Source organism: Elgaria multicarinata, chromosome 16 (genome assembly GCF_023053635.1).
Source record: "Elgaria multicarinata webbii isolate HBS135686 ecotype San Diego chromosome 16, rElgMul1.1.pri, whole genome shotgun sequence".
In the NCBI taxonomy this organism is placed as follows: domain Eukaryota; kingdom Metazoa; phylum Chordata; class Lepidosauria; order Squamata; family Anguidae; genus Elgaria; species Elgaria multicarinata.
The window spans coordinates 10,500,555-10,572,643 of record NC_086186.1 but is presented as its reverse complement, the minus strand read 5'-3'; the positions used below and the strand labels follow the sequence as shown (position 1 = coordinate 10,572,643).

Here is a 72,089-nt window from a genome sequence, read left to right as displayed (position 1 = left end):
GCTCGTAACTAGAGATCCAGTAAGGGAGATCATCTATGCACTCTGGCAGAAGTGTCAAAAACAACCGCTGGCCCGGCTTCTCTTCCAAGAGACACCGATTGGCAGGCGTGATGCTCTGGTCCCCAAGGAGATTAGCCAGGGACATCTTTAGAAGCTAAAAAGTCTGGCAAGATAAAATCAGGATATCAGTTTCAGCTCAAGCCCTGGAATTCTGCTTAGAAGTAAGAAAATGCCTTCCTATTATTCAACTTATCTCTTAGACGCTTTTTTTAAAAAAAGGTTTTTGTCTTGTTTTTGTTTCAGCTTTTTCTTTCTGGGGTCTGCACTCAGAAAGCTTTTCTAACTCTCCACACAATGACTGCAAGACACCCATATCGGGTCAATAGTCTAAGGGCCGGAAGGGATTTGCAATGGTGCCATAGCGGGAGCGGTTCTAATAATCCCCCCCCCGTTCTAAAAACAAACTAAAACAAAACCATTATCTGAGTAGTTCTTCCTTTGCTAGTTATATAATCCCTGCCAAAACCTGACACAGAAATCAAGGCGGTGAGCTTAAGGCAGAGATTCTCAGGTCTCTTGTTCTGGAGAGTAACTCCCATTGAACACAGCAATGTTTACATCCGAGTAAATGCGCATAAGATGGTGCTGGGTGAAAACTGCAGCTCCCTGTTCAGGCGGGAGTAGCAGAAGGCTGCCTGCAGGTCAAGGGGAATAGAGAGAAGGTTAGGCAGCAAAGAATGACGCTCCCCCGACTGCTGTTATTTCATTATATTTCCACACTGCCTCATAGCCCAAGCTCTCTGGGCAGTTCACAAAAATCAAAACCTCAAGGTCCAGTGTAAATCAATCGAAAATATAAAAGCATAAAACTTCAATATAAAAGTACAACCAGAACAAAACCTAGCAGGAATGCAGAGATTTAAAATACAGATTTTAAAACAGCAGAGCTCAAAGACCAGAATGCGAAAATACTGGGGGAAATTCAAAGGACTTCACCTGGTGCCAAAGGGGTACAACGGACATGTCAGGCAAACCTCTCTAGGGAGGTCATTCTACAGCTGGGGTGCCACAGTAGAGAAGGCCCTCTTCCTGGTAGCTGCCCATCTGCCTTGCTTTGACAGGGGAGACACCTGAAGATGATCTTAGGGTCTGGTCAGATACATACTGGAGGAAATGGTATTTCAGATTACCTGGTCTTTGTGTGTATATGTGCATGTGTGGGTGTGTGAAGGAGAGATTTTGCTTCTACTTCTTAGACGAGCCTTCCCCAACCTGAGGAGGTGTCACAGATGAGCCCTCTGAACCATCCAACCCATAATTAGCTCTTAGAGTCAGTAGGAGAAGACTCAGCCATGGAAAGGCATTGCAAAGTTTCTATCCCCCCAGCATCTACAGTAGTTCTTCAGAGGAACTTCCAGGGTAGTGGGTAGGGATGTGCTCCGCTCCGATTAGGAGCGTAGAAGCAGTAGCGGATTGGCCTGCTCCGCCTTACCCAGAGGCGGAGTAGGAGCGGACCGCGGACCCCCTAGAAGCAAGGCGAAGAGAAGCGACCATTTTTCGGAGCTCCGAGTTCAGGCGGAGCGCTCCGGTCGCCATCTTGAAAACATTTCGCCATAGGATTGCATTGCGGCAAATAATCGCGCATAACTACGTTGTTTTTGAAGCTATCGTTCTGGAAATTCTTGTGCACAGAGAGTCGTGGATGGGGGTCATTTTGAGACCACTCTCACCTCTCTGCGTGCTGTGGTTCACGTGCAATATTTTTTTAAAAATCGGGTCAACCGCGGGGCTCAAACTGCGTTTCGGCTTTTCGCCCATAGGATTGCATTGAGGGAAAGAATCGGGGATAACTGGGGGGGGGTTTAAGCTATCGTTCTGAAAATTCTTGTGCACAGAGAGTCGTGGATGGGGGTCATTTTGAGACCACTCTCAACTTTCTGCGTGCTGTGGTTCACGTGCAATATTTTTTTAAAAATCGGGTCAACCGCGGGGCTCCGTTTCGGCTTTTCGCCCATAGGATTGCATTGAGGGAAAGAATCGGGGATAACTGGGGGGGGGTTTAAGCTATCGTTCTGAAAATTCTTGTGCACAGAGAGTCGTGGATGGGGGTCATTTTGAGACCACTCTCAACTTTCTGCGTGCTGTGGTTCACGTGCAATATTTTTTTAAAAATCGGGGTTTGGGTTTTTTTTTTTTTATTATTATTTTTTTGGAAGCGATGACAGGCACATTCAACTCCCAATCCTGATGAGAATTGATCTCCTCAGAAAGCATCCTCCTCCAATCCCAGCGTTGGAGGGGGGACTAAGGCAGACCCACCCTGAGAACTTTCTGTTTTGTGTCTCTTTGTGGGTTGGCGTTCGTGGAGGGAACACTTACTTAGCTAGTGCTCCTGCTTTGGAGATAGATTAATTTAATATAGGTTTAGTTTGGCGCGTGTGTGTGTTTGTTTGCTTCTTTCTGACTTGTAGCTTAGTTTGCCCTGTGTTTTCCCCTTACTTTGATTTAATATAAACTTTATTTTTGAATTTTGGAGTGTGTGGTTGGGTTGGTTGCCCCCCCCTTCCCTGTATTAAAGCCTGACTGTTCTGCTTTTGTGAAAGCTTTCTTTTGAAAGCATACACACACTTTTTGTCCCATTTCCCTACATTTATATTCTTAAACATATTTTATTATATTCTTTCACATAGTCCATTAGTATATATTCTCATACATATTATATTAGTATTCATATTTTGTTCTTCTTATAGTAGTGGTTGGTTCTTTTCCCCCCTCCCCTCTCTTAAATCCTGATTGTGTTTCCTTCTATCTTCTATATACCAAATATACCAAAAAAATTGGATTCTCTTTTTCTTCTCTGTGTAACTTCGACGGAGTGGGCTGCTTTTGTCAAGTTCAACAGGCAGCCACAGATTGAGCATTTTGGGGAAAGCATACGCACACCATTTCCCTATTCTTAAACATATTATTATTATATTCTTTGACATAGTCTTAGTAGTCTATTAGTATACATTCTCATACATATTATAGTAGTGGTTGGTTCTTTTCCCCCCTCCCCTCTCTTAAATCCTGATTGTGTTTCCTTCTATCTTCTATATACCAAATATACCAAAAAAATTGGATTCTCTTTTTCTTCTCTGTGTAACTTCGACGGAGTGGGCTGCTTTTGTCAAGTTCAACAGGCAGCCACAGATTGAGCATTTTGGGGAAAGCATACGCACACCATTTCCCTATTCTTAAACATATTATATTATATTCTTTGACATAGTCTTAGTAGTCTATTAGTATACATTCTCATACATATTAGTAGTAGTAGTATTCATATTTTGTTCTTGTTATAGTAGTGGTTGTCCCATTTCTTGTCCCATTTCCCTACATTTATTAGTAATATTCTTAAACATATTATTATATTCTTGTAGATATTCTTAGTAGTAGATATATATATATATATATTAGTATATTCTCATACATATTAGTAGTAGTATATTTTATTGTTCTTGTCCCATTTCCCTACATTTAAACATATTATATCTTCTTATACATATTCTTAGTAGTACCTTATACATAGTATTAGTAGTATTAATATTTTGTTAGTCATCATGAAAAGAGGAAGCAGGCGTGCTGAAAGCAGCAAGGCTCAGTCTGCCAGCAGTAAGCAGGCTTCCTCTCCTCCTGTGAAACTCAAACGGGCAACTCCTTGGCTGACTGCTCCAAAACAGAAGCAGGACAAGCAGCAGGCAGAGCCACTCTCTTCTGCAACTTGTGCCCGGCGTTCTCTTTTTGAGGGTGGGAATGGGAAAAGTGCCCGTTTGCAAGAGGCACGTGGCAGCAGTGCCATTAGAGGAGGAGGAGTATCCCCAACTCCTTCATTCTCCTTTCAGCCCACGAGCCCGATGATGGACCTAGACGAGGTCCTCAGCACAGTGGAGGGGGGGGAGGAGGAGGAGGAGGCGGTGGGCCTCCAGGATGTGGGGGCTGAGGAGGAGCAGCAGCAGGCCGAGGCTCTCTCCCCAGTCTCATCCCACACCCCTGTTTCTGTGGCAACACCAGAGAGCTCAGGCGGGCAATTGGTGGTGTCACCACGGAAACGAAAGACAAGCATCGTGTGGGACCACTTTGAGTTGGGAGCGGATCCCCGCTTTGCTGTCTGTCGCCACTGCAAACTCAGCCTAAGCAGGGGTTCATCGACAGGGCATTATGGAACCAGCAGCATGAAGATGCATCTTAAGAGGCAGCACCAGTCGGTCTTGCTGGGGAAAGAGGCGGGCAAGGCGACTGGTTCCAGGGGAAAGCCGAAGGCGGCGGCTGCTGCTGCTGCTGCTGCTGCTGCTGCTGCTGGCACTTCCAGTCTCAGCTCTCCATCTCCCATCCCCACAAGGGTTAGGCAGGCAACCCTGCCGGAAATGGGGTGGGGGAAGTATGGAACCACAAGATGGCGTTTTCCAACGCCCTCCCAGATCACCACGTCAATCGGTGAGATGGTGGCGTTGGACGACCAGCCATTCAGCCTCGTCGACAACGCAGGCTTCAAGAGGCTGATGGCGCTTGTGGTGCCATACTACAAGCTGCCGTGTCGCACCACCCTGAGCAGGCGGGTGGTGCCTTCCCTGTACCGTTCCTGCAGGGAGTTAGTGCTGGGTCGTCTGTGCCAGGCAGAGGCACGGATGGTGCACTTCACCTCGGACATTTGGTCCAGCGAGGGCGGAGTGCACGCTTACCTGTCCCTGACGGCACACTGGTGGGCAGCCGTGGGGCAGGAAGGATCCAGCACTACAGGGACTGGCAAGGAGGGCTACTGCTGGGCCCTCCTCCACACGCAAGTGATGGACCAGTCCCACACGGCAGGGGAGATTACGGAGGCCATGAACCGCATGGTGGATGGGTGGCTAGCTGGGCAGAAGGTCACCCGCGGTTACATGGTCACGGACGGGGGAGCCAACATGGTGAAGGCGGTGCGCGACGGCGGATTCGAGGGCGTCCGCTGCATCGCGCACGTCTTGAACCTGGTGGTGAGGGATGGCCTTGGGATGGGCAGCAGCAAGCCCAACCTCGGTCCCCTGTCCGGGATCCGTAACCTCCTGGAGAGCTGCAGAAAGGTGGCAGGCCATTTCCACCACAGCGTCAAGGGCAGTCGCTTGCTGCGGGAGAAGCAGGAGGAGTTGAATCTCCCGCAGCACAGGCTAGTGCAGGATGTGGTGACACGCTGGAACTCCACCTACCTGATGCTGGAGCGGATGGTGGAGCAACAGCGTGCCATCCACGACTTGTTCAGGGTCAGGGACATGGGCGTCCACCACCTGGGCAAGCAGCAGTGGGACGCCATGTCCCAGCTGGTGGCGGTCCTCAAGCCGTTCCTGAACGCCACCGAGACCCTGAGCAAAAGCTCTGCCCTCCTCAGCCAGGTGATCCCTGTATGCAGGCATCTCCAGAAACAGATGGGCGACTTTCTGGAGTACAGGGATCCCGTCACCGGCAGGCGCTTCGAGCCCGAGGTCCGCGAAGCGGTGACTAGGCTGAGGGACGGCGTGACGCGGAGGCTGGAGCCCATCCAAACCGACAGGGTCCACATGTTGGCAGCCATGTGCGACCCTCGTGTGAAGGATGGGCTTTGTGGGCCAAATAGCAGGCAGCACTGGGTGGAAACGCTGGTGGGCGAAGTGCGGGCGGCATGGGCCAAGAGGGTGGGGCAGAGTGAGGCAGAGGAGCAGGCCACCCCTCCCCGCAGCAGCACCAGCAGCACCAGCAGCAGCCTCACCTGCATCCCTCCCAGCAGCAGCACAGGCGAGGGGTATTGGGAAGAGGCTCTGCACACCGTGTTTGGGCAGAGACCCTCCCCAGCCACCAGCCAGGATGACGCTGCAACCACCGTGCAGCGTTACCTGTCAGAGCCCATCGAGGACTCCTCCATGGACCCCCTGGCCTACTGGTCATCCCGTTTTCAGATTTGGCCGGACCTGGCGCGGGTGGCCATGGATCGACTCAGCTGCCCACCCACCAGTGTTCCAAGCGAGAGGGTGTTCTCTATGGCGGGCGACATAGTGACCCCTCACCGCTCTCGCTTGGAGCCGGACTTGGTGGAGCAGCTGGTCTTTCTGAAGGGCAATCTCCCCCTGCTGGGATACCCCACCCTCAAGCCCTCGTGGGAGTGACAGGCAGGCTCCCTTTAATTCCACCCCTCCTTGGGTTGGCAGGCACACTACAGTTCAGGCAGGCTGGTTTTTTCTCTGTAGGCACTAGGCAGAGTTTGTCACCGTGCGTGTGTGTGACTGACTGTGAGGGCAAAGCACCGCACTTGAGTTCATTTCATTTCTGTGGCGTCCGGTACAGCTTAGTCAACTCATCCGGATAGTTTTCCACCCAGTTCCAAAAGACTCCATTTATTTATTTATTTATTTATTTATTTATTTAATTAATTACATTTATATACCGCCCCACAGCCAAAGCTCTCTGGGCGGTTTACAACCGTTTGTCCATGATTGACTGCACGTTTAGGTGAGGTGCAAGCAGGGGGCAAGGCAATGCCTGGCACCACCACCACCACTAGCCAGGCTGCCTCTCTCCAGCAGTCCACGGGTCGCCCTTTGGAGTGCCCTGGGAGTGGAAGACGTACTCCCTGATCCAGAAGTATGGTTTTTTGAGAAGCAAACAGGCGAGTCCTCGCCTTTGAGAAGCAACCTTTCACTTGAACTCATGGAAGTCATTGACTTCAGCACAGCCACTACATAGAGGCTGTGGACCTCTGGGTGACTCCATCAGTGTGCTGATTTTGAGAAGCAACCTTTCACTGAAACTCATTCACTTCCCCAATTGAGGGTGAGGGAGGTTACACTCCAGCAGTCCACGGGTCGCCCTTTAGATAGCTCGGGGATCAAATGGAGTCCTTGATCTGTGTGCTGATTTTGAGAAGCAACCTTTCACTGAAACTCATTCACTTCCCCAATTGCGGCTGGTACTCCAACAGTCCACCGAACGCCCATAGCACAGCCACTTAGTGCATAGGGACAGTTTAAGTTTCCTCCTGAGAAGTGAGCACTCACTTCAACTCATGACAGCCATTGACTTCACCACAGCCACTACTGCGGATGCTGTGGTCCTCCAGGATGTGGGGATAAGTAGCAGTCGCTGGTCGAGCTTCTCTCCCCAGTCTCATATGGAGCAATTTTGAGCTCTCACTTCGACTTCAAGTTCAGACACTTGAGCACAGCCCCTACGGTGGAGGCACAGCTGGCCGTGCCTCTCTCCCCAACCACTGACTGCACAGGGACAGTTTAAGTTTCCTCCTGAGAAGTGAGCACTCACTTCAACTCATGACAGCCATTGACTTCACCACAGCCACTACTGCGGATGCTGTGGTCCTCCAGGATGTGGGGATAAGTAGCAGTCGCTGGTCGAGCTTCTCTCCCCAGTCTCATATGGAGCAATTTTGAGCTCTCACTTCGACTTCAAGTTCAGACACTTGAGCACAGCCCCTACGGTGGAGGCACAGCTGGCCGTGCCTCTCTCCCCAACCACTGACTGCACAGGGACAGTTTAAGTTTCCTCCTGAGAAGTGAGCACTCACTTCGACTCATGACAGCCGTTGACTTTACCACAGCCACTTCCTGGTGGATACTTTGTTCCACCACGATGTGGGTGAGGAGGATTAGTTGCAGCAGCTGGCCGTGCCTCTCTCCCCAACTACTGACTGCATAGGGACAGTTTAAGTTTCCTCCTGAGAAGTGAGCACTCACTTCAACTCATGACAGCCATTGACTTCACCACAGCCACTACTGCGGATGCTGTGGTCCTCCAGGATGTGGGGATAAGTAGCAGTCGCTGGTCGAGCTTCTCTCCCCAGTCTCATATGGAGCAATTTTGAGCTCTCACTTCGACTTCAAGTTCAGACACTTGAGCACAGCCCCTACGGTGGAGGCACAGCTGGCCGTGCCTCTCTCCCCAACCACTGACTGCACAGGGACAGTTTAAGTTTCCTCCTGAGAAGTGAGCACTCACTTCGACTCATGACAGCCGTTGACTTTACCACAGCCACTTCCTGGTGGATACTTTGTTCCACCACGATGTGGGTGAGGAGGATTAGTTGCAGCAGCTGGCCGTGCCTCTCTCCCCAACTACTGACTGCATAGGGACAGTTTAAGTTTCCTCCTGAGAATTGAGCACTCACTTCAACTCATGACAGCCATTGACTTCACCACAGCCACTACTGCGGATGCTGTGGTCCTCCAGGATGTGGGGATAAGTAGCAGTCGCTGGTCGAGCTTCTCTCCCCAGTCTCATATGGAGCAATTTTGAGCTCTCACTTCGACTTCAAGTTCAGACACTTGAGCACAGCCCCTACGGTGGAGGCACAGCTGGCCGTGCCTCTCTCCCCAACCACTGACTGCACAGGGACAGTTTAAGTTTCCTCCTGAGAAGTGAGCACTCACTTCAACTCATGACAGCCATTGACTTCACCACAGCCACTACTGTGGATGCTGTGGTCCTCCAGGATGTGGGGATAAGTAACAGTCGCTGGTCGAGCTTCTCTCCCCGGTCTCGTCCCACCCCTCTTCCGCTGTAACCCTGTCTTTGAGAAGCAAGCTGTCACTTCAACTCATGGACTTCCCCTATGTGCGGGTGGTACTCCAGTAGTCGACCGATCGCCCATAGCACAGCCACTTAGTGCGTAGGGACAGTTTAAGTTTCCTCCTGAGAAGCAAGCTGTCACTTCAACTCATGGACTTCCCCTATGTGCGGGTGGTACTCCAGGTGTCCACCGATCGCCCATACCACAGCCACTTTGTGTGTACGGACAGTTTAATTTTCCTGAGAAGTGAGCACTCACTTCAACTCATGGACTTCCCCAATTGCGGCTGGTACTCCAACAGTCCACCGAACGCCCATATCACAGCCACTTAGTGCATAGGGACAGTTTAAGTTTCCTCCTGAGAAGTGAGCTTTCACTTCGACTCATGACAGCCATTGACTTCACCACAGCCACTTCTCGGTGGATGCTTTGTTCCACCAGGATGTGGGTGAGGAGGATTAGTTGCAGCAGCTGGCCGAGCGTCTCTCCCCAGTCTCGCAATTCAAGTTATCTGAGAAGTGAGCTTTCACTTCGACTCATGGACTTCCCCTATGTGTGGGAGGTACTCCAGCAGTCGACCGATCGCCCATAGAACAGCCACTTAGTGTGTACGGACAGTTTAATTTTCCTGAGAAGTGAGCACTCACTTCAACTCATGAAACTCATGAAAGCCATAGACTTCCGAAGCAACCTCTCTCTCCTCAGTCTCATCCTCTTCCTCTTCCCCTTCTGCTGTAACCCGTCTTTGAGAAGCAAGCTTTCACTTAAACTCATAATTCACTTCCCCAACTGAGGGAGGTAAAGTCCAGCAGTCCACGGGTCGCCCTTTGGAGTGCCCTGGGAGTGGAAGACGTACTCCCTGATCCCGAAGTATGGTTTTGAGAAGTAAGCTGTCACTTGAACTCATGAGCCTCTGTGCAAAAGCTGTCCTTGTGTGTGTGGTTGTGAGTGTTACTGCAGCTGCCTGTCTCGCTGCGAAAATGAAACAGGCAAGTCCTCGCCTTTGAGAAGCAACCTTTCACTTAAACTCATGGAAGTCATTGACTTCAGCACAGCCACTACGTAGAGGCTGTGGACCTCTGGGTGACCCGATCAGTGTGCTGATTTTGAGAAGCAACCTTTCACTGAAACTCATTCACTTCCCCAATTGCGGCTGGTACTCCAGTAGTCCACCGAACTCCCATAGCACAGCCACTTAGTGCATAGGGACAGTTTAAGTTTCCTCCTGAGAAGTGAGCACTCACTTCAACTCATGACAGCCATTGACTTCACCACAGCCACTACTGCGGATGCTGTGGTCCTCCAGGATGTGGGTGAGGATTAGTCGCAGCAGCTGGTCGAGCTCCTCTCCCTGGTCTCGTCCCACCCCTCTTCCGCTGTAACGCCCTCTTTGAGAAGCAAGCTGTCACTGAAACTCATGAAAGCCATAGACTTCCGAAGCAACCTTTCACTTCAACTCATTGACTTCCCCTTTGAGAAAAAGCTAAGCTCCAGTAATGCACCGTTTTTCCGTGGGACAGCTCTCTTTCGAGAAGCTGCACTGCATATGCAGCAGTGCCATGGCTTTGAGAAGCCGAGACCCATCCCAGCCACCGGGAACCGGAGGAAAACTCCAGCAGTCCACGGGTCACCCTTTAGATAGCTCGGGGATCAAATGGAGTCCTTGATCTGTGTGCTGATTTTGAGAAGCAACCTTTCACTGAAACTCATTCACTTCCCCAATTGCGGCTGGTACTCCAACAGTCCACCGAACTCCCATAGCACAGCCACTTAGTGCATACTAGGGACAGTTTAAGTTTCCTCCTGAGAAGTCAGCACTCACTTCGACTCATGACAGCCATTGACTTCACCACAGCCACTTTGTGTGGGATGCTGTGGTCCTCCAGGATGTGGGGATTAGTAGTAGTCACTGGTCGAGCTTGTCTCCCCGGTCTCGTCCCACCCCTCTTCCGCTGTAACCCTGTCTTTGAGAAGCAAGCTGTCACTTCAACTCATGGACTTCCCCTCAGAGAAAAAGCTAAGCTCCAGCAGTCCACCGATCTCCCGTAGCACAGCCACTACGTTTCCTGAGAAGTGAGCTCTCACTTCAACTCGTCTTGTAGTGCGCCCGCCGAGTTGAGCACAGCCACTACAGTGGAGGCGCCTGCCCGCCTGCCTGGGAGCCATCCTTGTGAGGTAGCTGGATCTGCTGGGACTGACTCCCCCACAGATCTATGGCTTACTTGTGCAAGGTACCAGCTTTTCTGGGCCCGCCAACCCATGCCTGCCTGCCTGTCTGCCCGCCTCCCCCGGGGTGCTGCTGTGGTGGGGCATCTGCCAGGACTGACTCCTCGCCTACTCTGCCTGCCTCTCTGCCCGCCTGGTGCCTGGTTTGCTCCCAATCGTCCTCCTCTGTGCCCCTCAAGGCGTAACTGCTGGCTTAGAAAGAAAGAACCAGCCATCTTTGCCTCACTTTGCGCCCACTTATGGGTTGGTTTGCTATGCGTTAGTGCTCAAGCCATCCTTGCGGCACTACAATGCATGCTGCCTGCCTGCTTTCCCTCCCTTCTCCCCTTCCCGCCTTGCAGCGATGGTGTATGTGTCTTGCTTTGACTAAGGGGAGAAGTCCTTCCTGCGCTCACTTAGACTTTATCAAATTCAATAATCCCTTTTTCAAATATGCCAGAAGATTTAGGGTTATCTCGTGGCATGTTGGGATTGCCTTGGAACTGGCCCCATTGAGCTGTCTGCAATTGCAACTTTAAATCCCTGACATACTGGAGTGTTCAAATTTCAAAAGTTCCCCTAACATCAGGGGATGATGGGATTGCCTTGAAACTTGGTGTCCATGGGGACACATGGGTAAGCTGTCATGGGACCAAAGGATAGGTTTCTAACGTGCAAATTGACGTAGTTGTAGAATGGGACTTGATTTGGGGTGAGTTAAAAAGTTTAAGCCGCGCCAAAAATCAGGGGATGATGGGATTTGCTTGCAACTTGGCGTGCATGTGGACACATGGATAAGCTCTCATGGTGCCGAGTTTGAGGTTTCTAACATGCAAATTGACGGAGCTATCCCAAGGGGTGTGAATGGGGTGCCCGATTTTCATAAATTCCCCAAAAATCAGGGGATGATGGGATTGCCTTGAAACTTGGCGTGCATGTGGACACGTGGATAAGCTATCATGGTGCTGAGTTTGAGGTTTCTAACGTGCAAATTGACGTAGTTGTAGAATGGGACAATTTGGGGTGAGTTAAGCCATGCCAAAAATCAGGGGATGATGGGATTTGCTTGCAACTTGGCGTGCATGTGGACACATGGATAAGCTGCCCTGGTGCCGAGTTTGAGGTTTCTAACATGCAAATTGACGGAGCTATCCCAAGGGGTGTGAATGGGGTGCCCGATTTTCATAAATTCCCCAAAAATCAGGGGATGATGGGATTGCCTTGAAACTTGGCGTGCATGTGGACACGTGGATAAGCTATCATGGTGCTGAGTTTGAGGTTTCTAACGTGCAAATTGACGGAGCTATCTAAAGGGGTGTGAATTAGGGTTATGGGAGGTGCGTTAGAGGGTAGAGCCGCGCCAAAAATCAGGGGATGATGGGATTTGCTTGCAACTTGGCGTGCATGTGGACACATGGATAAGCTGCCCTGGTGCCGAGTTTGAGGTTTCTAACATGCAAATTGACGGAGCTATCCCAAGGGGTGTGAATGGGGTGCCCGATTTTCAAAAATTCGCCAAAAATCAGGGGATGATGGGATTGCCTTGAAACTTGGCGTGTGTGTGTATACGCCCATGAGGTGTCATGGTGCCAAACGTGAGGTTTCTAACTTCAACGGAAAAAAAGTTGTTTACTTTTTTAGCTTTCAATGCAACCCTATGGGGGGGCAAAAACGGAGCTCCGGATCCGGATCCGGAGCTCCGAGCGGAGCGGAGCGGAAGTGGGCGGAGCGGGGGCGGGGCGGAGCGACCCGCTCCGAAAAATGGCGGATCTGCAAGTGAAGCGGAGCGGGGGGTCCGTGCACACCCCTAGTAGTGGGGTGGGGAGGAATCTCCTGCATCAAGAGAAGCTTACATTACTGGAAGGCTCTGAAGATTTAGGCCATGAAGACACTAGCATGCCACAACCGCTCTTATATCACTGCAGCCTGACGCTGCTAAAACAGATAAGGCCCTCTAAGGGTCAAAGCCTTAGCCAATGTAGAGGTGGAGCTAACCACCCTAAAGGCCACTAACCTCCTATTTAAGCCTCAGTCTTGTTCTGATCTTTGTTGGAGCAACAAATAGACCAGCCCTGTTTAACTTCCAGCCCCAGGACCACTTGGAGCTCTCCATGGTGCTGATACATTCATATTCCAGATACTTGTTCCATACGGATGGTTCCTGAAACTGGACCTTCCTGAAAACCCCATTTCACAGAGGGACTCTGCAACCCTGGCCTCACTAGTCCCTAAATGACCCTGAGCCTTTGCCACAATAGAGGCCAAAAAGGACAGGAAAGTTCCAACGATGAAACTGATGCTTGTGTATCAGTTGTGATGGGTTTTCTGGGAAACCCTCCAGAAGTTTTGGACTACACCTTCCATTATCCCTGCCAGCTGGGGCTGATGGTGGTTGTAGTCCAAAAATGCGCCAATGGGTCCAAACGTGTCAAGAACTGAATGTGGGAACTTCTGCATGCAAAAATCCATGCTGTATCCCTGCACTGCCCGGCTCTAGTCCCAGCTGCCCTGAACAATTATGCAAAGCAGGAAGAAAGGATGCCAGATCCAGACATGGTGCCTCTGAAAACCCTGACAGATCCAACATAAACGACAAACCTCTTTTCATTGATTGCATCCTTGTAGACCTGAATGCCGCAGGCCAACCCTGGGCGCAGCACCTGTGAGGGAGTGACGGAACCCTCCCGCGAAGAGAGCAGCTGTTCCATCAGCAGAGCAAACAGAGCGCCCCCTCCGCTAATGATTAGCAACACTTGCTCCTTCCTGCTATGCAGGAGCGGCGGCAGGTTTGACTAGGCAGGCAGCATAAAGCCAGAGGCATTCCTGGGATGCTGCAAAGCTACAAACTGCAGTAGCGTGAGCTCTGAAGAGGCCGTGCTTGAGGCTACCTGAAGAAGTTCACTGTGCTAAGCTGGGAGGCTGGACCTTCGCTTTCCGCCCTCCGTTAAACGGAGGAAAGGGATCAGGGATTCCGTCTCTCATTAAGTGTTTTGCCCTTCATTTGCCATGTGCTAGCACCAATAGCAGACAGTAGCAGACAAAAGGGAGGTGAACTTCAACGTGGCAAAAGGCGAGAGCGGTGTGCATCTCAGCTGAGCACAAGCGCCCTTCTTCGGAACAGTGTTATGCAGTCGAATATGTCACAATGCCACTCTCGCTGCTCTTTAATGAATGACATCCGGTATGAATCACATACTCAAAGACAGGATGGCACCGTTTTTATGAATAAAGCTGGAAGGAAGGCAATTTCCGTGCACTGCTGATATGATAGATGTGGTAACAGCTGCATTGACATTTCCTCTTTGGTCTCCCGGGCCTTGGAGAGCCAGCAAGGGAGTTTGTACTACATTAACATTAGCAACTTTGCACTACCAGGGAATGAAAATAGGAAGGCCATGAAAAAGTTTCCCTTGGAGAGCAGAAGGACGTTCCTTTGCATCTGATGAAGGGATCCACAAAAGCATATGCCAGCCTTCCAAAGTAAGTTCCCTCCGGATGTTTCGGACTTCAACTCCCATTGGCCACAGCAACCATGGCTAATGATGATAGATGGTAGAGGATGTATTACAATACATCTGGAGAGGACCAGGCTGCGGGAGGCTGGCATAAGCCATAATAAATGTGTTCATCTTTAAGATGCCACACGGTTCTTCCTTCAGTTTCACTGCAACAGACTCACGTGGTTACACCTACGGAAACGGTTGCAAGATTTTGCAGTTCTTTTCACAGTAATAGATTGCCCCACCAGTCATTGTTCTGATTTTGGACCTGTGGCATGCGCCAGGAAGTGTTGCAGTTCAGAGTTAATACTCTCTGGACCTCTTGGGCTCCTGTAGGTTATCTTGCTGCAATGGCTCGTAGGTGTGGAACACTTATTTCAGACAGCTTAGGTCTTCCTTCCTCAACCTGGAACGCTAGACATTTGGGACCTTGAGTGAGAGAGCTGGACATCTGCTTACATTCTGAAAAGATTTGCCTCTGAATCAAAACAGTGTCACGATTGCTTGTCATTTAAAACAACAACAGTGTCGTCGTCGTCATCATCACCACCACCACCAGAACTTTGCAAGAGAGCCTTGATCTTTTTGCAAGACTTAAAAGAAAAGAATAAAAAAGGTGAGGGAGAAATGTGAGGTGACCTGGGCCGGAAGGGATTTGAGCAAGGCACATCAACCTAAAGGTGAAATGCCCAGAGGTAGAGGGAGGGAGGGGGAGAGGGGGGGAGAGGGAGAGGGAGAGGGATAGAGAGAGAGAGAGAAGCTGATGACATTGTTATTTTCTTAAATACATAACAAAGAGGCAGCCCTCTAGGCGATCCTATGGTGACAGCAACTCCTTAAAGGGGCTTCCCCTGGTCGTGTTGCTTGCTGTGGACACCCGGACTATTTTTTTCTGCAGCCCTAACCAGTTTTAATGTTTTAATTTGGGAGGGAGGAATCTGCTTGACATCTTCTTAATGGCTTCTTCTTGGGGATGGCTGATTGCACACAAGGAAATCCTACGAAATAACCTACTTGTGTCAACACAGTCAGAATGAATTATGTCTCTTTTGTTGCTCAGGGGGGAGAAGCTGCGACATCCAGCAGTAAATACCTCCTCCTTGAGGTTCAGATTGCTTTGACAACCAGGGGTAGTGTGTGTCTCCAAATCATCGGAATGGATTTATTTATTTTTTTAAACAGCAATGGTATTTGGTGAGCAGGGATGCAGCAGGAAGCATATGAAGGGCTGGCCTGCATGATTACTAGCCCAGTTAACAAGCTACGTAGCCTCGTGTGGCGCAGAGCGGTAAAGCAGCAGTTACTGCAGCTGAAACTCTCCCCACGGCCTGAGTTCGATCCCAGCGGAAGCTGGTTCTCAGGCAGCCGGCTCGGGTCAACTCAGCCTTCCATTCTCCCGCGGTCGGTAAAATGAGAACCCAGCTAGCTGGGGGAAAGGTAATAACGGCCGGGGAAGGCAACGGCAAACCACCCCGCTATAAGGCCTGCCAAGAAAATATCAGCGAAAGTTGGCGTTCCTCCAAGAGTCAGCAATGACTCTGTCATGCCCTGCATAGAGATGGAGTCAGGAGATGAGGAGGAGGTGGCAGAGGCTGGACCTAGTACCGAGAAGCCCAGCTCAGGTAGTGAGGAGGCTGGACTGGCAGAGACTGTGGCAGAGCCTCAGGGAGAAGAGCCAAGGCCAGCTGGGACCTCTGCTAGCTCTGAGGGCCTGATGCCAGCAAAGACTACGGAGGAGCCGCAGAGGTCTGAGGAGGAGGTGGAGAAGCCTGGTTTCAGCCAGTTGCGGGCGGAGAAGGCAACCAGACGCTGGTCTCGCCGCCTCCACCAGAAACACCAGGCAATTAGGGATCAGCTGAGAGGCCATGACTCAGCACTCTGCCTAAGGATAAAAGTGCAGCCGTGAGCCATGCAAAGTGGTCAGAGATTATCTGAGCATTCTGGCGGAAGCCTTTGCTCTTGGATCTTGTGACCTCGTGCCTTGTTCCTGAACGCCTGGATTCTGATTCCTGTCTTGATTCCCGGACCCCGTGACCACGTCTGCCTACTCTGGATTCCTGCTTTGCCCTTGGACCGGTTTGTGACTACGTCTTGCCTGTTGTTGCCCCTGACTCTGGACTGTGTTACTGGTTTGTCGCTGACTGTTGGCTGTGTTTGAACTTGGACTGCATTATCGAATCTCCTCTTTGCCACGCTCCCTTGACTTTGGACTGGACATTGACTACTCTACAAGCCTGCTCCTTGAACTGTTCCTGTTCCTTGACTTTTGCAATCAAACCCCCGTTTTCCCCTCCTTTCCCTGCACTGCTTAGCTTCTGTAAATAAACACCTTTGTTGCCTAGCTACCGGCTGGTCTTATCTTTCTTTGTCAAGCCATTTGGCGGCTTTCCCGGACAGACTCAGTGCTTGCACGAGAGGTTCCTTTCCTTTTTCTTAACAAGCTACAGTGGTTTGAGAACCACACTGCATGTGTCAGTCGTGTGCTGCCCAATTTGCTTAATTTCCAGGGCTGAGTTCACACAACACGTTAATCCATCATGGGTCAGTGGCGTAGCATGGGGGCCCCCCTCAGGGGCGGTTGCCCTGGGCGCAAAATTCTTAGGGGTGCAAAAATTTCAAGAAAGAAAGAAAGTAGTAATAATAAATAAAAACATTTAAATCTGTGTAGATCCAACTGTGTAGATGGGGCAAATAAACGTTGCCATGTAATGTTTTCAATGTAGATTTCAATACTGTTATTGAAAAATTTGCACATATTAAAACCAGGCAGCTGCCCTGCCCTCTTTTAAATCTGGTCACTCTAGTATAGCTCCTGCAGCTTTAACTGTTGTGATGAAGAGGGAATTTCACCAGGTTCTCCATATATACAAATGACACTTGCTGAAACTCCCTTTTCTATGCAACTGTTAAAGATACAGGAGCCCTTGTCCTCCTTTCCATATGGTCACCCTAATTCAGGGAAAGGGAAAAATAAAATATTCTAATCAGATCACATTCACAAAAAGGAGAAAGGACTATGCCGAAGGCACTGGAGACCACCCTAGCAAATAATTTTTGATTAGAAAGAACAAATTGGGGAGTTCAGGTTCCAGACAGCAGGCTTTCTCTTTTCTTTCCTGTATATAAACATTTGGGGGGGGGGGGAAACAAACCCCAAACCCCTCATTACACTTGGATAACTTTCAGAATGCATTTTTTGCTTTCACCCTTAAAGGGAATGGCTCCAAACCTGATAAAAATGCAATTATAAAACTCGTCAGGGAGAGAACTTTGTGTAACAGGGCTCACAGCTGTTCAGTGGAATTCCTCCACCTCATTCTTCAGAGCTAAAATTGTGCCTTTTAATTTTACACTTGTGGTTTGATATCTCGAGCATTGAAGCCCCAGAGCTAAAATTGCCCTTTCTTGCTGGAAGGAAAATGTCTTTTTTCTTGCTTGCTGCCATTTTCTCTCCTTTCTAGTGTTATTTAATTACTAATGTTATCGAATTAAAGTTGGTTCTTAGTGGCTGTTTCTATAAAACACACACACACACACACACACACGTGATTGGTGTGGCTAGGCAATTATAGGCTAAGCATTGGAGGTGAGACAGTATACCTAGTATAAAAGGATGGGAGAATAAACTATATGAATATGTGGTTTCCGCTGAAGTAATACGTTATATCTGAGCTAAATAGAAAAGATAACAAAATAATACGTTTTTAGGAATTGGCAAAGTTTGATTAATTACTAGAACATAATCCAACTTCATATAAAAAAGGCAATTAGTTAAGATATTGACTCTTTTATGTTTCCCCCTATATAATTGTTTCTATGTTTCGGTTAAGCATTAATTAAAATACTAATACTAATAATTTTCATTTTAAGTAGGTTAAAACCTATTTATTTTGTTTTCATCTTTCTGGCACTTACAATTCATAGACCCACCTTCCCCAAACTGGTGCCCTTTAGATGTTTTGGACTACAACTCCCATCATTCCTGACAATCGCCCATGCTGGATGTGGCTGATGAAGACCCAGCCACCTGGGGGGGGGGGGGCATCAGATTGGAGAAGGCTGTCATATACACTTAAATACATATGGGAACCTGGTCTTGGTAACAGGATTTTTCTTGCTTTTTCAGGTCATCACTGATTTTCCATCCATTCCTTTTAGGATCCACCTGGAAATGTGGCAGCTCCACCTAGTGGGGAAAGCTAGCTATGGCCATGTTTCCCTCTCTCGAAAAACAAACATAGGGAATATTGAGAATATGCACACAGGGCTCAATCCAACAGGGAATTTTCCTGTGGTGAACCCAACAACTGGAATGGAAGAGAGCTGGGCAAGAGCAAACTCATGTTTTGGAGTGTTCCCATTCATTTCAACTGGCCTTGCACAAAGGGAGTTGGGTGGATTCTCCAGGATGTCACATACAGAAGATCAGTCATGCAGTCAGTTGGTTTGTATGTATGCTGCTTCTCCACAGAATTGTACCCAACAAATCAAAATCACAAAGGACATTGTCGTAGGCAACCTGACCTGAGCTACACTGAATAACAAAGAGATCTTGGGGTTGTGGTGCACAGCTCAATGAAAGTGTCAACCCAGTGTGCAGCTGCTGTGAAATGGCCAATTCCATGCTAGGCATAACTGAGAAGGAATCAAAAATAAAACTGCCAGTATCTTACTGCCTTTATACAAATCTGTGGTGTGACGACATTTGGAATACTGTGTACAGTCTTGGTCTCTGCATCTAAAAAAGAGATATTGTAGAGTTAGGGTTGTGTGCTCTCTCCAGTATTCGAGGCAGTAAGCCTGTGTGCACCAGCTGCTGGGGAACATGGGTGGGAGGGTGCTGCTGCACCATGTGCTGCTTGTTCATCCCTGGCCGATGGCTGGTTGGCCACTGTGTGAACAGAGTGCTGGACTAGATGGACCTTTGGTCTGATCCAGCATGACGGCACTTCTGATGTTCTGAGAGTTGGGAAAGGGGCACCTAAAATGATCAAGGGGCAGGAGCAACTCTCTTATGAAGAAAGGCTAGAATGTCTGGGAATGTTTAGCTTAGAAAAATTGTGAGTTAAAGAAGTCATGACAGAGATGAGCAAAATTATGCATTAAATGGATAGGGAGACATTTTTCACCATCTCTTCTCTCTCATCAGATTAGAACCCAGGGTCATTTCATGAAGGCGGTTGGTGGAAGATTCAGGAAAGGTCAAAGGAAGAATTCCTTCACACAGCACATAAACTATGGAACTCGCTCCCACAAGATGTAGTGATGGCTACCACTTCGGATGGCTTTAAAAGGGGGTTAAACAAATTCCTGGACATGAAGGCTATGAGTTGTTACTACTCCTGATGGCTATATGTTGCCTCTAGTATCAAAGGCAGTATACCCATGTACAATTTTGCACTCATGTCCTAGTTACAGCTTTCCTTTGGGCAGCTGGTTGGCCACTGTGTGAACAGAATGCTGGACCAGATGGACCCCGGGTCTGATGGACCCTGGGTCCAGCTCTTCTGATGTTCTCTGTTGAATTTAATTGACAACTTTACTTATACAATACTCATCTTATTTCAGAAAAAAAAGAGAGAAACTTTGCAGAAGAAAGAGGAACTTGCAGATATGAAAGAACCTTGGAATCTAATTAGCAAAGAGCACGGAGTTGCTATGAATGTTGTCAAAATAATAAGCAACGTCAAACAAACAAAGCAAACGCTATATCCAGGGCCCCTTAGAAAACAAATATTATATGAAAACCAATCAAGGTGGACAAGTTGGCTCTTGCCCACTCTTGTTTTCCATCTTCAGAATTATTCATTTATTACCATAAGCGTGAAGTTGCATTTAATACAACTGAGCCCTTGCGGTAGCAGCAAATGAATGAAGGACCCTGTTTATGTGGAGATTGGATGCTGTATCTGTATCTAGGGTGACCATATTTTGGAAAACAAAAAGGAGGACAACATGGTCGCCCCCAAGGGGGCGTGTCCAGCACCAAGGGGGCGTACCCACCCGAACATAGTCTGATTTTACATGTCTGATTTTACAGCACACATTTAAGACAAATCTCTTCTTCATAACATCTTAATGTTAAAATCACTGAAATAAAGAACAAGTGAGAGATTCAATGTATCTGAAATTAACTTCACTCACTCCTACTTTTGTAGGTTTTGCTGTACTTTGAAGCTTTTGATATTCTCTTTGTGTTATTTTATTTATTTATTTATTTATTTATTTATTTATTTATTTATTTTATTACATTTATATACCGCCCCACAGCCGAAGCTCTCTGGGTGGTTTACAACAATTAAAAATAGTAAACATTAAAAGTATACAAAAATTTTAAAAACATAAAAACAGTATAAAAACAACAGTATAAAAAGTGTTACATTCTCCCCTTCCCTCAAATATTTTTTCTGACTGTATCTTCACTCATTGCAAGCTGCTGTTGTTGTTAACAGGGTTTGCTACTGGCCCCAGATCTGTTTCAAATTTGGTATGGCTAAAGCTCTACCTAAAAGCTATCATGGTGCCAACTTTCAGCTCTTTATCTTTAAAAACGACAGTTTAAAAAATAATAATTTTAAAACCTCATTTTAAAAAAAATCCTAAAAAATCAATGGATGAACGGATCTCTTTCAAATTTGGTGTGGCTAAAGCTCTACCTAAATCCTATCATGGTACAAAGTTTCATTGCTTTATCTTTAAAAATGACGATTTTAAAAATAATAATTTTTAAATCTCAATTTTTAAAAAATTCCTAAAAAATCAATGGATGAACGGATCTGTTTCAAATTTGGTGTGGCTAAAGCTCTACCTAAGTCCTTTCATGGTGCAAAGTTTCATCTCTTTATCTTTAAAAATGACAATTTAAAAAATAATAATTTTAAAACCTCAATTTTAAAAAAATTCCTAAAAAATCAATGGATGAACAGATCTGTTTCAAATTTGGTGAGGCTAAAGCTCTACCTAAGTCCTTTCATGGTGCAAAGTTTCATCTCTTTATCTTTAAAAATGACGATTTAAAAAATAATAATTTTAAAACCTTAATTTTTAAAAAATTCCTAAAAAATCAGTGGATGAACAGATCTGTTTCAAATTTGGTATAACTAAAGCCCTTCCTAAGAGCTACCATTGTGCCAAGTTTCATGTCTTTATCTTAAAAAATGATGGAGTTATAAGCATTTTTGTTAATTCCCATTAGAGCTGCTCTTTGTAAAAAATCCTGATTTCCCCTCCCCCTCCCGGATCTGCCGGTTTGCAGCAAAAATCCGGCCATATCCGGACAAATCCGGGTCATATGGTCACCCTATCTGTATCATCATCATCTCTTTCTTGCTTGGGGTGTTTTTTCTAGAGCATGTTTTAAGTATGACTGCTTTGTGGATGCTGATGCGGATGTATTTTGGCAGGCCCAGTTTCTGAAGGTTTTCTGTACAGTTCTTTGACGTGATGCCAGTGACCGATGTGAGTAACGGCACAATTGTGATCTTTTCCTGTTGCCATAGTTCTTTAATTTCCATGGCCAGTGGTGTATATTTTTCTCTCTTTTCCTCTTCCTTTTCTACATTTTTTTGTCATTAGGTATTGCTATGACAATGAGGTATTGTGTTTTTGGTGTTACTTACTTTATTGTCTGCTATGAAGTGTTGGATATTTTTGAGGATATATTTTTTTAATTATTTCCATTCATGTGTGTCATTCTTCCTGTATCCTTTCATAGCTTTTCAAATTGGTTTTCAATTCTGATTTGCCATTTTGGTTTGGTCTCTTATCTGCATGTGTCATTGATTGTGAGGAGTTCCTGTTTGTTACAGATGAGGCCTGCTAGGCCCTGCTGCATAGATGACTGTGTGGATTTCTTCTAGGTTGTGATTGTTATTAATGTATGTTGTGAGTTTTATTATTCATTATGTTTATGCTTTTCTGCATGTCCTTCTTAAACTTTTGTCTAGGTAATGGGTTTCTTTTCGCCAGGTCAGTTTCTCTCCATTTTGTTAGATTTGTCTCAATTTCTTCCATCAGCTGTTGTTCTATGGTCCTGTTTCTTGTGTCATTGTGTGTGTTTTGGGTTGTAGCGTTGTCTGGGAATCCTCTGGGGGGTTGTTGCTGTTTCTTCTAAGGGTGTTTGTGTGCTTGTTGTAGATGCATCTGCGCTTTTCATGTTGGTATTCTGTTGCGGTATTTATTTATTTATTTTATTACATTTATATACCGCCCCACAGCCGAAGCTCTCTGGGCGGTTTACAACAATTAAAAATGGTAAACATTAAAAGTATACAAAATTTAAAAACCATCAAAACCATCTTCTTTATTTTTTAAATTTCATGTTCCGTTAGCCTTTTGTCATTGATTATAAGTCTCTTTTCATCTATTGGTCTTTGTTCTGTTACAGTGTCCATTAGGTGGGGGGTAGATTTTCAGAAATAGTCTATGAAGTTCTGTTCGGGATCCTGATGCTATTGTTCTGAGTTGTGTGTCTTTATAGTAACAATGCATAACATTATGGTTCATTTCATGTGATCAAGCTAAGCGTCGCTTGTGGAACAGGCAAAAGATGACTGGGGGAGTTTTGGGTGATAATTCTTTTCCTTGTTCATTGTCGGTTCATTTCCATTCAAAGCTTTCTCCCCTACTTTCTGGAACCATTTCCCCCCCACAAACTAACAGGGTGGTTAGCCCTGACTAGTGGTGGCTGGCTAGGGTCTGCGCGTGTGCCGTGCCTGTGTAACCCCTTGGGGGATTACCGCTTGCAGGATTATGATGATGATGATGATGATGATGGTCAAACACATTTAGTACTGAACATGCAAAGGAAATTTGAGAAATGCTGCAGCTTCAACAACAGTTTGTTAACATGCTTTTGCACCTTACATTATTTTGCCATCCTTCCCCACAGAGTGGCCAGAGAGAATGATGATGGTCCTGCTACATGACTCTAGGACTCTCCACGGGGCATGTGCTCAGGGTAGGTAATGGAGGTGGGTACATCATCCACCATGGGGGGGGGGGAATGCCCCCCATGTTACATGCTAACCCACCGCAGACCATTCAAAAATGCTAACCACAGTGGGTTAGTGCAGAATCTGAACAGGCCCTATGTGGAGGGGGCTCTGGCAATGACCCCTCCTTCCTCTATGTATTTAGACTAGCCCTACACATGTTACCCTCTAGATGTTAGACTACAATTCCCAGCATCCCCAGTTTGCCAAGAGTTGTAATCCAATACATCTGGAGGGCACCAGGTTGGAGCAGGCTGATTTAGGTATCTGAATTCTTAAAAAATAGATATTTTCATCTCTATTGATTTTTAAAAAATGAATGGTTCCAAAGTAGGGGTGGGTGGGGAGGAGAAGATCAATAATAACAACCGCAGCATACTAAGCAGCCAAATTAAAACCAACATTTCCTCTTCCTTATATCAACAAAAGTAGGTTGCCAATCATTATAATTTGTTGACTATTCCAAAATTATTTTAAACCACTTCCACGGCTGCTCAAACCTAGCATAAAGTTATGCCTCTCTAGCTAGCTCCAATAATCCAATTTAATTTATTGAGAACTGCAAAATTCCATTACTTAATGTACTTCTGAGACTCAGGAGACCCGGGTTCTAGTCCCCACTCGGCCATGAAGCTCATTGGGTAACTTTGGGCCAGACGCTGATTCTCAGCCTAACTTAACTCACAGGCTTGTTGTGAAGACAAAATGGAGAGAAGGAGGAGGATCATGTAAGCCATCTTGGATTCATTGAAGAGGGAAAAAAGGCAGGATATAAATCCAGTCATAAAAGATAATAATGGGGAGCGGCTACTATAGGCAGTCGTGAGCAAACCCTGAGAGCGTGCAGCACCATCAGAAGTACCCCTCCTGGCAACCTGAAGGACTGGGTGGGGGCATAAGGGATTTATTTATTTATTTATTTATTACACTTATATACTGCTCCCATAGCCAGGGCTCTCTGGGCGGTTTACAGAAATTCTAAAATTGAGATAAAAACAAGTATACAAAATTTAAAATTCTAAAACACAGAATATACACACATAAAACATTAAAAACCATTTAAAAAAACCTTAACATGTGGGTGATTAAGATGTGCCGCCATATGCCTGGGCAAAGAGGAAAGTCTTAACCTGGCGCCGGAAAGATAGCAGCGTTGGTGCTAGGTGAGCCTCGTCAGGGAGATCATTCCATAGTCTGGGGGCCACCACCAAAAAGGCCCTGTCCCTCGTTGCCACACTCCGAGCCTCTCTCGGAGTAGGCACCCGGAGGAGGACCTTAGATGTTGAGGGATGGGACACTCCCTAAGTTAACTTGGTCCCAAATTGTTTATGGCAGACAATTGGGCAATACAGAAATAGAATAAGATGACAAGGGCAATCTAGATATCTGAGTGGCCGTAATTGCCCAGCAAGTCAGCATGGACTCCGACTTCTACTGCAGAATCAATCCCATTAATAACGAATTCAATTTGAATGTGTGCTGACAGAAATGGAGCCAAATTAGGCCTGCTGTGAAACAAGAGGGAGGTATCGTTTTTTAAAAAACCCGAAGGGGTGAGTAAATAATAATAATAATATATAAATCCCACCCCAAAACAGCCAGTGAAAGGTTCAGAGTGCTCCAGAGAACATTGGCTGTCAGATGGAAAAGGAAACTTGAAAAAAAAAAGGCCTGGTGCTGGTCATTGGGATGGGAAGTCCTTCTGTAGCTCCTTACACCTTACAGAATCTTGGAAGAGGGCAAGTCTAACTTGTTGGTTCCCTCAATGCAAACCCCAGGGGGTCCATGTAACCCACCCGGGGGGTCCGTGGCACCATTCACATATTAGCTCTGCAAGGTGCACATTTTTATAAAAGAAAATACACCGTCTCCCACGCTCCGTTTGCTTCGACGGCAACGTCATGCGTGAAAGCACCTGCCTGATTTCGTGACTAGCTTCAGAGATTACTTCTCTGCACCTAATCCTGAAAACTCATGGAGAAGGAATTCTTTTGAATGTGATGTACAACTAACAACTCTATCTGCGGAAGAGCAAGATGCACTTGTTGATGTGACTTGTGATGGTTCATTGAAATCGTTTTTCAAAGAATATTGTTTATTCGTTCAGTCGCTTCCGACTCTTCGTGACTTCATGGACCAGCCCACGCCAGAGCTTTCTGTTGGCTGTCGCCACCCCCAGCTCCCCCAAGGTCAAGTCTGTCACCTCCAGAATATCATTCATCCACCTTGCCCTTGGTCTGCCCCTCTTCCTTTTGCCTTCCACTTTCCCTAGCATCAGCCTCTTCTCCAGGGTATCCGGTCTTCTCATTATGTGGCCAAAGTACTTCAGTTTTGCCTTTAATACCATTCCCTCAAGTGAGAAGTCTGGCTTTATTTCCTGGAGTATGGACTGGTTTGATCTTTTTGCAGTCCAAGGCACAGACGGGACCAATTCTGGGTGAAGGTTTTTCCTGATTATAAGAAGTTAGGTGAAAAAGCTTTGAAACATCTAGTTCCCTTTTGTTCCACATATCTTTGTGAACAAACATTTTCGACATTTTGTTATATGAAGAACAAGCATAGAAATTGGCTTGACATTGATCCAGATTTGAGATTAAAAGTAGGAAATATTGAACCGGATGTGGAAGGGATTGTTCGTGTCAAAAAGAGGCAAGATTTCTCCCATCACATTTAGGTTTAGTAGCTGCTAGACATGTCATAATTTGTTCAATTGTAAACTAGATGTTAGTAAAATTAAATTCGTCTTTATATTCCTAACTAAATCATTGTCATTTTTGTGTGGTAATATCACAAATTTTATGGTCTTTTAGTATATCTAAAATCCTTTGCTTATTTGGGGCTACCCCTTATTTTCTCCAAAAAATTGCCTCACACAGGTAACTACCATAGAGATAACAAAAAATTTCAAAAGTAGGGGGTCCATGGCTACTTTTGGCATTTGAAAAACAAGGGGTCTGCAGTACTTAGCTAATCGGGAACCACTGCTCTACAACATTTAGTTGCAGGACTTGCTTGTATTTTTTTGATTTCCCTAGGTGCAAGTGCCACATCTTCGCATTTAGCCATCAAGTTTGTTGGTAAATGGTGAAAAGGACATGCTGTCTCCTAAGTAGGCTAGACAGGTTTCCTATAGCAGAAAATGTTGGGGTGTTTTTTTTTTTAAAAAAATGTTTTAATGTAACTGGTTGTTGTTATTACATGGAATCATTTCTAGTTTTAGAAGAGTTGGTGCGAAACAGGACAGTGTATCATGTCAATTGCCCTCAACATAGACCCCCTTATTACTGAAAAATGAAAGCTACAAAGCAAATTCAATAGAGGACAGACAATTGGGCTGGATTAGCAAGGGTTTAGCAAGCGTGACATCTATCTCTTAAGGGCTAGCTTGGCTAATGGAGACATAAATCCTAGGAGACAACCCAAAAGCTGCACTTTTTATATCTGTATTTTTCAAAATCTGGCATGGAGGCCTCGATTTATTTCATTTAATAATTCATCCACCAACTATCAGCACCATGCAGTTTTGTTTTTTTTAAGTGTAATTCACTTTAGCTTTGTACATTGATAGAGGAACATTCCCCCTGGTCTTTTTTTTATCATATTAAGGGAGCGGCAGAAGTTCAATGAAAGATAACATCTGATCCTGCAAGTCTGCCTTTAGCAGCTGTGGTTATACGGCCCTGTGCTGCTGCAGCTAAAATACCATCTGCCACTTTGCAGATGTCCCTATTTTCTGACAACCCCCCTCAAAATCCCATTAGTTTCCTCAACACACCCACAAAAACCAAAATTCAAGGTGAACTGAAAGGCCAGTTTTCATAAGCAAAGAGCCTTTAGGCTGTTTCCGTATGAAACACGATGGAAGGGCCAGGATTGCAGCTTGAGATGGATAAGCAAAAGGTCAAGGAACACCTAATTACTTCCAACAAGTTCAAATCTCCAGGGCCTGATGAACTGTATCCTTCTATGACCAGGAGCTGGAATTGCTTAACTGTTGCCAGGGACACAGTTTCGACTAGACGTATTCTACAGTGAACTAGCTTTTCCTCAGTTGCATGGATTCTGAAAACTTGCGGACCAGCTATTTTTTTACTTTCTGGAATTTTATTCAAATTTAGTGGCAGAAAAATGCATAAAATAAAAAAGTGCATTCCCCCCGTGCATGAAAATGTGTTTTTTTGGGGGGGGATTTGTGCATAGGTATGTGTGTTGTGCACCTTTGCAAGTGTGGATTTGCACAAATTCAGGAAACTGGGAGAAGTCCGATTCCCTCAACGAGCTGACAATGGAATGAAAGGCACCCAAGAATCTGTGGAACACAGACCGGTTTTACAAAATCTGTATATTCTTAGTTGTAACAGGTTTTCTTCTTCTTCTTGGGATATGCCTTGCTCTTTTCAGTGAAATCCAAGAAGCCAAAAGAGCATGCTTTCACTCTGCCATCTAGCACTGTCTGATGGCGGCCACTCGTATCTAACTGGAATACTTTGAGGTTGGTCTTTGTAGTACCTTTATACCAGAGGATGGGTCAATCTGTGAAATAAGGTGCAGATGAAAAGCTGGCATGGCTTTTGCTGGTACAGAATGACCTGGGCCTTTCTCCATCACTTGCTTTGAATCCAGAGATGATTTTCTCTTTGTCCCTCTCTCGAAGGCGGTCTGAATTTTAAATACTTTTTGAAGTGCATGGAACGTTTCTGTAATTTTATTTAGTTTCAAAATTTGTATATCACCCAGTATCTGAAACAGATTCCAGAGTGGCGAACATGAGAAGTAAAACAATAAAAAGGTTAAAAAAATAAAACACCATTAGAATTGTACTTTTAAAAACACACAATGCCAATAAAAACCATGGCTGTCAGTCAAGGAATGCTTCCTGGAATAAAGCTGTTTTCAGGAGGTGCTGGAAACAACAGTGTTGATGCCTGTCTGCCTAAACTCCAGAGGCAGGGAGTCCTAAAGAAAGGGGGCCATCACGCTGCAGGCTCTTCTCCTGGTGGACTCCAATTGGACCATAGCACCATGTGGAACTGCCAAGAGCCTGTCCTCAGATGACCTCAGTGATCAGGCAGGTTGGTAGGGTGGGGAGGAGGCGCTCTCTCAGATATCCAGCTCCCAAATTGCTTAGGGCTTTCTTCACCAGCAATGAAACAGTAGGTGCTTTATTTATAACATAGTCACAACAGATTTTTTTTTAAAAAAATACATTTTAGCTAAACATTTCAGTTTCTGCCCTCATCTATTTTTCTTATATATTTTACCTTAAGTCTGCCTGCATCTATAGCGCACCCAGAGCCTCCTTGTTACCTTGAGAGTAGTAGAGACCACCTGGCCCTTTTTCAGAGGATGTTGAAGAATATTGCAGAAATGGGCAAATTAAATGGACAAATTCATTGAGGTTTCCATATATATATTATCAGAACACACAAAGCACTTAATAGATACCTTTTCCTATAATGTTGATTCAGAGAGGAAAAACCAGATGAAAACTAAGAACATTTAGGAAAAAAAATAGGTTGCTAGTTAGAGAAAGCAATCATCAGACATGCAGGACATTGCTATAATAGAAACCTTTAGAAGTCAGTTGTTATATAATAGCACAGCTGTTAGTGTGTGTATTGGCACTGGTTTTAAAAATGCACCTGAAAATATCCAGAACTGACATTTTAATTTGGTGCATGCTGGGTATATTATAAGAGCTTGAAAGGTAAAATGCCAGCTTTTTCTCTGTGGCTTTGCAATAGCATTGATAGCACATGTACTGGATCCAGTTTGCAGATTTCCTAAGAGGCAGCAGAACGCTGCTGCAGCAAGTGTGTAGAAGCTTACAAAATATCTAGCAATTCAAGTAACGGATACAGCAAGACAAGTACTGCAACAAGGTCACAGACAGCTGCTTAACCATGAAAATCAGTTGAATTGTGCTAAGGAAAGTGAGTTGACAGCTAATGTGGTGTAGTTCTCTCTGACTGGGGAGAACAGAGTTCAAATCCACACTTGGTAACGAAGTTTACTCCATGACCTTGAGGTGGTCACAAACTCTCAGCTGAGTTTACCTTACTGCGTTATTGTGAGGATAAATTGAGGAGGGAAGAATTACATGCTCCTGGGAAAAAAGGCAAGATATAAAAGTCATAAAACTGAAGTCATGTTTCAGTGCTGTTCAGTGGTGCAGGATGAACTGAAAGGTATTTTTTAAAACAAAAAACAGAAGCAGCACAGCGGACGGCAATGGGGTAAAAAGTAGACCACAGGGCTGCCATCAAATGGCTTTGCTGCTAAATAGCAAGTCTGCCTTCTGAACAGCTTATCATTTTGAGAACCTCAGAGACCAAGGGCAGTACCCAACCACGTTGTTCCATTAGCGCGAATGACATTGTGCCAGAAGAAACTAGTTTCTGAACCACGCACAAGAGGAGAATTGAACTAAAGTTACAGTTGCACAAGCATAATGGGAAACAGAAAGATTCGGCGCTATTTGAGTTTGCGAAATGACATGGTTGGAAATTGCCTTCTGAGTACCTAAATGGTTCTGTCACCCTTGTAATGTATTTCATCAAGACAGTTATATCGAGAAAGTTAAATAGTCAGAACCTCATGCAGATTGAAAATTTTGACATTCTTAGATATTTAAAATGCTGTGACTGTGTCTGTGTGTTTTAATTGCATCTGTTGGGGCTCTGTTAACTTGGAACCCCCCAACCTAGAATCTTTTCCAAACATATGCCAAAGTTTTGTGCTAGTTTTGTGCCGCAAACCCCGAGTTTTGTGCCGCCACCAACAGCTGTGTATTGATACTTCAAGCGGGGGTTCGTAGTTAACACACCAAAAAATGAACTTTGTCATAGAACCTCCAAACTGGTGCCAAAGTTCTGGTGCCACCCCAAGGAGCCGGGAAATGATATACCCTTAGGTGTGGTCTGGTGAATGAGAAAAATTTCACATTCTCAGACAAACGCCAAACTGGTGCCAAAAATTAGCACTAGTTTTGTGCCGTTTTGTGCCACAAACCCCGAGTTTTGTGCAGCATCCTAAAGTGTGAAAATGACATGCCCTTAGGTGTGGTCTGGTGTATGTCATTTCCTGGCTTCCTGGGGTGGCACAAAACTCGGGGTTTGCGGCACAAAACAAACACTAATTTTTGGCACCAGTTTGGAGTTTGTCTGAGAATGTGAAATTTTTCTCATTCACCAGACCACACCTGGGCATGTCGTTTTCACACTTTAGGATGTGGCACAAAACTCAGGGTTTGCGGCACAAGACTAGTACTAATTTTTGGCACCAGTTTGGAGTTTGTCTGAGAATGTGATTTTTTTCTCATCCACCAGACCACACCTAAGGGTATGTCATTTCCCGGCTTCCTGGGGTGGCACAAAACTCGGGGTTTGCGGCACAAAAAGGCACAAAACTAGCACAAAACTTTGGCACCAGTTTGGAGGTTCTATGACAAAGTTCATTTTTTGGTGTGTTAACTACGAACCCCCGCTTGAAGTATCAATACACAGCTGTTGGTGGCGGCACAAAACTCGGGGTTTGCGGCACAAAACCAGCACAAAAGTTTGGCATATGTTTGGAGGTTCCATGACAAAGTTCATTTTTTGGTGTGTTAACTACGAACCCCCGCTTGAAGTATCAATACACAGCTGTTGGTGGCGGCACAAAACTAGCACAAAACTTTGGCATAGTATGTTTGGAAAAGATTCTAGGTTGCGGGGTTCCAAGTTAACAGAGCCATCTGTTGGTCTACTGCTGCAACATGCACTTGCCCATTGCTTAGAGCTTCCTCTTTGCATTTCAGCCATCCACTGGAGGGCTGAAGATTTAGACTGACTTATGCCATTTGGATAAGAGCTTCCTGGCATTTGTGGAAGATTATTATTATTATAATTTATTTATATAGCACCATCAATGCACATGGTGCTGTACAGAGTAAAACAGTAAATAGCAAGGCCCTGCCGCATAGGCTTACATTCTAATAAAATCATAGTAAAGCAATAAGGAGGGGAAGAGAATGGAAACAGGCACTGGGTAGGGTAAACAGGCACAGGGTAGGGTAAAACTAACAGTATAACAGTATAACTAACAGTCTAAAGTCTGAGCAACATCAAGTTTTAAAAGCTTTAGGAAAAAGAAAAGTTTTTAGCTGAGCTTTAAAAGCTGTGATTGAACTTGTAGATCTCAAATGATCTGGGAGAGCATTCCAGGCGTAAGGGGCAGCAGAAGAGAATGGACGAAGCCGAGCAAGGGAAGTAGAGACCCTTGGGCAGGCGAGAAACATGGCATCAGAGGAGCGAAGAGCACGAGCGGGGCAATAGTTTGAGATGAGAGAGGAGAAATAGGAAGGAGCTAGACCGTGGAAAGCTTTGAAGGATGTGGACATGCTTTGGAAAACAGAAGGTCCCAGGTTCTTAGGTAGCAGGACTGTGGAAAAGGCGTTGTCGAGCCCCTGGAGATGTGTTGTCAGAGTATTCCTGCATTGATTCCTGCATTGAGCAGGGGGTTGGACTCGATGGCCTTGTAGGCCCCTTCCAACTCTGCTATTTTATGATCTATGATTCTATGATTCTACACAAGTGGCTCCTTGTGCTTATGCTTACTACTGGAGTTACGGTATAAACACAGGATTCTAGTTCGATGGGATAATTGAAAAACAGTCTCAAAGCCAGGCTTTTGTCAGTGTTTTATTTTTTAAAAACAGGTGAATCCACTTTTTATACACATCATTGCACTTCAACAAGTACACACACCACAAATTCATGCATCTACAGGTACGCCATGATCTAAGAACCCTGTTATATCTGTGATTCTACAGTCTTTAAAATCAACATGAAAAATTAATGTCAAACTGAAACAAACCTGTTGCATAGAGTATCACCATGCCATAACATTTCAACATCATTAAAACAAAACAAAAAAAGGAAATTATAAAATTCAGCCTGAATTGAATGTACAAGAATGTGAACACATCAGTGCAAAAGAATGAGAAATTTACATGATTTAACAAAAACAAAATCACTTAAAAAGAAATCATAATATTTATAAACTACAGTGTCTTACTGTGTTTCATCATCACCTATTGGACTATCCCAGTTCTTGCAATCTTTGATTATATATCTAAGTCTTTCTATATAGATTAAGCCCTTAGGATAAATTTTGATTTATATTACTCCTCTTACATACTGGACATAATTCTTTCAGCTCTCAGGCATACAATATAAGGAATGGATTTAGCAGCTTAAAAATCAAACATTTACTGTAGTTTGGTTTCCCCTCCCCAAAAATATAAATATATACTGTATATATTTTAGGTTTTGCTGTACTTTACAAAAGTTATCACTAGATGGCAGCAGTGCATGTTGGAGCTTTACTAGTTTTAACAGCTACACTGAGGAAGTAAAAAATGCTGCATGCACGATTGGAATTTTTACTTGAAATACTTAATATTCTCGAAGAAGAAGAAGAAGAAGAAGAAGGGGGAAAAGCAACATTCACAGCACATCAAGCTCCAAATAGTTTACACCCTCTATACTGAAGCATTATTAAATGTATCGGCTAGGTCATCCTTATAGGAGAGGCTAAATAAGGCATGCTTTAGACAGTCATTTGTTGCTCACTTGAAAGAAAAACATCAGAGATAGGAGTGGAGTGTGAAAACCAACCATTCCAATTATTCACTTTAGCAGGTGATATTTTCATCAGTCTCTCAAACTTAAAAGCTCTGAAAAATGAGAACAGTTAGTGGTTAATTACATCCTGAATGTAACGTGCACCACTTTTAGAAGTTGTTTTCTATCAGTTTCTTATCTCTTAAGCTATTAGCTAGGAAGAGTGTAGAAGAAATGTTCAGAAACGTCAGAAACAGTAGTTGATGCCTGCTGAAAAATAAACATTCAAACATTTCAATATTTGTAGATATATCAAGAGAAATAAATAGAATAAAGTAGCTTGCAAAATTACTAACACATCAAAACAAAACAATCCAGAATTTACTAAACATAGGAGCTGGTTAAAACAAGTTTAAAACCATGAAGAAGATTATGGGAAAACAACAACGACATTTAACTAGACTGAGAGTTCAGTGGAATACATTCATTCATACATTTATAATATTTCTATACTGCTTCTTAGCCAAAGCTTTCAGGGTGGTTCACAAACATCATCTGGACTTTGCAACAGAAAATATCCTGTCTCACATCCCATATCCTGAACTTGGACAGGGTGGGCTGCTGGTGTGGTTAATAAACCACCCACAACCCTAAAACAGCCCATGGGTTGTATATTCACAATGGCCACTGGCACATGCCACAATCTGCAATCCTATGCAGTTAGGTATGCCCAAGCCTAATGCCATGATGGATCACTTTGGCCTTAGCTAGACCTAAGGTTTATCCTGGGAATGTCCTGGGGTTGTCCCTGCCTGCTCCCAGGATATCCTGTGTGGCATTTACATGAACAGGGATGGCCTCTCTAGTTATTTCACCCTTTACTCTAGGTTAAAACACACACACACACACAGCTATAATTTACAAAATTCTCAGTTTAGACCAACTTACATAAGCATTACTTTAATTTGTGTTTCTCTGGCGTAGATTTTTGTCTTTGTGATTGTTTGTGGAGTTTGTTTTCCTAGGGAAGAAAAAAGGCAACAGAAAATTCAATGTGAATAAAATGCAAAATAGGTTTTATACAACCATTCCAAAGTCTTCTGGATAGAACAGCGGCCAGGTTCCACAACAATCACCTTAACAGCCGAATGCATCATTGACACCTGACCATTCATAGAGCATCAGTTTCTCTCCAGTCCATTCAGTATAGCAGCATCTTTAACAAGGTACTGAAAGATGCATGTGTGGTCTTGCTCTGGCTCCTCCTCTCCAGAAAATTAAACTACTAAAAACTCATCAGTAATTGAATTTGAATTATGCTCAAGTGAATAAAAGATTGTGCTTAGTGCATCAAAAGTAATGTTGGACTGCCATTCCGTAACGGGGATGCCACGGCCAGAAAACCCTTCTGTGTTGACATCTGCTTCACCTCTGACTGGAGCTGCACATTTATGGGGACTTAGAAGAAGCACAAGTGTGGGCATGCTGATAAAAGAGTAGATTCCGTTTAGGGATTTAAAGGTAAGGACTACCACTTTGAACTACACTTGGAAGCAAGCAGGAAGCTTTTCCCCAAACTGGCATAATATGGTCAAAACTGAGCTGTGCCAGTCCTAACCCCAGCAGCTGTACTGAAGCTTCTCAAGTGTCTTCAAAGGCAGCCCCGTCTACAACACAATGTCCTGGAATCCTTTGCAATGTACAAGGGCTCCATGAAAGACCAATCATTGTGGGACAGGTGAAAAATGGTGGACAACGGTTGCCCCAGATAGCAGAAACAGGCCTACTAATGATCAAGTACTTACATTGGCCCAGCTGGTTCATCATCTGCAACAGGAATTTGTTGTGATCCAATGAAGGAAAGAGAGAAGAAAAGAAGATCTTAGTTAGGTTCTGTAGTAAACTTGCACTGGACAGCAAATGGTATCATCTACATTCAGCATTTATTTAAAGGCCATTCCATTTGGTATTGCAAAGGTTCATGAAGTTACTTTTTTCTGGATTTGAGTTTAGATGACAAGGTATGTTGTTCAAAATGGTTTCAGTTAACACTTTGAATGCTCATCATGAAAAACTGCAACTGTAGTGGACAGATTATTGCAATGTGGTCAGACTCATCTTGTCCCCAAGTTCCAGTGGTTCAATCTTACAAGATAGATGAGAAGACAAACCAACATTTCAGTTGTAAAATCCTGCTGTTTGTTTCTAAAAGTAATGCTTTCCCCTCTCATAACTCTCAATGGGCAAAACATTGGTATAGGAGATCATGTATAGACCGTCTCTTCTCCTGAACCACCTTTCATACACTTTTGCTTGATGACTTAATAAAATTATGTTTCAGAAAGTGGAAGAAGCAATTTTGATTGACGCTAAACAAAAGGCAGTCCCTCCAATAGTAGCAAGCTTTTGTAATTACATATATAAATAGGAAAAAAAGAGAGTGTTTCTGATAAAATAGCACGAAGGTTACACTGGTGTTACAATTCACAGAGACTTCAGCTTGTTGGGTGGGACAGCCAGAAAGTTGCCCCGTTAAATTTTTCTTTTTTTTAGAAAATGAAAAAAAAAGGTCAACATGTGGCTTTTCACGTAGGCTTCTTTATGATCGACTGCACATTTCATTTATGCTTTAAAATGCTGTAGTACATTACACAAGGGGGGGGGAGAGATAGGCACCTTTTAAGCAATGAAAAACCCAATCCACAAACTTGTGCTGTAGAACTTCTATGGTTGACAACATTTTCTGTTTCATCATCATTTTTCCAAAGTTTCTAATTTTTGTTTTGTTTTGTTGAACTCAGCAGGATTCCACAAGGGGACTTAGGGCACACAAAGCAGTTATGGAAACTACAGTCTTAACAGTGTAGGCAACCGCATGAGCACACACTAGGAGTAATGTCGATCGGAGCTGAACATTACTCCACCTTTACCTTCGAGGCAACGGATAGGGAAAGCCACCGCCAGCACAGTTACCAGAACAAAAATAAATAAATAAACGCTTAAAATAAAAAGAGCTAACCACAAACCAACAGCTTTACAGCCAAAATAACACACTAGCGACACACCAGTGTCCACAAAAGTCTGTTGCTAACAGCAAACTATCAGAGTAAGGTACAGAGAGAACTAGGACTAGTAATGACAACCAGACATCAATGTGCTGTATATACAGTGGAGATATACAGAGACACATCAGATATTGAAACATGAAGCACATTACAGCAAAACTAAGTCTCCCTCAAACAAACATCTTTCAATTCCCAAAAGATCTTAAGAGGCAGCCTGTGCTATAGATTCTACATTAAATAAACTGAAGATTTGGGAGCCTTTACTGGAATCTGAGAGACACTGGTGAGAGTTCTTAGTTTTTTTCTAGAAATTAGCAGTGTTAGTGGTGCTATATTAAAGCAATCATTCTACTTAAAGCCTTGCTTCAGTCACACCAGCCTATAAAAAGGACACTCGGAGTGTTTGGCTAACCAGTTCTGAAAGAGATACAGGCCCTTGTCCTTCTCAGAATCACTCTGCAAGCTCTGACTTATACTACCCAAGCCACACTGATCCTCAAAAATCCTGGGTATTACAAGACTGAGCTTACAAATGAAGGTTTTACTGAAGGTAAGTTTAACAAAAAGGTTTTGCGTTTACAAAAGGAAGCCAGATAGGTGCTCTAGCACTGATGCATTAGGTGCCAGAGTTTGGCCTGCATTGTTTACATGCAACAATATCTTGGACCACCTCCCTCTTATGTCCAGTCAAGTGTGGCTGTTATAGAAAGCCTTTACGTTACTAGCTTGTTGGTCAGCCACTTAGCCATTACAAAACCAGTCTCAGCACGGTACAATACGTGACAGACAAAAGGACCAAAATCCTAGAGAAGTTGACCGATAAAAAGGGAGGAACAGAACTACAGAAAAATGGTACAAATTAGAAAATGAAGATTCAACAGCAAACTTAAACCCAAATTAGTTGTGAACGTGAATGAGATAAACTGAGAAAAGTGTTAACATTATGAACTGTGCATTGTATAGACTGAAGCGGAGATTAAACAAACTCCAAAGCATGCAGTTCTCTCACTTACCACCATTTTTAAAGGAATGATGCAATTGAAGGGGGAAAAAAAGAAGTCATAGTAACTGACAAATAACAACACAACTCAAACAGCATGACCTAGTAATTCTCTAATTCGCTAGTACTTGACTTGTCACCACACAAGGCAAGGCATGCCTCTGCATTCCATTTTGATGGGTGGAGTGGGGGGTGTCCAGAGAGACGGGCCTGGCCCCTTTTCAGACCGCAGTCCCACGGCTCTCACTCTGCAGCAACGTACTTCTATCCTGGAGGTATTCGGCTGACTTTATCAAGTTAAGAGTTTGGCACTTTAAAAACAACTGCAGGCACAGGATGCTTTTTAAAGAGAGATGATATGCTCAGTAATCTCTAAAAGGTATTTCCAAAATTAAAGCTTGTATCATGAAGTTTAGTGATGGCTACGTGTCCGAGGGCAATTCTGACTTCTCATTTTAAGTTTTGTACAAAAGTACCTGAACAGCACCTCTGACCAAGTCTGAAACATACATGCACATAAGGAAAAAAAATCCCTTTTAAATCCCCCAAAGCGAGGTTCCAGTGATTTCAGAGTTGACACTTAAGAAAAGCTTTTTAAGAGGAATCCGTGCCAATTTTTACATGCACATTCCCCTCAGAAAGTGAGTGGCATGCACCCTCCACACCCTATATAAAAATGACACATTTGGTATTTAAAAGTGATGTTTGCAGTTGCTTTGGGGATTTTTAGTAGGGACAGCAAGATAAAAAGTATAAGAAGTAGCTAATGCATAAAACCAGATGTCTATTGTGGTTTCTACAATAGAGTAACAGTACTAAATATAAAGTGAGGATCTGCACTGAGAAACCAGATTGTGCATCGTATTGGCTTATGGCTCTGTGAAGTAGTAAAGCACCACGCTTGGAGCCTCTTCCCTGTAGCGGAGAAGGGTTATGTCTGTAGCAATCACTTAAGAGCACAAAGACTTTGCCTTGAACGAGGAGATTCTTTTCTTGGTGTGTATGGGTTACACTTTTTAAGAAATAGCAGTCCATAGACTAAAACGGCCTCCTCACTTCTTGAAATAGATGGGGCGGGGGCAGAAAGGAGAGATAGGAACAGTAGAAAATGAACCACCACTACACACACAATAACTGCGGCTTCTTCTGGTGTACACTAGTCTGCCTCTCCAGTTTCATATAGAAAGGAAAAGAAATGCTACAATGCATTTCCTATGGAACAACGGAATCACTAAGGGACAGAGGAACTTTCACCTCTCTACCTGAAAGGGCCACCTGTAAAACTAGTTGCCAACTGAACCCCCAAATAAAGGAAATATTATTCTCCTTTCTTAAGTCAATGGTAATACTTATCTTTCGTTAATGTTATGCTGAACAGAGGCAAATTCTGATGAAGAAACAGGCAAATGTTTGTGGGAGGGCAAAAAGAGGCAGCTGAAAGGAAGTATCTCAGAAGCCATGACTATGTAAATTTGCATGGGTGCTTTGATAAGCCGTATAATTAAACTTTTTTTTTAAAAAAATAACATTTCAATGGCCAAAATCATGTTTGCCAACCAAGCTACACTTTGTGATTTGGGCCATGTTCCACGTTACAAAATTCTGGCATGCATAGTAACTGATTCACACGTGGGATCATCTTATGTTACAATGCACACAAGTTAATTCCTTTACAAAAGTAAGTGTAAGAGTGTGTGTGTGTGTGTGTGTGTGTGTGTGTGTGTGTGTGTATATATATATATATATATATATATATATATATATATATATATATTTAGCACAGGACCTACATGTACATTGTAATATGCAATGGCTACTGGAATGTATATCTTCCATATCAGATTTTGTAAAGGGAAAAGCCATGGAACTGCAAACTTTGCCAACCCACAAACCTCCAGGTTTCAGGAGCAATGGGCCCTACTTTAAACCACTCCCTGCCACTTCTGCAGAACTCTTCCTTATATAGCCCGGTGGGGGGGGGGGGAGAATGCCATTCCAATAGAAGGGCAGAAACTGAAGCATAGAAGTGGTCTGAATCCTCTTTCACAAGTGGCAGCAAAACCTGCTCCAGATTAGCATCAAGCTCTGAATTCTTTACCAATTAGCAGAAAAGCTTGCAGCAAATTTTCAGGATTGATTCCAAGAGTCATATTCCCTCAGCAATAACAACACTGGAAATAAAATAGAACATGCTTGTGAGTTTCCGAGGGACAGTATTTTGAAGTTAGCAATTCCTCTGTGAACTATCAGACATCAGAGTTGGAAGCAAAAACTTTGAGAGATGTAATTTAAGGGCATCCAATAAAGATAAATATCAGCCTTGCTGTATCAGTAGAATGAAACACCTGGGACATATAAATGGTACTTTGATGATGATCCCCATGTAATAACCAATGCAACCCATCTGAAAAGGAATGAAGGAACAAATCTCTAAAAGGCAGCAGCATCTGGTCATAATCAATCCAAGTAGATTTGAAACAGCACCTACCAAAACTAACAGGGTAAGAGAAACGGCAACTTACAAAGCTACTATGCTTTCTTTGTGAGGGTTGTGTACTAGTATAGCTTATGTACTCAGCTCTAAGAAACATAAACTTTTAATTCAGAAGTATCTACCTTTTGCTAGGGAGGTTAGACATGTACAGGAGTGACAAACAGGAAAGGAGGAGAAAAAAAGAGGACAATTTAAATGTTTTCTTCACATTACTATTTATAACGCGGACCAAGCCAAGGGGAAAAAAAAAAAAAGAATATTAGAATGAAAGTAGGGCAATGGAATGAAACTGCTGCACAGCTGGTGTATGAATTTAGTCCATATCAAGTTCACAAATTAAGAAAATAAAATGAAATGAAATGGCATGGCACTATAGCTTAAACTAAAATTAATGCAGGGAAAAAAGTATTCTGAAGTAGGAACACCTATTTGCAACATTTATTTATTTATTTATTACATTTCTATACTGCCCGATAGCCAGAGCTCTCTGGGTGGTAGCTAAGGGTTTTTACTTTCTACTTACCCCCAAACACACACACTTTTAATCTAAACCAAATAAAAGCATTCTTTCATGAAAACAATCTTTTGGCATATTACATGGCTCACTCTGACCCTGTTCAGATGACAAGCTAAACATGATGGCTTAGCATGAACCATTCCTAACCATGGTGGCTACATAACCATGGTTTAAACACGCTCACTAACTCTTTGCTGCAAAGGGGTTAGTGGCCTAACCATGGCTTAGCATGTTGTCTGAACAGGCCTTATGAGTGATTATTCTTATGCTCTTTGGGGCAATAACCAGCTTAACTATAAGGCAAAAATGCTACATGCTCCCGTTTAAGTAACAAAAGCTACATCCAGGTGATGTAATTAGGTCTTAGGCCACGTGGCCAGTATAGACATTCTGCCAGTCACGCTTGCAAGAAAGAGACACATTCATTCATCCCCAGTTCTATGACTGCCAATCTTTAAGAAAGAGTGATTTGAAGTCATGTATGAAGCAGAAAAGGGTCTTAAGAGAGGCAGTTGGTCACTTTTGCCACTTGATCACACTGAGCTTCCAAGGTGTGTGCATCCTCTGGGAATACACACGTCAGAAAGTAGCCAAGAAGCAGCAAATCACAATGAGCACTAGATTGCAGCCTTTTCATGCCTGACTTGCAGGTAACCAGCACATCTGGTAGAAAGATTCTCTCACACCCTGCCCCTCCCCCCCCCCCCCCCAGAAGCAGCAAGACCAGTGTTTCATCATCAGTAGAGCCTGTAGGAAAAGTCAGATAAGGCTGGGAATGGACAAACGTGTACTTGCAATAAGCGCGATGCCTCTTCATTACAAGAAAGAAAGAAAAACTTCAAGAAGCGTAGCGTAAGTCCAAATGCTTCATTCTTTTAGACTAGGATCCCAGTTGTCATGGGACATAAACTACACCAGGGTCCATGGGGAATTCTCCCACCCCAGTTCAGCACACATTAATCAGCAGCCGCTGAGATAAGTTGAACTTAAAGGCAATTTTATTACAGGGTACTCCTCACCCTTGGAACAGAAAACACATGCAAGGTTCATGCGCACCTGGGACATCGGAAGGCCAAGGTAAAGAATGCTCAGTAACTTGCATATTAGAAGTAGCTATGTGAAAGCACATCTCATGTGAACTTGGACAAAGCTAGGACCTCAGCCTGCCTGTCACCAGAGAGGCAAGGGGAATCTATCACTGCTGGCCCAATTTAGAACAGTCATGATGATTTGACTGCTTCCCACACATTGTAGGCAAATATATCACAAGGAGGCAAAAGTAACTAATTGCCTTTTGAGTATTCTTTCAGTCTTCTGGTTCTGATCTTAATGTTCCCCTAGATTTTGTCAGTCCTCCAGCACTGGGTAAGATGGAAAGCTGGTGTAAACTAAAGACAAAATGGATCCGAGTAGCAGGTAAGTCTTGTTTTCTGTGTACTAGCAAGAGTTCTCTCCTCTTGCTGAAAATGACTGATCTGGTCATCTTCGCTCGGGGCAATTAGACTTGATTTTTTTTCTGATAAAAGCATGGGTTTTTTTCCTTCTCCCAAAATGTTCATGAGGAGAACTCTAGTGGAGGTGAATCCTTTAAGCAAATGCCTCTTTGTGATACAGTTACTGGATGTCACTGTCAACAAGGACATAGATGACATTACAATTCCGACAAGTAATAATGAAAAAGAATTCCTTGGTGGGGGAAGAGCCAAGGGAATAATCAATGGAGAGACCCAGTGATTCAATTTGGAAACTGTACTACCTGAGCAAACTGTTAGGGATAGGTTTAGCGAACACAAGCTACTGAACTGCTAAAAGGAGAATATAAACACAACATACCCTTAGACATTTCTTTGGGAATCAAATTTTAACTAATGTACACATGGTGCATGTTTAATTTTATTTCCAAGGAGGTGTCTGTAAGCTTCCCTAGACTCTTCCTGTTATGTGATTTTGATCCCCAAATGGGACTCTAAAGGTGAAATGGAACTATCCACAGGCATGCTACCTCGGGGAGCAAAGATGTGGAAGTGGTCACTATCAGAAACACATAACGCAGAATCAGTAAGGGACAATTCTTACACTACATGAGCCTATATTCACATTCAAGGGTATTTGCAATATGAAGATAGCCCCACTCATGCGTTTCTCATCTAGCTACATTTACCAGAAAACCAATTCTCTGTATGTGCTTCCCAATTAGCATCCAGGAATTAGCACACAGTGGAACTGCCATCCGTGTACTACAAAATACAATGGCTTTTAAACATGAGGCTACACCTGCATGTACCACAATGCTGAGAATATCAGCCTTAAGATGGAAAATGAAGGTACATCATCTAAAGAAGGGGCAATATCACACTATTAACACCACCACCTCTTAGAATGGATGAAATCAGAAAAAAGTTGTATTGGAACTGTCCCAATTAGGCTGTGATCCACAAACCAATTAAAATGGAATAACCCAGTTTAATTGCTGTATGGCAATTAACCACTAACGTCTTCATCTGAATTCATTTTAAGAAGACTTAGCCAAACGAAGATCTCAGTGGCTCACTTCACAGAGCAAAACATTGAGTTAACGGCTGTTCACAACCACTATTCATTAGTGCAATGGAAAGCTGATGTTATCTACCAGATACGTTATATCATGTTATATACCCACATCATTACACCACCCGTACCACAAAGGAGGAAGATAATATTTGAACTCTCCTTTGGCATTCCTTGACTTTTAACCATTATAATGACTGTTAACTTAGGTTAAGGAAAGCTAGTTTCCTCTTCACTCTCCTTGTTTGTTCCTTGTGAATAGTTTTGCATTTGGAGTGTTTTCACCACACCAACCAAAAAAACCCAGAGAGCCAAAAGGAAAAGGTAATCAATTCCTGACAGATATGCATCTTAAAATCTAGTCCCTTTGAAGAAAGGGGTGAGGTTGATACTGGAATTTCTTCAGAAGTTGATGTTACACAACTTCTATGAAGTTTAGAAGGAAGCATCAATCTCTGAGGTTAGGAAATACTGCTACATAACAACAGAGATCCTAATTGTGAGCCATTTGGCTGACAGTACCAAGGTGCCATCAATATCAAGCAACAACCCCCTTATCTGCTTACCTGAGTTCTCAAACATCTAAGTAAGAACACAACAAGGAACATCCAAGAATTTCCACACACTTAATTGCTGACACATGCATCTTTCCAAGAGTGCATTGAAATGAGCCCAGCCCAGCATTGGCAAATGCTTATAATCCAATCAAACGGTAACCGGGATCTTCTAAAAGAAGGCCATGCACAATTATTTTCATGCCAGACTGAAAGCTGCAGCCATCCAATCTGGTTGCAGACCTGTTTGGGTCTTGTTACAAGGCAATGAAGAGCTCAACTTTCATCAAGACACCCCCACCCCAATCGAGAAGCCGTCTGCAGAGGAAGTGGCAATAGAGACACACAACCTTTTCCGATTCCTAGCCTTTGGCTGAACAGAAATCTCTTGCGAGAAGACATTTTCTCACGTTAGTCTGCAGACATACAAGCAAGCAATCTTCTCAGAGCTGCTCTGGAGCCATCCTGCAGTGTTAGCTCATATACATTAAGGCACTCACATGCCTAGTAGTACCGCTACTAAGCCACATTTCAAAGAAGCAGAGCAAAAATAAAAACGCACCCCCCCCCCCTTCGTTTAAATAGTTACTTATATATTTCTGGAACTAGTTTTCTCCCGCTTCAGAGCATGCACTCCACTTCAGCATTTCCATATCAAAATAAGTCTTCCAGTCTCAGACTGACCACACATATTTTATAGTTTGGAGAAGGAAAACTTCCCTAGCTGGGTTCTACCCAAAATATGTTGATCTGTTTTTTGTACAAACTTACCCAAGAAGCTTCCCTTTGAGCATCAGATATGTTCATCTCAAAAAGGTTAGCTGTGTATAAACAGGACTGTAGGATGGAATCCATTATGAAGCCTTAACTCTAAACACCAGTTGCTGCCGGGACTGTATTTCTGCTTATACATTAAACGGGCCAGAATTGTCACATTTTATAGGCAATATTGGTCCTTGCATATACACCCAACTGCCATTTAATAAAAGCATCATTTTGCCTTAATATCAATCACACTTTGTGAAGCAACCACAGTATATTAAACAACACCCTTCCAACTGATGTTACACAGGAAATTGCCCACGATTTGGCATGCTTCCAAAACAATCTCCCTTGGTTTATAAAAGGAAGATATTAGGTTTCTCGATCATTAAATATTAGGTTTCTGTTCTATGCTCTTGGCTTGTTTATTTTTTAAAAAGTATTAATTCTTGAGGTTTCTTACAAATCTTTTTTTTTAAAAAAAGAACAATGAAAAATGAAGTATGAACAACAGCTTTCCACTATAAAGAGTTGTAGATGCTTTGGGTAACCAGCCCTTATGCCGCCCGTGCAAAGGCAGTCTGGCAAGCAGTTTTGGTCAAGAGAAACGAAGACTTTTTCAATTATGTTGAAGAATCCAAAATAAACGTCAGCAAGACAGCACAATATACAACTCATAGAGGCGCCTGTATGTGAGCAGAGTCACTTTGGAAATGCCCAACAATATATTTAAAACCACGTTTCTCTCCTTTGGGCTGTTTTCACAAGAGGTGATGTAATCATCCTATATAATAAGAAACCAGTCCCACTTTTCTTAGGGCTCATCTACACCAAGCAGGATATTCCACTATGAAAGCAGGATATAAAAGGCAGGAGCCACACTACTGCTTTACAGCGGTATTGAAGTGCACTGCAGGATCTACACGACTGCTTTATGGCGGTACTGAAGTGCACTGGTAACTGTTGGGGCCCATGACACAGCTACACCAAGCAGGGTATAACACTATGAAAGTGGTATGAAAGTGGTATATGGTATGTCTCAATGGGCCCCAACAGTTGTCAGTGCACTTCAATACCGCTATAAACCAGTAGTGTGGTTCCTGCCTTTTATATCCTGCTTTCATAGTGGAATATCCTGCTTGGTGTAGATGAGCCCTTAGTACAGTCCAGAAGCTAGGCTAAGGGACTGCTTCCAAAAACAACAGGTTTCATGTAAAACCCCTGCTTTATGTAACATCAAATTATCTCAAATGCAAGCACACAAGTAGCCAGCAGACGCCTTGTTCTGCAAGCCACATTTTATAAAGCCGAAATAATGCTCCTTATACTTTATCCACATGAGACAGAAGAAAGTTAAGATTTATCATGCAGCCTGCAGCAGTTTGGATTCCTGAATGACTGATTTATAGGTGTTAACATTCTGAAAGGATGTGTGCTTGAAGCAAAGGAGGGGGCCGGCTCCCTCAGGAAACACAGTAGTTTAGAAAACACTTACCGTCAGGAACCTCATCTGGCCGCTTCCTCTTCTCATAAACCACAATGATAACAACAAGAATGATTATTTCTGCCAGAATTCCCAGGAAGGGCCATAAAGGAGCCAAGTGGCTGCGGACACGCAGGATGGTCAGTTCAGCCATAGAGCCAATCGAGTTGGTTGCGTTGCATTCGTACACGCCAGGATCCTCATTGATCTGAAGATTCACGATGCTCAGTTCGGTGTAGTTATCTTTAACTAGAATGAAGAAGCGGCCGGAAGAGTTGTCGATCGCCTGATGAGAAGTAAACAGAGGCGCACAGGCCAAAACAAGGAGTTTTAGTAAGCATTTGTGGGCACCCTGCTCATTCATTTGTTCATTCATTCATTCCCACCCCCCACACATACTTTTAACCATGCTTGATGTTCTCTGCTCCGCAGGCTCAACAACATGGATGTGGGAAGAGGAGAAGCAAGGCAACCGTATTACAGCAATAGCTACATGTTTACTGACATTCTCCTTCCTTTGTGTGTATAGCCACCTTGAGACCATTTGGGATTTATATCTCAAATATCCACACATGCGCTGCCTCGAGGTCAAGCAGTTTAGATTAGGCAGAAGAGGATATGGAAGACTTTGTGAAGGAACTTGCACAACAGGGGATCTTTTTTCCTTTTCTTTTCAACAATGATCTCTATGCGTCAAAGAGGCTAGCTCTCATTACGGATCACAAAAGGGCAAGTGACCCGTAAGAAGTTACCTGTTTCAGTAGCAATATGCTCAATACATGATTCTGGACCCATAACTCACGTGGTAGTGCAGGTGCTTTGCATGTAGAAAAGCCCCAGGTTTGTTCCCAGGCACCTCCAGTTAAAAAGAAAATCAAATAGGAGGGCAACGAAAGATCGGCTTGAGACCTTGAAGATGTGCTGCCCATAAGAACAGATAATACTGGACTAGACTGTTCATGTATTTATCTCCCATCAGAAACACCAGCCAGCAGTTCAAGCTTACCTAGTGGAGCTGAATTTTATACTCACCACAGAAAACCCATTGACCTTCTTATACCACATCCATTCAGGGTGTGGGTAGCCAACAGATTTGCAATACATCATTGCTTCCTGCCCTTCATTCTTGTTCTCACTTCGCTTGTGCCCAGTAATATCAGGAGCGGCTAATACACACACAAAAGAGATCTTTCAGAAGTAGACACATATATTTATGTCTCATTACCACTCACTAAACTAAATATCTAGACCAAGCCTAACGCAGAGGAAAGTTGCTGCAAACGCTTCCCTGCCTCGCAAGCTCCGAATTCTTATATTACAATTCCACAGCTGACTGATATTACATACTGAAGACAAATTATTCCAAATATGCTTTTAAAAATGTTTTGAGATCATCAAAAGAGATGTTCTGTTCTGGCAGGAAGATGTCATAAGACCTGTTTTGCTACAAAAGACCAACATGGCTACCCTGCTGAATACTGGACTAGTTTCCCAGGTGTGACTAGTACTTCAAATGATTCAAAGACCATGTTGAACCATTCTTCCTTTTATTCTAAAAATATTCCCTTTATCTGTTCTATGTAGCTAATCATTTAGTTTGCTTGCACCGAGTAGCAGTCCTGTAGAAAACGTGGGCACATTTAGGTTTATGAAGAGTGCATAAAGGCCAGTATTTTCAATATTCAAGGCAGCCTTTGTATTTTTAGAGAAAACTGTCCCACCAGGACATCCTGCTAGAGACTGAATATAAACTGAGTATTACTTTTTCCCCAAGTCCATGAATGAGCTTGAGAAACATCCACACATCTGTTTAACGTACAATTCCAAAACAAGTGAATTACTAGCATACCATAGAGAGAAGAGCAAGCATCACATTTGATGAGAAAGTGTGAGATGCACACAATTATCTTTTTGGTTTCTTAGCGCTTTCTAACAGACAGACATTTATTTGTTGAAACCAAGTGTCAGCACAAGTATGGCGTTCTAAAATTTGTCCGTTTGGAAATGGTGTGTTAGTTATTCAATGACAACTGACTATTTTCATACATATTTAGTATATTTTACAAGTGTATACTATGCCTTAATGGCATGGCACTTACTGGTCCCGTAAATTATTTTTAACAGTCAGCTTTTAAAGCTTTGGTTCCACCCCACCCCATCCATGAAGCCGGAAGCCTTCTTTTAAATCTAGATCTATCGGGAGAATGAGAGCTAGTGTAATACAAGTAGAAAGCTCCTTCATCCTTGAAGATCCTACACTACCATACCTGCTCCTAGCTAAGTAGTGCCACTACCATTCACTTGGCCATTTCTGTAACTTTCAAGTCTAGCTGCAGTGTAACATCCTGAGAGATTAGATGAGATCAATGAACTGCCTGAGATGAACCTTCACTTAGCAGATGGCTTGGTATGCTTCAGTTACCACCTCTGAAACCCATTCGCTTTCTAGGCAGCTAATTATGTCACACGTGTCCTGCTAGGCGACTGCTGGGCTCTGATCTGTTAATCCAGTCAAAGTCCAATCCCAGGTCTGACAAAACAGACCACAGGCATTGGAAGCTATTCAAGGGCCCACACATTCTCCACTAAATACAAGGGAGTCACCATGCTAAAAAACAACAACCCTATGCTTACAAAAATATAGCCAATGTAGAGACACAAAAAATGGAGTAAGCAAAGACCCATATCACCGGCAGGAAGTCACCATTGAGCTTTTCATGCATCTCTGCATTAGGTCATACTACAATTAGCAATCAAAAGATGGAAGCTATAGGTTATTCAGAGTCCGCATTCAGACTCAAAATCTGCCTATGTTATGGACATCCCATCTTTTCAAAAATCAATAGGTCCCCACAAAATGATCTAGCAATTACTGTACAAAATTGAATTTTAAATTACCTGATTACTACTTTAGCATATGAAGGAAATAAGAAGGGAGGTCCTCTTACAGACCAATAACTGGTTAAAGAACAGAAAGCAGAGAGTAGGAACAAATGGTAAACTCTCCCAATGGAGGGATCTGTATTGGACCAATGCCTTTCAACATGTTCATAAATGATCTCGAATTTGGAATGAGCAGTGAAGTGGCCAAATTTGCCGATGACACCCAATTATTTAAGGTGGTTAAAATAAAAAGGGATCGTGAGGAGCTCCAAGATGATTTTTTAAAGTATAACCTGATGGGATCTGAGTTAGTGGTGACCAATCAAGAAAGAATTCTTGGGGTTGTGGTGTACAGTTCAATGAAAATATTAGCCCAGTGTACAGTGCTGTAAAAAAGAAAAAGGAAGGAAAACTCCATGCCAGGCATAATTAGGGAAGAAATTGAGAATAAAATAATCATCATAATGCCCTTATACAAATCTATGGTGCAACAGCACTCAGAATATTGTGCACAGAATTGGTAATAGCATCTAACTGTAGAGCTGGAAAAAGTGCAGAAAAGTGCAACTAAAATAATCAAGGGGCTAGAGCATCTCCCCTATGAGGGAAGGTTAGAACAGCTGGGATTGTTTAGCTTGGAGAAAAGGTGAGTAAGGGAAGACAGGATAGGGGTCTACAAAATTATGCATGGTGTGGGGAATGTGGATAGGGAAACATTTCCCCCCCCTCTCCCATAATAAAAGAACCAAAGGTCATCCCATGAAGGTGATTGGTGGAAGATTCAGGACAGATAAAAGGAAGTACTCCTTGACACAGCGCATAGTCAAACTATGGAATTCAATACAAGATGTAGTGATGGCCACCATTTTGGATAGCTTTAAATGGGGGGTTAGACAAACTCCTGGAGGAGAAGGCTATCAATGCATACTAGTCTTGATGGCTATGTGCTACCTCCATTAACAAGTTTCACTAAAAGGATCATATAAGAAAAGAAAACACACATTATTTTATTTATTTATTTATTTAAAACATTTATATCCCGCCCTATATCATTAGTGATGTGGGGTGGAAATTTTTTCTATTTTTAAGAAATGCACTGGTTCATAAAATTAATTAGTAACATAATGAGTGAACATAATACAAGTCAAATTGGGCAAATCAAAGACATAATTAATGTAAGCATCAATCTTTAGGAAACAATGTATTATGTCCACAGTTCTTTGGAGATTCTAATGATTCTAAAACTAATATGTTAACAGTTTTCAGTGCTTTCATATTTTTCCTTCATCTAATGTATGCCTTCGGGTGGTCATGTTTTAAAGTATTCTTAAGTATTCCAATAGAATATATTCACTTCAAATTCATTTGAATATAAAACATTAAAGCCATGGTTATTATAATATTTCAGTTCAACTGCTGTTGGCTTTTGGGAAAGCTTTTCAGATATTTATTCAGCGTGTTAAAATAGTGCAACATACAGTTAGTAAACAAAAAACTTTAAAAAATGAATCAAATCCTACGTGGGCATCCCCAGAGTGGGCTGCTCATGTAAGAGTGTGCTAGTTCAGCAGGAGTGGCTAAACAACTCCTGGACTCTCCAAGCAACAATCCCTGGGTTGTTTAGCTACTCCCATACTCAATCCAGCAACATGCACCAGTTCACAATAACTAAGGTATTTTTTAACCAAGATTTTTTATTATTATTATTCCAGCATGCGAAACAGGCCTATAGTTATTCTCTGCCACTTTAGAACAGAGTCTAAATAGAGAAGCACAATGGTTGAACTAGGTCAAATCAAAAGTCTGTGACAATGTGGCATATGAAAGTTCCCTTTCCATTTCATGGAAATGGCGTACATGGCCACTTGACAACACAGGAACTGACACTGTAGGATTAGTGAGTGTGACTAAATTGCCATCATTAGAAGGAAAAATAGTGCTCATCAGCTTAAGCTGCAGTGTCGCTCAGTCCCCATCTGTCAACACTCCGCTTAACACATGGCAGTGAAAAGCTCAGACTCACAGAAGTAGCTACTATAGATCCATTTTGTTAATGCTGGCCCACTTTTACCACACTAACAGTGTCAGGCAGAAGAAGAAGAAAAAAGATGGATTTCTAGAGTAACTAAAAGGTGACCCGGCTTTCTCCCATATCTTGATCATATATATGTTCTGTTACAAAGAAAGTGTGCCAGATTAACGCAAGCAACGAGGGGACATCACAATGCATGCTTTCCATTGTTCAGCATAGCTCTGTACTAATGCTGAGTACAGCATTAGTACAGATGTGTTTCTCTGAGGTTGCAGAGAGGGAGGGTGCAAAGAGAAAGACAAAGAGATATCCATAGTTCTATCTGCATGAGCATAAAGTATATTTGGGCCCTCTGATAGGAATTGATTTTAAGCTGTAGGCTGCCTGAAGACACTCGCTTTCCTTCTTGTTCTACTAGTGAGACTTTGGCCAATTGTTAATCTGCACAGTGATCAAGCAGCCAAGATCGTTTTCCCCACCCCCACCCCCTTAATACGATCTAGCTTAAGGATTTCCTACACTTTTCTGCTCCAAAGCCATAGAGATGAGACAAAGGTTCGATAAGCAGAGAAGGAAGCAGTTTCTGTTCACACTGGATTTAGCTGTCCCTTAAGCTTCTGAGAAAGATGAGTAAGCAAGCTGGATACTACAAGCCACAACTCCAAAGCTCTAATGCAGCACTGATAAGGATTTCCAGTAAGACGACTTCAGACACTCATGCATTAGAAAATGCTGTTTGCTCAGCTTCCAGTCCATGATTTCTGGAGGTTAGTTTGTTTGTTCTCTTACAATAGAAAAAAACTGAATGTTAGGACAACTACAAAATCCTTTTGAAATAGGCCCATCTCTGATTGCGTTGTGATCCTTCACCTATAGCCAGGAGCCTGGAGAGCATTTTATAACACTCTTAAGGGCAAAAACATAGGTTACAGTTCAACTCTACCTCTCCATTTATGAATTATCTTGAAACAGACAAAGCACTCTGCCCTTGAGAACCAGGGCAGATTGAGGGATGGAGAAGAGCAGCAGCAGCCTGGGATTCAAATACACATACTATTGGACTCGTGCAGCACTACACGTGCCTCTCTTCCAGTCACAGTGAAGTGCAGGAGGAGCAGGAAAGTTAATCAGCAGCATGTGCGGAAGGAGCGGGGCAACTTCGGTCAGGGAGACATTCTTGCCTTTACAAGAGAGATTCTTCCACAACTTCTTCTGAGCCAGCTCCAAAGCACTGTTCTGAAGCAAGCTGTAGGTTGGAGAACACGTCATTTTCTCCTATATGGAAACCCAGGAACTCTTAAGAGAAGTAGCAACTTAGCAGAATCAGTTCTCATTGGCTGCAAGGGATTTGATTCAAGAATTTGACAGGACATGCAGAGTGCAATAGTGCAGCAAAGAAACAATACCATTAAAATGCTATTTTAAGCATACTGGGGATTGTGTTGGCAATTTGGATATAAACAATTCATAAAAAAGCACTATTTGTTGAAAAATGTATGAGGAAGATGACCACTCGTGCAGTAAGAGCATATACAAGGGAAGAGGTAAATAAATTGTTTCCATGGGAGTGATATAAAAGACACAATTATCAGAAACTCAGCTTTTAAAGAGGGAGAAAGGAAAACAAAACACTAAGGAATACCTTTCACTTCTATAGTGGCATTAGCTACAGGGGAGCCAGTGAATGCAAACACACACAAGTATTCCCCTGAATCATCTGGCCTGGGCTTCGGGATTCTGCAGAGGAAGGAAACATGGGTCAAAATAGGTAACATGGCCAGGAACTGGTGACAAATCAATAACGCTTGCTGAAAACCAAGGGCTCAGTTCATTCTGTTAGCTGAATAAAAAGTGATTCTACATCTATTCAAGTCTTTTCAATGCCACATGCACTTTTTTCTTGGGAGTTCTTACACATGAAAATACAAAAGCTAAATACTACATATGAAACAATTGGTTGAAAGTTGTATCCTTAACACCGTAGCTTTAAGAAACTTCCGCAAGACAACCTGAAATTCAACCAATTCAGATTTATAATTCACTTTTCTGCTTCAAAGTTGGTTAACAGTGATTTATACCAACCAATAAAACACAATAGATTTAAGTCAAACATATCCCCCAAGACCTGTAAAACCATACTTAGTATACAGTATGTATACTCAGACTCCCCCAAAGTCTGCCAAAGTACAGGAGCTCTTACCTACTTCCAGTACCAAAAATAAAATAAAATTAGAAAGTTCCAGCCAAATCTATGGCTTTACCAACCTTGCCCCTCCTGATATAGGCTTAGGAGGGGTCTTTCCAGATGCTGCATTGAGCTCTGAGGGCAATCCGAAGTAGAAATTATCCATGCTTCTGAAGCTCAGAGCTAAGGAATGACCCCCACTTTCCTCTCAAGTTCTAGATAGAGGAGGGGGGGCTCACACCTGCAGCCCTACTACACTTCAGAAGTCCCCCTGCTTCCAAGCACATTCAACCAGCATTAGGTCAAGACAATGTTGGCTTGTCTTTCATTCTACACTGGGACAATATTACCTATGCACTGCAAGTGATTTTGCCAAATTTATTCTGCTTGCTACAGAAAAGACAATTACCTATGCACAGCACAGAAGGCCTATCTCCTAACCAGTGGAAATCTTGCTATTTTGAACATTATTTCTTAATGGTCCGGACTTTATTGCTAAAGGTTTTTGAAAAAAAAAATCAAAACACTCAGAATACATTAATACAGTCAATCAAACATGACTAATGTGTCCAATTGATTTCAATGGATCAACTCTAAATCTGGATCCAGTCCATAACACTTAAGACTTGTGACACTGAATGCACGCACCACCTAAAAGTTATTAGTTCCACTTGGCAGTTTCCCTGATGAGAGGTTCACTGTGTTTAGCTATTTCAGTTCCAGCTTCATTTGATTTTTTAAAGAGACAGTACTAAAATCACTTCCTTAAGACTTACTTGTACTCTGTAGAAGCATCTGTAGGCTTTCTAGTGCCTGAAATCTCTTCACCATTTTTCACCCAGTAACTGTAACTGAGGGGGCTGGGACTTGAAGTGAGGTTGCACTGTAGTGTGATGGGAGGTGAAGGTGATGATATAATGGTCACCTCATTAGTGGCATTGATCCTGGGCTCTAGAAAAAAAGAGGACATATTCAAAGAAGAGAGTTGTCAGTCTCCACATACTGAAATGGTGTGAACATCACAACTAAATGGCACAGGAACTGGGAGAGGGAAGAGAGCTACACATGAAACACAACTTCACTAGCTTAGGAAACATCCAAATCATACAGTGAACAGTTGACCAGCAGAGAAAGGCAACAAGGACCTGTCCCCCTATATGAAAGGAAAAAGAGAAGAAAAGACATGAAGCACATTTTGGTATTCTTCACCTTTAATGTAACCACAGCCAAGATCTGCAGTAAACATTTGCATTTTATCAAATGCAGCAATAAAAGAGGCACTGTTAGCAGCTAGGCAAACATCATCAACTCCCCCTAGGAAATGTCTCACTTCACCATTGTGATGTTTGGACATACCCACAGTCTCAGTCAGCTACATCTCTATTAAAACACTATACAGATTTTTCCAAACTGAGTTGGCAAAGAAAATTATGCCATTCAACGCTTTGGTTTGTGTAGCACTTATGCAAGACAATCCAAAAGGGGCCAATAACCTACTTTAACCAAAGACGTGGACGTGGAGGATTTTATTTAAGTGATATGGTAGGCTGAGATGAAAGTGATGGGGGGGGGGTGTTTGGAGATGACAGGGTTTGGTCAAGCAACACAAGGATAGGGAACAGATCAATTGTTCAAGTTTCCTAGTATTTATAGGTGAGTAGGTAGAACTCCCCCTACCAGAAGCTGGCTGGTAGGGAGACGTCCCCCACCCCCGACATCTCAACACCACAGCCCTCCTCTTCAAAAGGATAGAAAGTTTGCATCAGCCCAGTTCTCATTCCTGAGCCTAAGAATCACTTTGGATCCCTCAACCGCTACTCCTTTAAGGGTGCAATCCTATGCATTTTTAGACAGAAAAAACTCCTATAGCTCCCAGTATTCCCCAGCCAGCTCTCCTGGTTGGAGGATGCTGAGAGTTGTAGGATTCTTTTTTTCCTGTCTAAACATGCATAGGATTCTACCCTAACTATATTTTTAAAATTCCGTGTTCCTTCATATTTCACTTTCTAGTGTGGGTTTTCGTGTGACACAGATAACCAGAATTGATGCATGCATACTAATGCATCCAACATTCAACATGAAAATACCTCTGAGGATATGTGAATAATTTTCTGTGGTAACTTATCATTCTCACCTTCCAGCTAAAGACCCAGAAATGTACCACACACATTGTCATGCAGAACGCAGGAGGTGATAGCTGTATAATAATCTAAATTACTATAGAAAAACGGCCTGGTCATAGCTGGATGGTTGTGGTGGAAAAAGGAGGCTGTGGTAGATATAAGCAACAAACTGAGAGCCTCCCAGAACCCCCGCCCCCCCCCAAAAAAACCAGCTAGCTAATGGACAAATTTATGTAAGAATTTCAATAACGAGCACTCCTGTCAGCTACAGAGCATTTTTAATTTGAGACATTTCTATTGCCAATCTAGACGTGATAGTTATATAATACGTAGATCCTTTTTGTTTGATTCATGTTCCCTTAGAGACCTAAATAAAAATGTACATCTCTAGAGGACAAATTACATAAGACAAGGGACATCCATAATCAGGTATCCTAATGTCTCTATTATATGAAGAAAAAAAGCAGCTGAGGTGTGCAAAGGCAGCATTGGGGTGTGTGTGTGGGTTTCACCTTCTTCACAGTCTAAATCCCCCACCTCTCTACAGGCCTTATTGGGGAAAACATACAGATGCAAAAGAGGCGGTATGGAGCCTGCGCTCATCATGGCTGCCTGAAGGTTGCAGACTGTATGAAGTACAGTGGAAGTATACTGAGGGAACACTCTGTGTGCACAGCACAACAAAGCCCTTGAAGAGCAGGAAGGAGGAACCTTATGCAAACTGAATTTTGTTGTCTCAATTTTTAGTTTTTTATAATAGCTCTGTTGTGCTTTACACTTTTAACCATTCTTGTTTTTTAAAAAAGGAGCATGACATATGAAGTGCTAATAGAGAGCAAAGAATATCCTGAAAGATTCCATAAAACTCATTCTGGGGTATGCGTGTTTTAAACCACTTTTAATATGATCTGAAGCCATATCTCAAAAATTGAAATGCCCATCTGTAAAAGTACTCTCAAAGCAAGGTATTAATTGAAGGGGAAAGAAAGTATTTTGATAGTTGTTTGCATTTTATGCCTTCATGAATAAAAGCTTGTCATTTTTGACACTGTATAGTGAGAATGTTTGCTGCTTTAATGTCCATTATCTCTCTGGTTTAGGGTTTCCTCCCTTTTCCTGCCCAACTGGCTTTGCTTTTGTTTTTTCGTTTTTTGTATATACACTTCCATAAGAACAGACCTAGTGAATCTCAGCATGGCAAGTTTTTTTAAAATGTTTTTGTCCTTTCTACACATCCTGCTCAGCATGAAAACCCATAATCCCTGCAATGAAATGTGCCACAGGATTAAGCTTTACATGCACAACAAAAATATTTGAACTTTTTTCTTTCTTTAGGTCTACTGCTGATAGTTTCTTTCAACCCCAGTGTCACATTTGATGCAACACACCAAGCCATGCTATTCTATATAACAGTAAAAAGTAGCATATAAGATTTTCAGAGATTGATCATAATTTACTTCTGGTGAAGACTGTTTTATTCCATGGGGAAAAGCAGAAACATGCAGTTTTATAGAGGCCCCTGAATTACAATATACATAATATCATTGGAAAAAGAGAAAACAGTGGCAGGATTACATGCGGGTTACTGCAATAAAAAACAGGACAGATTTAGACATCCCTTGCATCCCGAGAGTACCCTGGAATGAGAAATGTACAGTCCAACATTGTACAGTTGTGTTCTAGATTGAGAAAACAGCATAGTATAGCAAAATCCAAGAATGGTCATCAGTGGTTCTTCATGCAGTCCATAAAGGGCCCATTTAGACTTTTCAAATTGGGCACACTGGATAAATATGTTTTTCCTATTGCAACCTCACTACCAGGATATCTCATAGTCAAGGAGGACCAGAGTAGAATAGCAACTAGATTTGCCTCCAGATGTTTTTAAGGTGCCATTACCTTAGCATCAAAGAGTTACACACTGATATTCCCCAAGAACGGAGGCTGATCGAGCCACTCTTATATACTGCGCTGGTGCAGTAAGAAAAAAAGTTAGAATCAGCAGGTATCCTAAACCATGGCACTTGGTAAGCCAGTTATTCTATGTGCAAAGTGAGACACTATCAATATTTACCAAGGACACAACCAAGTCCCTAGCAACTAGAGAAGGTGTAAGTGTATGCATTATTTTCCTAGTGCTTGTTAGTAGGAAAATGAGAACCAAGGTAGAAAGGACAAGGTATGGGAAAGATGTACGAGACCTTGGGAGATGTCAAATGGACTAGTCATGAGTTAGACAGTACAATTCCAAAAGATAAAGCCACTGCAGGATTTACAAGAGTCTCTTTGTCTTGAGATTGTATCGTTCTGTGAATTTTGAAGGCTCAAATTACCATATTTAGTATGAAACCTGCATTCGTAACCCTGATTTCAGAACATGCATTCAGTCCTGTGTTTTTGACCACCGTAATATTCCTGTGTTTTAGGTTTGTTCCCATGTTTGCATGTCAACATCACATACATATGTTTTCCGTTTCCGAGTGGGCAATTCTCTGGTCCAACACAGCATGTTTCCTAACATCACTTTCCAATTGCAGAAGCAATATCATGTGAAAACAAAATAGTTTTTTACATGGTTCCACATTAGCTACCAGCTGTATATAGTTAGGTCTTCTTTTAATCATTCTATAAAAGCCTAAGCTAACAGTTATACAAAGTATCACAGTACATATTTCCCTGACTCTAATATTATACTTTATGCTTTCTGACATATCTATCTATCTATCTATCTATCTATCTATCTATCTATCTATCTATCTCTGATTTCCAAGCCTGCATTTGGCAGAAGCCCAGTTAATCAAGGTAATTTACAAAAAGGAGACTGAGTAATGATGAAAAACAGGCTGCCTGTCTGAGGTTATTACTCTTTTCTTGGTGCCTTAAATGGCTAGCATCCACTTAAGTCAACTCAATTACAGAGAATTAACACCTTACTCACCACAGGCATGCTGGGATAAGGGGTTGAAGCTTTGGCTTTATTAGCCCAAGTTAGCTGCCAAAGGGAAATCACTCATTTGGTGCCTATCTGTAACCAGTTGTGACCCACAGCAAGTTGGGGCAGCTGATTCCATTATATGGACTCGAAAGAAAGGGAAGGATGGTGAGCACTGTGTGTGCAAAACTTATCTTGGTCCTCACCTCATTACTGTACATTCATCAACACATAAATTTCACACATGCATAACCCCAACCTATCTTTTCACACATCTGTCTTTGACACACTTATGCAGTGCTCCTCTTTGTCACACCCACAAATACTAACTACTACATTCTCAAGACACAGATTTTTTTCATAAGTATCTATACAACAGATATGTATACACAAATCCAGATGCTTCAGTAATCACTCAACTGATTCTCTTCCCAGACAAATAGCAATCTCGAACAGAAATAATATAGTTCTGTAATTTTATATAGATTTTTGTGGGACTATTATTTTTCTATGCCCTTTCTATTTTTATGTTAAGACAGGAAACTTGGAACTACACTTTTACTATGACTGCTGACATTATGGAACAGTGTTTACAAACAGGTCAGGTTAAAGTAAATTAAGAAAATGCAAAGACTCAAATTAACATGCAGAAGAAACAAGTTATTAACAAGAAGAACCACTTCTTCACATATGAGCCTGTCTGCAATTTGAGGTCAAATAGAAAATCTATCTTGCAGGTCCCACATACTTGTCAGAAATACAGGAAGACCTCCTTTATATCAGCACCCAGGCTGGAAACATCCTGCCTGGGCAATTTGTTTTCCCATCTTATTGTCTTTTCACTGATCTTTACCTGCCCACCTCCAAATCATTTTGTTTAGGCAGGAGCTTAAATTGGCTAGCTGATTATTTTAGTGTGAATTGTTTTGATCATTTGAAACAGTTTCATTCATTCAGATTAAATTAAAAACCAAATTAAATTGTGAACTGTTTTGGGAACTATATAGCAGGAAAGTGGCATATAAACTTCTTATAAATAAAACTTTTCAACAGGGGGATGGAATCTATGGGAGCTCTTCTAATGTGAAAAGGTTCCAATTAGAAACCCACTGATTTAGAACATCTTGGTTATTCACCAGACCAAATCCCATTCTTTTATTCTCTTTGCTCTCCTGTAGAACTTGTAGTAGAGAAAATCTTTAAATGCTTGTGAAGAGCGGATAGGGAGTTATTACGTAATCCTTGGGAACTACAGGAATTGCCCATTTTTCAGGTTCAAACATGAAACCAGAATGGCCTTGCTTCTAACTGCAGCTTTGTGAAACATTCATGCCTGAAACCATGTTTACCAGGGTGGCCCTCTAGATGTTGCTTATTTATTACATTTCTATGCTGGCCAATAGCTGAAGCTCTACAACCCGTTTCAGCCCTCACCATTGGCTATGCTGGCTATGGTTGATGGGAGCTGCAGTCCACCAGCATCTGGAGAGCGACACATTCTCCATCCCTGATGTACATAATGCATTTCAACAGTTCTCTGTAAATCCCAACTCACCCTCAGACTTACAGGCTGGCTACTTGGTCAAGTTGTCATCACACACCCAGTTCACCATCTGTAAAATGCTCACTCCCAAAGGGAGAAGGAGACATTCATTGAAGGGCATCAGCAAATATTACCACTGTTAATTCAGAACAAGTGGTGGCCTTCAGATCCAATCTCTCACAAGTGAGATCAAGATGGGCAGGAAGATACCCATGTTAAAACCTTTTCACTACTTGGGGATTTGCTTTTCTTCAACTTAACCCACACCTGCATTTTACTACATTGACAGCTCTGTATTCATGACAAATTCATCTTTATTTTAGCAGACAGCCGCAACTTAATTCTCCCAAGTTTAAAGTTCTCACTTCTCTTACGATTTTCACTAGAAAACCTTACACTATGTATTTTGGCTTTATTTAATTATAGGGAGTTTGTAATTGGCAAGAACCAGAGGCAGTTAAGTATTTTTTTATGCTTATACTCATCAATATGCCTGACCTGGTACTTTGTTCACCTACCTATGCTCTACCAGCTGCTGCCAGGAAGCAGGCTCTTAACTGGTGACCAAAATGCCAGTTTATGGGCAGCACAGTTTATCAAGACTTAATTTCTAAAACATATTGTGTGTGGGGGGGGGATGCAGGTATAGAAGCATAAAGTGACCCAACTTTATGTTCTTGTGGATAGTCCCTCAATACATAATCTGATTATGTCACCTAAACTGAAAACCAAAATAGAAGCCCAATATTGCAATGCAATGTGTTTATATTAGAGTTCTATTGTCAATTAATTTACAGTGGATTACAATTCAGTCACCTACTATCTGTACAATGGAAAACTCCTGTCACATTTGTGAGAATGCAGTAAGGATTTGTATAGCATGTTGTATAATTGTTTTAATAAATGAATGACAAGCTACAATTCAGGTTTCTATACAGGAATGCTCAACTAAAAGTTACATCAATGGAATGAGAAAGTAGGGAAACTTAACTACCACTTCTGGGTTTCATTTTTATAGAACAGCTGCATCAGTAAGGTGCTACTATAATCAGAGAATCAACTCTTGAGAAATTTGAGTATTTATGCTATTTCAAAAAGTAGCTATCTGTGACTATAAAGGGAAAATTCAGGCTTTCACACATAACAAAATCCAAATAGCAAGGATTTATACAGAAGCCTATGTACTCCAAACCATGTGAATAAGGAAGGCATTCCACAAGATTCCAACAAAAGAAAAAAATGGTTAGAAATGGTTAGATCAGGGAATAACACAAAATAGAAAAGGCACTCATGGAGAAACCAGCATTAGGACAGCAGGAGGCCTACTATAAAAAAGTAAAAGGGAGGGAACAAACAATCCAATACTGGGCTTGTATTGACAGAGGAACTAGAATTCAGTTCCATAGGTTCTCCTCAGTCCTTTGATCCTAGGAAGGAGGAGACACAGTAAGAAGGGGGCAAAAACATTTAAACACCATAACCAGAGGAACCATGTTGGGTTCAAAACTAAAAAACATAACAAAGACAATGGGAGGGTGATACTAAGGGTCACATGAGAGGAGTAAGGGTCACTGGACTGCCTCTAGATACTACAGTACTACTACTGTAGGGTACTGAACTCACTCTGAAGGACGCTTATGGTAGCCTGGGCTCGTATCCACGTTATGGCAGGATTTTGCCTCAAGTCATTCCTTCTAGGATCGTTGCTTGCCCTGCACTCGTAAGTCCCAGAGTCTTCCAAGGTAAGGCGAGTAATTCTCAGCACGCTCACGCCATTCACCCCGTAGGCAGTGTTAATGGTGACACGGCGCTTACGAGCACCATCCCATAGCTGTTTGAAAGATTCAGCCCGGTTGACTTCAGCATACCACCACTGGATCTCTGGAGTGGGGTTCCCAACCACGTCACAGTACAGCTCAAAGGCGTCCCCCGTGAGTTTAGTTTCTGACATGGGCGACTTGACAAACCCAGCTAGAGGGAGGGGCAGCAGAAATGCAGTGACAGACCAGCAGGGGAAAAAAAAACATATCTTATAAAGAAAGCAAATGAATTGCAGAAAGAAAGAAAGAAAGAAAGAAAGAAAGAAAGAAAGAAAGAGAGACATGCCCATCTATAACAGCAGCTATTGCATGACTTTAAGAGAACAGACTTTATGGCTTGCAGATAGCTTTAGTTTTGATAGCAACTTTGCAAAAAGCTGAGTTCTTGAGAGACAAATTTTACATAGCCTGTGATAGTAAGTTAGCTTGAAGAGACTGCATCTGGAAAATACACACATTTTCTTTTGCATTTTTGAAAGGTCTAAATAATGATTCCAGAGGGAGCGGGCACAAAAGTTGGGTGCAAATTATGCTTCAATAGGAATTCCTTGTTAAAAACAAAGACATTTCCCTTATTCTCTCTTTCAATTTTAAATATTGGTATTAGGAAAACCCATCTGTCATAAGCAGCGCTCTGCTATGACTCTCGTTTGACCTCTTCTTTATTCTGAGCTCACCGTGATGTAGGGAATTCAGAAATAATAATAAAGTGACCTAAATTTCCTGCAGCAACCAACAGCCGCACCTTCTAAGATGCAACCCTTCCAGTACAAAGATTATAAACTTACACTTGTTAAACAGCAATTGTTCCACAGAGACTGTCTAAACATTAGACAAGTTGTCATTTTGCAATTTCTTGACACTCTCTACATGGATATATTAGAACTTTGTTTCAGTATTTTTTTTTGTAATTGGTCAGTACTCAGTATATTCAATTTAAAGAATCCTTCAGAGCAGAGACATGGTGAAAATGGAATCAATTTAAAATCATCCTCTATGCATTGACTTAAATAGAAGATAGCAGGCCACACACACGAAGAGACTTGTGAGAGTTCAATATAAATTATCTTTCCCATACACTGGGAACCAGCAGTTACCATCCATTTCAACCAGTAACAACTGCACTCAGTATCGAGTGGGGTGATCTTTATTACCCTCTCATAAGCAATGTGTGAAGCATACATTTTTTTTAAAAAAAATCCTAAAGTACAGCATAATACATCATATAAACTAAAGTAACAAGATTGATAATTTATTCAAATAGTGACCCATAAATCAGACTGCAAATCAGCTCAAGAGAACAAAGAGGTGATATGTTTGACCATAAGCAGCCATTCAACAGTGGAGTGCAGTATGGCCCCATATGACCACCATAACCTGCTCCCAAACCCAACTGTCACAGATGCTGCTACACATCCATACTAGCCACTTCTGGCTTTGGCAACTAGTGTTCTCTGGGCCATTTGCCAACTCCCTACTATACAATAAGGTTCTTTTTAAAGGCAGCAAAACAGCGATAATTCTACAAGTCACAGGAAAATTTTTAGAGCCATACAAACTAAAGAACGTGTGTGAAAAAGATAGCATAGTGTGTCTGGATAAGACACACACACACACACTCAATTGTCTACTCATCCATGAACCTCACTGGCTAGCCTTGGGCAAATCACTATTGTCCTGTCTAACCTATTTCAACAAGTTGTTGAGTTAGAAGATAGGGAGTACACAGGCACATGTTGGACCGACCTCTAGTTTTGCAACATTTTAGCTTCCCTACAAGCAGGACATGTTTCCGATCTCCTCTCTCTCTCTTGACCTGTTTGCCCCCAACAATGAGCCCTGAAACTTAAGAATTGCTTGGCTGCAGAACAATAGTTGTTTAAAAAAAAATTAGATATCCACAATATCCCAGTTCTCACATAACAGCAACTGTTTTTTTTAAAAGACAAACAAACACCCTTAAGTTATTGGAAATGTACCAGCATGCTTTGACTTTGCTGTTATGTGTGAACCAGGCCATGGTTTGAGAGCAGATGACTCCTGCAACTAGCTTTATCCCCCCCACCCACATTCTTCTCTAACATTGAACTGGAGCCATTACAATCAGTTTCGATATCCCTGCTATTTAGCACCAGGATACCAAGCATGTGAATTGGCTCCTTCAGCTTATTTCCCCAAGCTTAACAATAATGACATATATTAGGAAATCTACCCCTCCTTGCTAAAAAGCATTCCTCAATTTTTGAGAGGTAGAAGAGAAAGAAATCATGCCTTGGAGAAAGCCAGGAACAGGAAAAAAATGTGTAGGCCCCAACCCCTCAGCAAACACCCAACGTGGCCCTTTGTGCCAAAAGGTTTGTACATCCAATATGGGACGATGGTCATTATTTCATTGGAGCAACAGGCCCCCGGGCTTTGTATGCCTTAAGAAAAGAGTTGTATGATTTTATTTTCTTCTGATGAAAAGGAACCCTGTAATATATTTTAGTTACTTGTCAAATATGTGCATTTTTAAACATTGTACACATCCAAGAAAGAACAGTGGTTGAGCTTCTAGCTACTACTATGCTTAAAATATTTTACAAGATCGAATACTTATGCTAGGATTTGCCAAATTTAGTAAGACTTCCAAGTAATTTATTTAGGACTGTGACATTTCTTTATATTTATGCTCAAAAAGTGGCACAAAAAGCTCTCCAACAAGGACACAAATGCCAACTTTAAGACATATACTGTGGCTCAGTTCATAATTTCTACCCAACAAGTCATGAACCGGGCTATATTATGTCATAATAAATTAATAATGTGACCTAGCGCATCATCTTACTGAGAGCTTCTAGATAACATTAATGCTGAAGAAACATAATACATGCCTGTGCAGTATACTATCATGCTGAGCCATTCCCAGTCAGTTCTGAAAAAGCTGCTAAAATATACATAACCTTAACAAAAATGCAAATAGATTCTTTCTTCTACACTATGCATCCCTCACTAGGCAGCAGGGAGCTGAACCATTACGAAAAGTGGGTTCTGTTCCAGCTGAATTCATCAGTATTTTCCATCTCTTATGTTCCAGCTCAGATGCTAACCTTTTAATATGGTTTAGTCATCACTTCAACAACTTCAAAAATGCAACAGGCATGACTGAAGTATAACTAATATTCACTCCACTCTTTTTTAGGAATTTTTAAAATTCACTTGTCCCAATTTATAAAGACACATTAACCATCTTTCAGAACTCTGCCAGGCATATTTGATCAGTTAGGGGACAGAACGAATGTCAGGCTCCAAAATGTCCATCTATGCAGACATATATAGTAGAAGCAGCTAATAATTCTAGCCTATATAGACTTGTATCCTAAAATAAATTAACTTAAGGAAGTTCATGGAAGGAAAGCTTCCTGTTCACCCACCCCTCACCCCCGGCAAAATACCTTTTCAGAGGACTGGAAATAGGAAGCAGCTTGAGTGCAGCCCCACAACTCGCCACCTTTACATCTGAACAGGGCATAGAAAACTTTCTATTTTTGTTATTGAAATAATTTAATTCTGGTGTGGCATGAATGATTCTTTAAAAACACACACCTGAACACCAGCAAGAACATTAAGCATTTTTTAAAAAGTCATATCAGTGGAAGAAACATACTGAGAGGTCAAATTAAGCATCCTAGTCAGCGCTGAGATGGAGCTAAAGGAAATCACAGCACGTGGCAGGAAGCAATACTGGCAATTTGGCAGCAAACATATCTTCGTATTGAATGTGGAAAAAAAACTGCTAAGCTGAAGCATCATTTTATACCAGACAACAACCTTCTGATGATTAGTGCTATACAGTGTACACTTACACAACAAACTGAAACCAAATCACGAAGGATTTTAAAGAGAGTGAAAAAGCATGCAAAAGACTGTTGGAGCCCATAAATACCGGCTTCTACAAGTCAGATCACTGGTGGGTGGTGGGGGCACAAAAGCTCTACGTAGGAACACACCCACCCCTCTTTGCAGCACATAGCATTTAGGTTCCTGCTAAGCTAATATTTATTAGTTTAAATAATAGTGCAAGTTAGAGAAGTCTACATTTCATTTTATTTAAAACCAAGTGACCATTATTGAGCTTCTTTCTGCTTGGTTCTTGAATAAATACATTAAATTGTAAACTGAAGTTGATTTTAGTTCTTCTGCGTAAAGGTTGGCCTCAGTCATGTGCCAGGCTCCTTGGCATATATGCTAACCTGCTTTTTAAGGAAGCTCTGTGACAGAGGCCTATCCTTCTCCATAAAGGAGAAGTCTGGCTTCCCATGCGTCCCTTTTAAGAGCTATTAAATAATAAATATTACTAATCACATGGTGGCAGCAGCTATATCTCTGAAATTTAGACAGTGTCTTGGAGCTTGTCCCATCACGCAGAGTTGAAGGTGCAGACTGTTTTAACGCAGAGAATCCTGGAGACTTCAGTTCTATGCCTTCTTAGATGTTTATCTAAAAGTCCTATTTCCTTATCATCCAATCCTTGCTCTTTTCCAGTCCTCCCAATTTCTGAGACCAAGTAATTCCCTTCCTTAATTTGTGCTGTTAACTAAAATGTATTTATAGACCAGTTGTACTCTGAGTCTTCTCCCCCTTTTTTTTAAAAAAAGTTCTTACTCTTCATCGTTTGTCATGCTCACTTTATGTACATATGTTGCCTTCCTTGGCATTGTGCCTGCCTTTCTATACACCACAATGGTTCATTTGAGACATCGCACCTAACCAATGTTTAGAGCCCAAGGTTTGATTTCTTTATTGTTTAGAACAGTCCTACCCTACTTCTCAGAGAGACTCAAAGCAGCTTAAATAATAATAGTCCAAGTTACACTTCAGCTTCCCAACATGTGGAGAAAGATCAATAACCATAGTTATTGTTTGTCAAGCCAAGCATCATGGTGCTAACCTATGTAATAGTAGCATTATATTAAGGCAAAATGTGTGTTTAACAAAGATTCCAGCCTAAATGTTTTTTGAAGACTGACCAGTCTTCAATCAAACTCCACAACAGCTGCATAGCATGCTTTTAAAAAAAACCAAAAAAAAAACTTTTAATAGCAATCTTAACCTGTAAAACAGCAAAAAGCATGAAATCTGTATTTCCTTCTAACACTAAGAATTCAAGATTTGCGTTTTATGTTTTATTAGCTCAAGTTAATAATGGCATTTCTATGCTAATAAACTAAGCTAAAGCCACCTGGCTACAGGGATAGGGTGCCTTCAATCTGATCCCACCATGATGTAATATAGCACCTCTCTTAAAGGCATCTGCTCACTATAACAGAGCTAATGTTTGCACAAGTCCAGTCTATTTCATCCTAACAAATTCAAATGCCATCACTTTATACAAAGCCTAGACACATGAATCATTTAACTCAAATATGAAAAGACTGCTCACTTCATTTTACCTAAATAAAAGAGACAGTATGAACGATGAAACCCTCAAACATCACCTAACAGTAAAAATGTCCCAATCTTTCGTTTAACACCATGTCTGTCAGAAGTAGAATATATTCAAATTGCACAACTGAGTTATATAAGGAAAAAAATTCCCACTGAATTTCTGGGTCATTTCCAAAACTGAGCCTTCAATCTTACGATTCTCTCTCACCTTAAATGGTTGTAGAACGTTGCATTAACCTAGTTCAGATTTGACACAGTATACTGTTTTCATAGTTCCAGACGTTTCTTTTCAGGCACTGCAGATCTTTTCCACTCATACTTAGTTTTTTTGCCAAGCTGCTTCAACGTCTCACATATGATGCACTATGATAAGGTAAAACCAACTGCCAAGACCACAGGCGAAATGCCAAAACTGAATTGCTGTGCACAGCAAGGAAATCCCTTACAAACGAAGGCCCTTTCTACACCTAAGGGTTATCCCAGGAAAAGGGAGGGATCATTCCTGCAAGCTCCCAGGATACCCTGTGTGTCATTTGGATGCATAGGAACGATCCCGGGATGATCCCGGGGGAAAAGGCAGGTGTAGAAATGGCCATAGTGTTGTCTGACTTCAAGAATTCAGGAAACTACATAAAGTCATTCCGTAAGATTAGGAATGATTGTCCATTAAAATATATAGTTCATGCTGGAGAAAAAGTCAGTAAACCTGCATTTCTGCCATGGTGTTCAAATATGATATTGCCCATAACGTACACACCACTTTGACAGAGAAGATCTTGGATCACAACTTAAATACATTTCCATTAATTTCTGGGCCTTCTCCAGGTATACTGGATTTGTTTTTATTTAGCCCAGTTTACTGGCTCTACTAATAACTGTCATGCACTTAGTTGCTAACTCATGGCAAGTTTCTCACTGCGCTCTAAGAAGAAGAAGAAAAAAATACCCAGACTTTCCTCTTGGACCCACTGGAGAACTCTCTTTGGTTGCTAAGGAACAAAAAAAATCTACTGCATTATAAATCATTTTAAGAATACCAGTAGATGCAGTTGACAGCCAGATGTTTCATCTTACCAAGGAATTTAGGGGTATGTTTTAGGGTGCAACGCTATGTTTGGCTAGCTAAGGAATGCTAGTAGTTGTAGGACTTTTTCCTGCCTTAGGCCTTAGCTAGACCTAAGGTTTATCCCGGGATCGTCCCTGCCTGCTCCCGGGATATCCTGTGTGTCATTTACATGAACAGGGATGACCCTGGGACAATCCAGAATAAACCTTAGGTCTAGCTAAGGCCTAAATATGCATAGGATTGCACCATTATTTTTTTTAAGAAGGGTGTCTAATAAATTTAATAAATAATAATAACCTCACACACTGTTCAGAGTAGCACACCCTGGGAGGCTTCTTAATAAGAAAGAACCTTAGACGTAGCTAAATCTTGCAGCAGCAAGCTGCTTTTTATAACACAGATCCAAAGATCTTCAATGCCTTGTCTTCCCAGTTTCACACTTAAGTTACTCTAACACATTATGAAAGAAAAGCTCAGAAGGAGGGGAAACAAAAGATTGTATGGGAGGTATGAAGTGTTCACTCATTAACATGCGATGACACACTCTCTACCAAAGACCTATCAAAAGACATGGGCACGGATTTCTGCAAAAGAAAAGAAAAGAAGGGGGGCACCCTCCACCACATCCTCACCTTACTGATCATCTAGGCTCAACAAACTAGGAAACAGCAAGGGAGTTGCCTTTTTGCCTTTCTTTTCCAATTGGCAGCTGGGGCAACTCATAATTATTTATTTTGGTGTTCTTGATTCTTGGTTCTCTCCTTCAACTCTCCCTCACATCCCTACTGGCCACACACAACACTGGCAATCCATCCTCTCCCTGCTGCTCCACACCAACTATGCTCACTCGTTTTATCACATTTTTATTCTCTTCTGAGTGCTCCAAGGAACTCAGGGCAGGGCATATGGTCCTGCTTTCCTTTCCTTTTTTTTTTTTTTTTACCCTAACAAGTACACTGTAGGGTAGATCAGTACCATCTCCATACTGCAGATGCAAAACCTCTACTGGCCCAAGGTCACACAGCAAGCTTGGGGGCAAAGAAGGGATTTGAACCTGGGTCTGCATAGTTTCAGCCCAACATCCTAGTCGCTGTGCTGTACTGATTCTTGACATGCATGCAGTGCTTTGAGTATGCTTCAGATACATCACCTCATGATCCCTACAAACAATTCTGCAAGGTAGATCATCATGCTAATAACTTAGGCATTTCATTTAAGGCATTTGTACATCAGCCTTATCCTGGAACAGTCTGCAGTGTAATTTAAAACACACCCTCAACAATAACCTCCTAATGATACTAATATTGATAGCTACCACGGTGATGCTAATTAATAATACATAACAGAGTGACTGGCCCAAAATCAGCCAGTGAGCTTCCGGGCTGAGCCTGCATTTGAACCCAGCTCCCCTAGGCCAGCACTCTATCCACTACCCCATGCTGCCTGTCATATTCCTCCCTCCTCTTCCCCATTTCCCACCCGGCTCCAGATTCCTCCCACTCCCTTCACCTTTTATAAGCTCCCATCGTGCAGGAGAAGGAGGAAAGAGGACCATCATTGCAAGACGTGAATGAGAGCCACTGGCCCAAGGTCATTCCCCTGCAAGCCCCCCACCCCACCCAGCGCTTGAACCCAACTCCTCTAGGCTAGCACTCTACCCACTACACCCCACTGCCCCTCACTCATTCTCACACCTGCTTTCCCCAGCCCCAAACCCACCCAGCCCGGTGCCCCCGCCCCCCCCGCGGGGCAAAGCCCTGCAGCCCCCAGCCCCCGCTGTCCGCCAATCAGCGCCTCAGGCTCGCGGCTCGCCCCCCTCCCCATCTTCCTCTTCCTCCCCACCCCCGCCCCCGCCGCCCCTCAGAGGCCTCCCCAGTTCCCCTCAGGCCCACGGCGGCCGCTCTCGCTCACCGTTCTGCGCGTCGGCCGGCGTCGGAAAAAGGCTCCCCGCCGCGGCCAGGAGGAGGGAGAGAACCGCGGGAAGCGGCCCGGAGCCCCGCAGCAGCATCCTGGTCCGCGAGCCGCCTGAGGAGAAGGAGGAAGAAGAACGGGAGGACGACGACAGCGGAGGCGGCGGGTGACGGGGGCTATGAGGCGGGCGGGCGGGCGGGCGAGGGAAGGACGGGCGAGAGGGAAGAGAAGCGACGCCGCTGCCGCCGTCGAGCGAGGCTCCCCCTCACGTCTGCTGCTCCTCCGCCCTTCCTGTCGCCTTCGCCTTTTCCCCCCTCAGCGGCGCGGCGGAGCAGCTCCTTCTACCGCAGCGCCGGAGTCTCGCGAGAGCTGGGCGCCCACGTCTCGCGGGAAGGAGAAGGGAAGGAAAGGGGCGGGGAGAGGAGGAAGAGGAGGGAGGTGGATGCGGGCAAAGGCGCCGAAGCTCCGCCCCCGCCGCAGGGTCACGTGACGCGGCGAGGGGAACCGGTTCTTAGGAGCGACCCTGCCGGGCCGGGGGAGCTGTTGGGCAGGCTTTCTCTTGCTCTCCCTGCCGGCCTCTCCTTCTGTTACATAATCACACACACACACAAAAACACACAAGCTGCAGGAGCCCTGCCCTCTTTTGAATCTGGTCACTCTAGTATAGTTCCTGCAGCTTTAACTGTGGTGATGGAAAGGGAATTTCACCAGGTTCTCCATATATACATGGAGATACAGGAGCCCTGTCCTCCTTTTCAGATGGTCACTCTATATATGCATATATTTGCAGCAGTAGCTATATTATGATATATATATACCCATACACGCAATATATATCATAATATAGCTACTGCAAATCCCGTGTCAGGATATTATTACTTTATTATTATTATTATTTATTACATTTATATACTGCCCCACAGCCGAAGCTCTCTGGGTGGTTTATTATTATTATTCTCTTACTTGAGTGCCCAAGGTATGCGGAGCTGAGGGAACATTATCTTGAGCCTTTAATTCCCAGGTTTAACTTCATGTCATCTAAAGGTGTAGTTCAAACACTTTTGGTTGGTACAGACTATTATACATCATTTAGGACTGCCAAGTTTGTACACCGGGCGATGGAGGTCTGGAAACTATTGATTGACTCAAACAATTAAACTCTAATAACCAATATTATATGTTGGTTAACATTGTAATTATAACCTGGATGATTGTTATCCTATTAACTCTCTTTTTTGTAGCACTTTTGCTGGCTAGTGGCAAACTCATGGCAGGTATGTTATTGTCTCATCTGTTTGCGAATGGCCCATGCGGCTAATATGCAATAAAGTTTAAAGTTAAAGTTTATTATTATTATTGTTATTATTACTATTACTATTATTATTATTATTACATTTATTTGTATCCCGCCTTTTGCCCAATACTGAGCCTCAAGGCGGCCTTACAAAATTTAAAACGTACACATTTTAAACCTAGGAAAAGAAATGTACAAATAATAATAATAATAATAATAATAATAATAATAATAATAATAATACATTAAAACATAAACGTTTAAAATACACGACAATTTTACAAGTCCTTAACATAGATGGAGGACCAGATTATTCTCCAAAGGCCTGCTGGAACAAACAGGTTTTTGCCTGCTTTCAAAAGCCTATCAAGGCCAGTCTAGCTTCCCTGGGAAGAGAGTTCCAAAGCAATGGAGCAGCCACTGAGAAGGCCCTCTCCCATGTTCCCACCAAGCAGAAGTTAAAAACAGTGAACATTAAAATCAAATATACAAAATTTAAAACCATAAAAAGCATAAAAACAGACAATATCCATTTAAAACATTATTATTATTATTATTATTATTATTATTATTATTATTATATCATTATTATTATTATTACATTTATATACCGCCCCATAACTGAAGCTCTCTGGGTGGTTTACTTACGTCAAAAACAGTGAACATTAAAAACAGATATACAAAATTTAAAACCATAAAAAGCATAAAATACCAACAAAAAATAGATATTTATGGCACTGAGTTGGGGTTGCCGCTTCTTTCTTTCTGACACACTCATCTGCTTTAAGATCAACATGGCAGGCAGGTAGACTAGGGTCTTCTCCATGTGGGCAGTAGCTGGACTTGTTGAATCTGACCAGTCCAGATAGGGTAAGAATTTCTTCATAAATGAAATGGATAAAAAGAAGAAAGAAAGAAATATGATCTTCTTGGTGGCATCAAGTTACCTGAGATAGATCATGAGGGGAAGTGCATACTCAAGACCTATACCCAACGCCCTTTACTGGATGGCAGGATAGAAACTAATTTCTCAGAGGAGGGGGGTTTAGTTCACAAAAAATGAATTGTGTCTAGCAGATGTATTTTTGACACTGTCCGAATTGAACAGTAGGTGGTGCACATGTGCCACCTGCATTCATACCAGAAGGATGGGACTGGATTTGAGAGGAAAAAACGTGAGCAAAAGTGGTAAAAACAGTAGGAATGGGTTCTTCTGGAAGATGTGACCAGGCTGTGTGCATGGACTCTTTCCACTGGGGAAGAAAAATGGCCTTGGGTGCCATTTTTCTTGATAGGATGATGAGGGTCAAATCAAATAAACCAATAAATAAACAAATATAGTGTACATAGCTGAGTTGAGCTGGAATCTGGAAATCCTATGCTGAGTCGGAGGACCATTTACACTCCAAAGCTACCTTGGCCTAGGGCTGTTCCCAGATTTGCCCTTTTCTCTGGAATTGCTGGGACCATCCTTTGTTCGCTCACCTTTTACAGGAAATTTACACGACACCATTGCAAAAACATTACATTCCAGCATTTTTGGTATTGTCCCCCCTATGTTTTTCCAGCATTGAATGTGCATACG

At 42.7% G+C, this 72,089-nt stretch overlaps 1 protein-coding gene across 1 annotated transcript; it reads right to left on the bottom strand.

Annotated features, from left to right (window-relative positions):
• Nucleotides 1-31,929: 31,929 nt before the first annotated feature.
• NPTN (neuroplastin) lies at nucleotides 31,930-69,396 on the bottom strand. Its single transcript, XM_063142875.1, has 9 exons — nucleotides 69,211-69,396; nucleotides 60,610-60,957; nucleotides 53,165-53,339; nucleotides 51,846-51,940; nucleotides 46,321-46,454; nucleotides 45,301-45,574; nucleotides 34,672-34,693; nucleotides 33,815-33,887; nucleotides 31,930-32,979 (listed from the first exon to the last, which is right to left on the bottom strand). Exons 1-8 carry the CDS (start codon nucleotides 69,305-69,307, stop codon nucleotides 33,827-33,829), a joined length of 1,206 nt encoding a protein of 401 aa, XP_062998945.1. The 5' UTR covers nucleotides 69,308-69,396; the 3' UTR covers nucleotides 31,930-32,979; nucleotides 33,815-33,826.
• Between the last annotated feature and the right edge of the window lie 2,693 nt (nucleotides 69,397-72,089).

Coding starts and splice junctions, on each gene's coding strand:
- NPTN (XM_063142875.1), bottom strand. CDS start 69,307: ATGCTGCTGCGGGGCTCCGGGCCGCTTCCCGCGGTTCTCTCCCTCCTC. Junction 51,941..53,164: donor GATGCTTCTACAGAGTACAA/GTAAGTCTTAAG, acceptor CTTCCTCTGCAG/AATCCCGAAGCCCAGGCCAG. Junction 46,455..51,845: donor TGCCACTATAGAAGTGAAAG/GTATTCCTTAGT, acceptor TGTGTGTATTAG/CCGCTCCTGATATTACTGGG.